Here is a 72,089-nt window from a genome sequence, read left to right as displayed (position 1 = left end):
CATTGAGATTTTCAGCTTCCACACATGGCTTTGATACCATGTAAGAGTGTGCAATGGAAAGAGAAAAGTGACCGCGGGGAGAAAAAGGAGACAAAGAGAACATAAGAGAGAGAAGAAACAATGTTTCTGCAACAATGGAAGAAGGTACAAGGCTACAACAGTTAGCCCCAACGCGTAGCTCTACACATCAGTGTGGGTGCCAACACAGTAGTAGGGGGATGAGAGAATGAGGAGGACTGGCTGATTAGAAAGGATCAATGATGGATAAAGGATCGTGAAAGTGGGAGTGCATGCTACGGCAAAAAGGAGGAAAAACCCATGGTCAAACCCCCTAAAAATAGCCAAAAGTTCACAAAAAGAAATGCACTAATGTGCCCTCCATCTAAAGTGTCTAAAACACATAAAATGATAGACAAAGACAATGTCAAAGTTCCTAATGTCCTCGTCTAACTCAGATTGAGGCTCACAAGTAGGAGATGACCACACAAGTCACACATGACTACTAACACTACCTTCCTTCTTCTTCGCAACTTTGTTTTTTCCCTCCTTTTCCACCTTATAAACTTCCTACCCCTTGTTGATTCATTGCCACCAACTCAAATAGGAACCATGTTTGAGAGGGCCATGAGCAAGTTTGCCAAGGAGCCTCCAATGCAAACTTCATACACCAAGGAGAGAGAGAGAGAGAGAGAGAGAGAGAGAGAGAGAGAGAGAGAGAGATGGCTGGATCAAAGAGAGAGAGCATGCAACCTTTAATGCTAATTTCATGCACCAGAGAGAGAGAGAGAGAGGTGGCACAATACATACAAATTTTGACTTTTTTTTCTTGAGAAAAAGGAGGAGGTTTGGGGAACACTATAGGGATGATGCGTAGGGTTGGTATGAGCTTAGGTAGATTCCTCAATCATAACTTAATAGATTTGTGCATGAATAAATTTTAACTTTAATAGATTTGTGCATGAGTAAAGTTGCCTAATTGAGGATTAAACTTAGACCTCCTTACCCACCTTCACCCCACTTAACAAATAAGCCACTATCTATAACTCCCTTCTTCATGGATGCACAATTTCCATGAGCTTTGGTCTTGTTGTACTTCTTCTCAAGAATGTTGTAAATGCAATATTTAGTTTTGAATGTAGATCATAAAAAGCATTTTTTGTAGATGTTAGAATCCATGGTTACAAATACTTATGTAAGAGTATGCAATAACTTAAGCTAAGCTTGTAACACTTTAGGAACCCTTGAGGCATGTTTGGCATATTGTAGATGTTTATTTTATTTGACAAGAGCTTTCATCATCAGGACAAAACCTAAACTTAATAAATGGATTATGCTTCTCATTTCATCTCTTTCCTTTGAATTGGTGAGTAATTTCATCTTGGTCATAACTTATTTACATAGCATTTTGATAACAAACTAGAACTCCTTCATTCTCCACAAATAAAAGGTTTACTTGATATTTCATCTATTAGTTTCTCACAAGGGACAAGATTTATTTGATATTTCCTCTATTAGTTTCTCATAAGGTTCTACTACTATGAAGGTCCATATCACACTTGGTTAGACAAATTGAATAGCTCCAAGTTAGATAAAGTCCACTAAGACACATGTCAATTTTTATTCTCCTATTTGTCTATTGTTATTCCACAAATTGGGTATTCTACATATGTGGAGTATTCATTCAATCTAGCATCTAAGCTAAATGCACTTGGTTAACTAGCAAAGGACCACAATTTTGAGAAGAGAAGTGCAAAGTTTGTGACTAGAAGTCAAATTTGACAACATTTTCTTTATTAAGGCCTTAACATATTTTTCAAAATTCATAACTTCTATTAGAAATGAAATTTGCAAATATAGAAGGATATTAAAACCTTCTAAATTTATAAATTTAGAAACTGTAAAAAATATGGCTAATTTATATTTTTCTTACAAAGGTAGAATACAAATGAGTTAGCCATTACTTTGTCATGTCCAATTGTAGCAACTCCAAAGAGCTACAAGCCATGGATTTCATGAACAGCTCTATGAGCCAAGTTTCCCTCCTCTCTCCTCACCCCCCTTTACATGGTCCTTAAAGCTTTCCTATAGCATAGGACAATCAAGTCTACATGACCATTGTCATCAAACTCCTTCATGATGCTTGCAATGGTAAAGGCTTTCCTACTTTTCCATTGAGATCGCCAATAGTAGGCATAACATGACTAGTACTATTGGTGTTCTTGCAACTTGATATTGCTGATAGAAATCTAGGGTTTCATTTCCTTACTTTTCTTGACTTCTATGGCATGGGCATGAATGTGGAGCAATATGGCATCACATGATACAATGACGAACCATAATGTCACGAGGTGTCCTCAATTGCCAAGCTAGTCATAGATTGCTCAATCATGTGATCATTGCATTGTGGTGAGTTGCTCTTGGGCATAGAGGATCCTCTTTACCCAAAGCATAGCAACAACATCCATAAGAGCTCCTTCAACCTTGAAAACATCCAAATGGTGGTCTTTTGTGAGGCCTACCAAGACTCTATCATCATCCTCCACTACCTTGCCTTGTTCAATCTAGATGGATTTTGGACTTTGAAGTAGAGAGAGAGAGAGAGAGAGAGAGAGAGAGAGAGAGAGAGAGAGAGAGAGAGAGAGAGAGTGTGTGTGTGTGTGTGTGTGTGTGTGCACATGCATGCATGGTGAGAGAGAGAGAGAGAGAGAGAGAGAGAGAGAGAGAGAGAGAGAGTGTGTGTGTGTGTGTGCACATGCATGCATGGTGAGAGAGAGAGAGAGAGAGAGAGAGAGAGAGAGAGTGAGTGTGTGTGTGTGTGTGGAATTTTGTGCTATGATAACTAGTAAAGTCCTTCTTTTGCCCTTCTCGTACATGAACATCGGTTATCTAGAGAGAAGGTCATGTGCAATCAAAATAACGAAATATTTGGGATGTAATATTTAGAACCACGGCATGAATTAAGGAGTGGAATGAAGGTAAAATACTTGAGTTGTCGATCTGAATGAGTTGGTGAACATCCTTAAGGGTCTTTGAAATCAAGAAAGGAGAAAAGTAAAACAAATGATAAAAACACAAAAAAGTCAAAAATTTGTAATTGATTATCAATAACTTACATGAGAGAGGTCTTAAAAGAGAAAATATTCTATTAAAGGGAAAATTTGAGCCACAAAGTCAATCAACAAAAAGGTAAAAGAAAATAGTGTAATGGAAAACTTAAAAATGATTGGATTAATGTAGGCATGACCATATTCATCACAAGATGGACTTGTTAGAAAACTCATGAAACTATCCTTCACTCATTTCATGTATTTGTGAGCTACTTGGTTAGCCCACTAACGTGCTTTGCACAATTAGCATTTTTGCGAAGCTTGTGAGGCTGTGCCTCACTTGCTTTACATGTTTGTGAGTCCAAAAGCTTGATTGCTCGCTTTACACAACACAACAAGAAGTGTTCTCTATATGTAATGATGTGCAAAACCCCAATAATTACAAGTGATAGATGTTTATGCTAACTCAAATTCATTTTTACAGAATATAGCTAGCCTAGCAATGTAGCCACCTACTCACCACATTTCAGATGGTTAGCATCATTGCGAAGCTCGCAAGGCTTAATTTGTAATGGCACTCACCTAAATTTCAACTCGGGTAAACATGTGCACCATTGCCAATGATGACATCCACGTGCAATTAACACACCCTAGCCAAGAAGAATCAATCAAAGAACTCATGAGGTTCCCAAAAACTTGGAATCCTTGAAGAATGGATTTGCAAAATACAAATGCACCCAAAAGGTAAAAGAATCTTCTATCTTCTATCGTACTATTTTATTATTTTGGTTGTAGGTTCAAAAAGCCCCAAACCTCTAGAGGGCTTCTCGAACCTAGCCCCTTTTCCAAGCCTCCCTTTCTCAATTAAAACCCCCTCCCCTCCCCTCTCTCTCACATGTAATCTCTCATTTTCTCTTCCCCCTTCTCTTTTTAATTAAAAGCCCCTTTCCTACCCCTCCTTCTCTCCCTCATTGCAGGGCCTAGGCTCTCTCTCTCTCTCTCTCTCTCTCTCTCTCTCTCTCTCTCTCTCTCTCTCTCTCTCTCTCTCTCTCTCACAACACAGCTTCTGCCAATGTACAGAGCACTAACCAACTGAGGGTGGATCTCTTAGCTCACCTTTCAAAAAATAATCCATTTGATTCCACCTTTTTTTATGCCTATCAGAGAAGATCTATTTTAGGTCCCTCTGTTCCTACCCTACTGTATTACCAACAAATGGCTCACCGTTATGATATATATTTTTCCTCTATCAAACCAATTCCACAGCCATCTTACCCCTTCTTTTCCAACCTCAATCTTTTTCTCAAATTTCCATATTTAGATATTGCTCTTTTATCGAAGATAGAGTATTTTCCCCTTCTCCACCATGTCCTTCTCCATCCATTCATGTACCTTCTACCTTTCCTATTTATCAATTAACACCCTTCCTAAGTGATTCCCTAAAATTTTCAGCCACTCCTTCTTTAAACTATTCCTCTTTTTATGATTTTGCCTACCCATCTCTTCATCCACTTTTACTTATTCCACTTCCATCTCCTGCTACTTCTATCTCTCAACCCCCTCAGTTGGTTAGTGAATATGACGGGTTTGATTATCAGATTCCTAGAAGAAGGGGATGGAGTTCAAATGATTCTCTTACAGGACCTCAGATAAACTGGCCAATTATTCCAGGAGATTGGAGTCAAGCATACCAGAACTATATTCATTTTGCTCACCAATATTCACAATCTCTAGATCCTTCGGTGAGATTGACAACTCATTTTGCTTGGTATCTAGCATACATGCATAGGCATTCCCATAATGATCAAAAGACCATTCCAAACTTTGTATGAATGTCAATATGAACATTGATTCCCACCAATTGGATGTCATGTATTTTCATGCCCTATGTCTCCCTAGCAAATACCTTGTCTTACTAGAAAGGATGTGCTACTTGCAGTTTTTTCAAAATCCTCCAAAGACATTTGTAGATGAATCATTTTCCATGGATCACTTCTGAAACCACCAAGCTTTTAAAAGGGATCATCTTCATTGATGCCTTTGCAATGTATCTTGGAAGATTTTAATGATATATCTCTTTTTGGAGGTGTCATTCAGATGGTTGTGTTAGTGTTTGTGTATGTGTTGTCTTAATTGTATGTGATAAGTTCGTGTTGATTGCGAATACTTGTTCGAGAGCTATTTTCAAAAGATTGCTGGTGGATGGAAAGCCTATGGAGGAAAGTTGAAGAGAACCTCTTATATCCTTTAAAAATTTGTTATGGCTTTTAAATGATTAATCGGATGAGTTAATGAATGATGAAGTTTTCATTTAGTAGTATATTTTCTATCAGATATAGGTGATAAGTTGGGGTCGTGGTTTGGTAAGATTATTGAAGATCTGCAAGAAGATCCAAATTGAGCTCTTTAGTGAACTTATATTCTTCTTTTCCTTGGGTCACGAGGACGCTTCCTTTCTAAGTGTGGGATATGTTGAGAGTGGAAAAAGATTGAATTTTTTATTGATTTTTGTTGTTTTTGAGGTCTGAATGATTGATTTTTGATGGATTTAGAGTTATGTATGATTGTTAATGGGAGTATTTAAGAGTGTTTTGGATGATATTGATTATGTTTTAAAAGTTTATGATGATTCTTAGTGGAGATATGAGATTCTGTGATGTTCTGATAGGTTCTGATTGGTTCTGTATACCTTCCGTATAGCTTCTGTTTTGTTCTGATTGTCTTCTGTATGAAGCATGGATTGATGATTAATGAAGATTGAGATCTTGTGAAAGCTTATTGAATAGTTTTTGAGAGTTTGGAATGGTTTGAGTATGAGTTATGAGGTTTTGATGACCTTCTGTAACCCTCTGTAGACCTTCTGAAGAGCCTCTATCTCTGCTCTGTCTCTGCTCTGTAACTGTACTGTAACTGTACTATAGCTATTCTGGTGCTGTACTGTGACTGTTCTGTAGACCTTCTGTAGGTGTTCTATAGAATGTATATGTGACTTTGGGAAAGCTTTCTAACCTTTGGAAAGGATGAATTTAAGTTCAAAAGAGCTAAAACAAGTGGAAGAAGTAGCTGTTGAAGACTGAAGAGAAGACTAAGTGACAGTGACAGTAGTGAGTTGTGAAAAGACACTGTAGTGGCTCTGGTGACTTTTCATATCAGACATACCTCTTGGAAGGTGCATCCACGACCTAAGAAGGATTATTGAGGATTATTATGAGAGCATTGTAGTGAGGATATGATGTACTATTGATAGAGAGAGAGAGAGAGATAGAGAGAGAGAGAGAGAGAGAGAGAGAGAGAGAGAGAGTCAATTCTATCAAAACAGTGTAACTGTATATGAGAGATTGAGAGAGAGAACTATGAAGACATTGAATATGAATAATATGTGATTGATTTCCATCCAAAGATGATGTATTCCTTTGTGTTCTTTGTTATATTGAAGAATTTTGTGAAGATGTTGAAGATTATGGTTGATTCTATCAAATCCGTGGGAGATATCTACTATGATGCTGCGTGAAGATTTGTTGTTTTCTTTGTTTTGATGATCAAAAGAATGAAATAAAAGCTTGTTGATGTTACAAGATAGATTTTCTTGCAAGACAATTCCCTTTTCCTTGGTGTTCCTCTTGGGGCTCCAGTTGTAGACATATCTTAAACAGAATAACCTATATGGTATGGCTTGATTGTCAAGCACCTTTGGTACCCACGAATGCTAACATGCAAGAGAAGAAATTCCTTCTCAAGCAAATTAAGGCACTCGAGTTTGATGGAGAAGGGATAGACATCACAACAGAGGCAGAGATATGGATTGAGTCGAACAATTATTTTTCTACTTTGGGAACTGCTGCTACCAATCAAGCAATGATAGTAAAAATTAAGTTAGTTGCCCAGGCTCGATTATGGTGGAAGCAATGGTGCAAAGATCAATGAATTTTTGAAGCCGTTGTCACTTGGGCTCAGTTGAAAGATGTTGTACACGGATGATACCTTTTGCCAACCTACTAGACTTTGAGAATGAATGAATTCTTCAAGCTAAAGAAACTAGAATTAACCTTGGAAGCCTACTACTTGAAGTTTGTAACTCTACTAAAATATGTGCTACCCATGGATATTGTGTAGCAAGTATCCAAGTTTTGTAATAGCATGTTGAACTCTCCTCTAAACCACCATCTTGAAGCAATGTGTCCAACAAGCTTGCAAGATGCATTACTTTGAGAAAAACCAATCATCCAAGAACTTAAATCTGGAAATTGTGACAAAGATGATTCTCGAGATCAAGGCAAGAGATGCCACAAGTGCGGAGAGATAGGGCACATCCATAGGAGATGTCCCAACTACTGATGTTTCCACTACAATGAGTTAGGGCACATCCAAGCAGACTGCCGTAACTTAAGCCCAAAAGATATTGAGCCTCCAAGAAAACGAAGCTACACAAGTGTAATCTTTGGATATATAGAGGAATCAGATGAATATGAAGACTTAGAACCCACTATACCTCTTTAGGATGACTAGAAATCTTGGAAATTTTATCGACATGAAATAAAACTTGTATTGGAATAAACTTTACTCTTGTAACTACAGTTAACCCAAGTAATATGAGTTGCATCAATTTTGAGCTTAGAACTTACAGTGATTAGAGATATTTTAGCAAGGATGATAGTTATAACTTGCAATGAATTTCTCTTAAATCAATCTTCTCAACTAATATATATTGGGTCTTACTAGAATGTCGAAGCTTGGAAGTATTCTTTATTGTTACAAGCGAAGCCGATTGTCCATGGAGCTCAGTCCCAAACCAAGAAGAGGACAATCTGGGGACAGAGTTTCCAAGATAAAGGACCACTTCGATCCACTAAAAGGATCCTAAGGCAATTTGGTCCAAAGAAGAAAATCTGGCTAAGAACAACCAGGAATCTTGTGACCATAAGTGATAAAGCTCCACATTGTTTTTTGGTAGGGAGTTAGGTCATTTCAAAAGGGAATGTCCAAAGCACCCTAAACATTGATGCTATGAGTGCCACAACATAGGACATAACTGCGTCAATTGTCCCAACAGGACTTGAAGAGAACTTAAACTTATAAGCTAGGAATGAAATTGTACAAGCTCCAGTGATCCATAATATACTAGATACTTAGGAAAAACCTAGAAGATACTCATGAGATGAAACTACAATAAACTTTTTCCTTGTAATCTAAACTCGGCTATATCTAATACAATAAGTGGTTTTTTTTAAATACCATATGCTTATGAGTGAGCAATGAAAGAGTAATGGGTGTTCTATCTCATAGGCCCTAGAATGAAATCCCCAATTCTTTCGAGATGAGGACATCTCAAATTCTTTAAGGGGGAGAGGATATAATATCCCATTTGCAGACCATAAATCCCCCCCCCCCTTAATCAATTTTTTTTTAAAAATAAATTCGAAGTCAAAGGCAAGATCAGGGATGAGTGGGAGATGGCGCGACGTCAACAGCGAGCTAGAGACAGTGCTAGGGATTACAGTGATGAAGACGGTCATGACAGATTCGATGAAGATCACGATGATGATGAAGGAGAGGTCAACGTCGATGAAGTCAATGGGGGGAGGAGCACACGTGTGCTACATTCCGCACCCCCCCCCCCCCCCCCCCCCCCCCCCCCCCTTCACTATCTCTTTTTTTCCCAATAATATGCCACCCTTCCACTATAAAACCCTCCCCCCCTCCAAAAACCAAGGATAGCACGATATTTTCCTCCCCCCTGTAAGAGAGGTACCACCTCTTGCCCCCACTTGCTAGACAGAGAGAGAGAGAGAGAGAGAGAGAGAGAGAGAGAGAGAGAGAGAGAGAGAGAGAGAGAGAGAGAGAGAGAGAGAGAGAGAGAGAAAGCCCTTTTGGCTGCTGTAATAGAGAGAGAGGGAGAGGGGGTGAGAGAGGAAGAGAAAAAGAGAGGGAGAGGGAGAGAGGAGAAGAAGGAGAAGAATGTTGAGATGGCAAGCTCAACACGTGTGGACATTGATGATGGACCGCCTAGCTAGATGAGTTCGCACGTCTACACTTAGCACATTGGTGGTCATTATGATACTCACATGGCCAGTGACTTATCACTTATAATATTTAATTTGTTACATCTACCTATAGCTAGCAAAGACATAGCACCTGCCAATTAGTGTAGTCTGTTATGCACTATTTGACTTAGTAGGCCACTTTCCTTTATGTTGTATCTTATATATACTTTTGGTACATTGTATAGTGTGTGGAAGAAGAAGAGAAAAATAGCAAGAAAATGTTTGGCCTCCATCTCTCTTCTTGTGTCCTTGAGTGAGCTGTCTCTTGTGTATACAGTGTGTGTTTGGCGTAGCAGCTCAAGCAAAGTCCCCCAACACGTGATTCTTGACATGGTATCAGAGCCGCACCACTAAGAGAGGCTGATTTTGAAGGCTAAAGTGAAGGAGAAGAAGCAAGGTTTGAGCAAGCAACCAACAAGTAAGAAGCTCTCCCATTCTTCCACTCTCTCTCTTGGATAGTGCTTGTGGAGGCACTGGAAGCAGGGTAGAGTGAAAATCTCATATTGTTGTGAGATTTGGTGTGCGGGTAGAGCACTGTATATTCTGTAGTTTAGGGTATCCCACAGTTTTTTTGGGCATCTAAGGCCATTTCAGGCCTCGTTTTAGAGCCGCAAGGTTGCGGACAACAATTTCAGGGTACACTGTGATTTCGGTTGTATTGACCGAAAGTGGGTGCACAGGTTACAGATTTTGATTCTAAATTTTTTGAGGTGTTTGCCATGAAGCAAACATAAGGTTCATTTGCAAAAAGGTTACAGATTACATGTACTATTCAGCAATTAGTGAAAAAGATTGCTTGGTGTATTGTTGTGCACATGTTGTGAAAGATTGCAAAAGACTAGCTTGCTGTGTTGTATCCTTATTTGTGATAATGGCAAAGAATAGTGGAAATTCCATTATTAAGAAGCTCGAAAAGAACAACTACCCTTCATGGAAGTACCAAGCAAATGAGACGCATGTTGCTCCTCTACTCCCAAGCTGGTGCTAGGCTTGGGTGCCTTGGCATGGAATCCATGTTGCAATGCCCTCCTTGCCAGTTCTAGTTTTCTTTTTACTTGTTCCAATGTCTCTTCTCCCCCCAACTGCATGATATTCAACATTGTGCTAAAAAATGCTTGTTGTAGCTCCAACATTCCTATCTTGACATTTGCAACTTTCAAGAGATGTTCAATCTAGGAATGGGCTAGCTTGTAAGCTAAGTCTTTGACTCTGTCTTTGTTCTTGGTTGCCCATTTCTCTACTTTCTCCTTCATTTGCTCTAGCCTTGATTTTGGTACTGAGCCAGGCTGGCAATCACTTGCTCCTGTTCCCGCTACAAGGTGTGCATTTACTGTTGCTCCTAGTTTTTGCATTGTACTTGTTCCCTTAGTATGGCTTGCTCATGGAGAGTTGATTGTAGCTAGTTGTGCAACTCCATTAGCTTCTTTGTGGCCTCCTCATCTCTTTGGGTCCTTATCACCTTTAGCTCTATCCTTACCTCTTCTCGTTGCCTCTTCAATTCCTTTATTTCTAGCTCTAAATGCTTGTTTTCCCTAGAGTTGAAGGCGCACATGTTTTGTAGGGAAATGTGGTTCTCTCTTTCTTCATCATACGAATCTTTTAGACTCTCTTTTCCTTCCCTTTCCTTTAATGCCTCTTTTAGTGAGAGTATCTCCTTGTTTATGATGGTCATCGCCCTCACTTGTTCCACCCTTTAGGTTGAGAAGGAGGTCTTCTCTTCTTTGAGCTCTACAAGCATGGCCTTTTTTCTTCAAGATTCAGAGGAAGAGAGAGAGAGACAAACACATGGAGCTGTAGCAGAGAGTAGTGAACTCTCATTGTTCTCTTCTTCTCATTCTTTCATAATGCTTTCTAAAGTTTAAGCACACATAGCTGATAAACACACTAGGTCACTCATTGACCGTACACTAACTGTAGTTGAGTCTTATCGGCTCAGTTATTAGAATACACATGTAGAGTGATAGCTAAGACAACAACTATCTAGATAAGGTCGGTCATGTCAGTGATACTAATCAAGCTCAAGCTAACTACTGTACTCCAAGTAGCTCCTTGAAATGCACAAACTTCTCTTTACCAAGTGATTTGGTAAAGACATCTACTACATGGTCGTATATCTTCACATGGAGCAAATCAATCTTTCTAGCAAGTACCATCTCCCTCATAAAATGATAATGAACTTCTATGTATTTTGATCTAGCATGATAGACAGGGTTGCTAGCCAGTATCACACTAGTGAGATTGTCACAATGCAATATGACTTTGCTGTCTAACTGTATACCCAAGGCATGTAGCTATTTCACAAGCCAAACTACTTCGCATGCTGCTAAGGCAACACCCCTATATTCTACTTCTGTACTAGTTCTCTTAGAGTCACATGTAATTAGGATCTCATTTCAATTAGAGTGATCCAATTGTGATGGATGAACTTGAGAAATAGTAGCAGAATCCTTGTGCAAGTGTATTTCTCTTAGAGGAGATGCATGCAATTAGAGCCTCATTCAAATTAGAGTGATCCAATTGTGATGGCCATTAAATGATCATTTCATTTTTGCAATGTGATTGTGATAATAGGTGCATAACATCACATTAGTGGGTATGATTGGTGTGATGGAATTGGCCTTTTCTATGAGCTCACATAAGGAATCCAGTGAATCTATGAAATGTTTGAATGTGTGTTGTGTAGCTATAGGTGTTGAGGGTTGAAATGATTTGATTTTTTGGCTAATGTTATTATTTTTGTAGACTAAATGATCGATTTTTGATGGATTTTGTAAGTTGATTAGTTGATTTGGAAGTGTTTTGGATGAGGTTGATTAGGTTTTGGAAGCTCATGATGTTTTATAGTAGAGATATGATGTTCTAACATGTCTGCTGATGTTCTGTTAGTGTCTGATTGGTTCTGTTTGAGTTTGTTGAGCTTTTGTTTTGCTCTGTTTTTATTCTATATGAGGCGTTGGAATAATGATTGATGAAGTTTGAGAGTGTTTGGAAGATTATTGATTGATTCTCGATGGTTTTGAATGATTGAAGTTGAGCTCAATGCTCTTTGATGACCTTTTGTATGGTACTCTAAACCCTCTCTTGAGCTTCTGTAGGGCCTCTATCTTTGTTCTGTTTTGTTCTATATGCCTCTGTAAGTGTGATAATGGATGAATGTGCAAAATTTATGCAAAACAATGTATCTATGACAGTGAAAAATTGCGAGAGAAAGTTGTGGAACCTTTGAAGAAGAATAGTATGCGATGATTTCCATTCAATGTGATGTATTATTTTATATCTTTGTGATACCTTGATGAATTTTATGAAGAATACGAAGAAGATAATCAATTCTATTCAAGAAAAAGCTATGGGAGAATTGTTTCTATGAAGCTATGTGAAGATTTATTATTCTGGTGTTCTTTTCCTTGTTGTGATCATACCAAATATGAAGAGGATGTTTATTGATGATACAAGATAGATCTTCCTACAGTAGGTTCCCCATTTTTTGGGTGTTCCTCTTGGGGCTCCATGTTTTTTGTGCATAGCAACCGGGGAAAACTACCATCAACAAGCATTAGAAGAGGCTGAAAATGAAGAAAACGGCACTGTCAAGAGGAGAAGAATTCAATGGATGCTTGCAAAGTTCCTTCTACCACTAACGAATTGGAGATTGTCATTTTTCCAAAGCCACTTTCTATAAGAAGTTCATCCCAAAATGGTAGAAACATATTATCATCATGATGCAGGATCTATGTGGTGGACTATTTCCTCTCCCTATTGAAGCAATGGAGACATGCATCTTGGTGGCAAGTTGTTTGGGAACAAAGTGAAGTGTAGAAACAGAGAGAATGACCATCCATGGAAGATTTAGCATTCATTAAGAAGTTTCTAGACATCATCAAGTGGAAAATCGTGAAGAAGCTTCAGGAATCGTGGTCAATGGAAGTTTATGAGAACAAGAAATAAAAGAGCTGGAATTTGTTCGTGGATGCTCAATAGAGCAGGATACGTGGGACGCATGGTGCACTGACACGTTCGATTAACAACCCACTGGAAGTTGATGGATAGAGTGTTCTTCACAACATACATTATTGAAACCATCAAAATTTGGCATTATTATGATGATGGCACCAGAACGATGCTCAGACAAATGAGTTTTGTACCTTCATAAGTGAATACCTTCCCCTCTGTAGCGAATTGAAAGCTGAATTCAAAAACATTGAAAAGAAGGAAGTAGAAGAAATGTTGGCAAGAGAGTCCTCTAGAGGTTGAAGCCCCCTTTGATTCTATTCTGTGGAGTACAGACAAACCGGGTGGTGGAGGTAACTCCCTGATGAATGATACAATCAAGAGGCAAGCACTAGAATGAGTCCAAAGGTACGTGAGAAGAGAGAATGCAAAAATCAAAGCCGAGAACGAGCTAGCAAAATAGAAGCTTCTTTTGACACCCTATCATCACTCTTTATAGAAGACCCCATGGCAACTCAAGGTCCCCTTCCTAGTCAGATCCGTCCAGGAAATACTGATGGCATGCTAGCAAATGTAGTCTCGTTGCCCATCTTTAAGGGAGAGTACAATGAAAACCGTGATCTTCATGTAGCATGTGTGGCTAACAATGCTAAAACCCCCGAGCATTGGTTGGCAATATTCCCCACCACCTTCAAAGGCATGGCGTTTCAATGGTATGAGAGACAAGCAACATGAACTTTTAATACATGGGATGACTTGAAGTTGGCATTCCTCACTAAATTCAGGTGTGAAGGTATTGAAGAGCGGATGCGGGAGTAGTTCATGAACTTAAGTATGTCTCTAGAATGAAATCCATATTGAAAAGATGGACCAACCATCATTTGGATGAAGGCATCTAGAAGGGAGTTTTCCTTAGAGGCCTATAACCAAAAGTTCATAAGTTTCTGGAATCAAGAAAACCAGTTAATCTCCAAGTTACAGTGGAAGGTGCAAGACTGTATAATGAAGTCGAAGAAAAGCTATCTCAATGACCTCAAGAAGAGAAGTCCTACCTCCTCCCATGCCAGAAATGGTGTACCCACCAAATGCAGTTCCAGGGATAGTTTCCTACCCCTACCCTCAGATGTAAATAGTGTCGCAGTATAGTGCACCAAATCCACCATGGCCGTAGATGATAGTACCTCAAATAATGGTTCGACTATAGCAACAGTGGCCTCAAATAGTTCCCCTATTAGCAACTCTAGAACAACAATGGAATCCTTCCAATTGGAATCAACAGTCCCAGTCTCAATAGGATCTTTGAATCAGAATGAGGACAAAGGACCCTCTGGATCAACTCCACTAGTCTATGCAGTGATTACAGAAGCTTTCCAAAATCCTACTGCAAGTACTCTAGGAGGTGAAAACCTGAAGGACTACCTATCCAATTCAGTTGCAAGCATAAAAAAGGAGTTGATGGATGTGATTACAGAATAGCTACAGACATTGAAACTAAATACAACCAACATATCTACTCTTGCAGGAGGGAAAAAGATGTGATGAAATCTAATACATGATGTGGAAAGTGCCATCAAGTGGGACATTTATCCATTGAATGTACTCGAAAACCAACCATTCCTGGAGCCTTCTACTTGTACTATTCAAGAAAGAACCATACATAGGATATTTGCTCTCTAAAGGAGATACACGAAAGAAGGAAGAAAGTCGAAGGAGCAAGATTCAACTTGTTGGAATCCAAGATGACCACCCAAGATATCAAACCAAAGCCTAGGGAGTTCGGTCCTAATTTTGGCCCAAAGAGGTTTCCCTCTCAAAGTTACAGAGGACGACATTCTGGCGGTGGCCAGAGATCTCAGAAGTGGAGTGTTACAGATGTGGAGAAAAGGGGCATACCTCACCAAACTGTCCCAACGCTAGAAGGTCCATGGACTACAAGCCCTTATGCAATTGATGCAAAGGAGAAGGTCACACTGCAAAAGATTGTCAAGTCCAACTCCTATAAAAGCTACTCTCGAGACTCAACAGAAGACCTAAGAACCTGCTTCCAATTTGGTGGAATTGGAGGTTGCTGCAATAATGCATGCCAAGAAAGGAGAACCCATAGTTTCAAAAGAAAACATTCCCTCTACTAAATCAGTGAAGTTTAATCTTCCCAAGGAGAAACATAACAATGTAGAGCAGAACAATGTAGTACACAGCACTGCAGTGCCACATAGAGCTATAGAGAGAGGATATTGAAGCAGAGATATGACCAAAGATCCAAGAGATAGAGGATATTGAAGTACCTCCAGAAGTAGAAAAGGAGTAGATGTTGCCACTCCTGGAAGAAAAAGGAAAGATAAAAGTGGATGCTGCCTCATTCCTAGAGCTAATTGGAAAAGCCCATACATCCTATCAAAGAATATAACTTAGTCAAAGACCTAAATACCTTTAAACCTAACCTAACATTTTGATAGTTATTGATGTTGTCTCCTAGTTGTTGAAAGAAATTCAAAAGCATACTGACAATAAGAAGAGGTCTAAGGATTGCTCCATCAACAACAACTAAGTCTAACAAAGCCCCAGAGGCTGTGAAGGAAGTGGATGTGGCCAAAGCCTTCCTAGATCCTACTACCCCAGAGATTGGTGTGTGGATTAAAGGATGATTTATAGTAGATGCATTGATTGATGGAGGTTTATAAGTGAACATAATGACGGATGTGACAATGAAGGATCTAGGCTTGCAAGGAATGCAGCCTACATAGTGGCTTATCAAACTGGCAGACCAAAGCAGAACCAAGCCTTTGGGCATTCTCCCATATGTGAAGACAACCCTCATAGGAAGAGATTATTGGCTGATCTATTTGGTGGTAAAACCAAATTCCTACAGGACCTCATGCCCTCTACTGTTGGGAAGATCATGGCATTTTGAAACAAGGGCGCAGACGGATTGGTTCAAAGGAACCCTAACCCTAGGTAGAGGACCCAACAAAGTGGTGTTGAAGTTGTATGGAGCGCAAAAATATAATGGATCCACTTCCATTGAAGTTGTAATAGACTCCTCCAAAGAAGTAATAAATGGTACATCAGGAGATGAAGAAGCCGTCAAATAGATCTTCCCCAAGAAAACAGAGGCATAGTCACTGAGAGTGGGCACTGTAAGCCAACCGCCGAAAGAAGTAAATTCATTGTCAATGGATGAACACCTCTTGCCTGAACCAGAAATGACTATTGAAGTCGTCTTTGACAGTGAGATAAAAGCATGGATGTATTGTTCTCCATGTTACATGGCCGTAGGAGCCAGAGACAAAAGCAAAGGCAAACATAAAAGCAGAAGTGAGAACATAACATAGAGTATGTTCTTCTCGTATAGAGCTCCCACAAAGGTAGAAACAGAGTCTAAAGAGCACAAGTATGACAATGAAGAGGAAGACTATGAAAGCGAGCTACAAGAATCTATCCTACTCGTAGAACGCATAGATAAGGAAGTTGTAGAGGCCATAGAAGCAGAAGATCCCTTGTTGTTCGATAGAATGACTATAGTACCATTTGGATTAGCTAATGGGTCACATCATATACAAAATATCCATAAGAAATGGATTAAGAAGAATAAGCCTTCTTTTAGTAGTGGCTCTTGTTGCCTGAAGTTACCCTTCTCACGAGAGGATGATGACAATGCACCATGCCAACAACCACTAATCTTGCAACTTAAACATAACTTAGAAGGTTCCTATTATGTGACGTTCTTGGATGCATCCTTAGAAGACGAGTCCTTGAGCCAAGAAGTAACTCATCCTCAAACCAAACGTGAAACATCAATGATACCCTTTCAACTTTCCAAGGAGCAAGCTAAGTCTCCACCGAAAGAGGAAGTTGGTTCTAGTGGAACCTCAGAGGAGGAGACCACTCCTTTGAAGGAGTTAGATCTATACCTAGAAGCAATCCGTGGGACCTTCATCCGTGAATTGGAAATTAAAAAGCAATTAATGTTTGCATGCACTAATGGTACTGAACGTCACCTAAAAGTGGGTATCAATGTCCTAGATGAAGAGTTGTCCCATCCTGCATGAGCTCCTGAAAGAGAACTTGGACGTGTTTGTATGGTCGTACAAAGATTTGAAGGGGATCGATCCTACAATATGTCAACACCACATCGACTTAGAACCTAATGCCAAGCCTGTGAGAGGCAAAGCCAAAGGTGAATGAATCTAAATTACTCTGCCCTTGTGAAGGCCGAATTACTGAAGCTCCTTAAAGCCAAGTTTGTCTTTCCAATGGCCAATAGTGAATGGGTTTCGCCTATTGTGGTAGTACCCAAGAAGAATGGAAAGCTGCGAATATATGTGGACTTTCGAAATATGAATTCCAAGACTAAGAAGGATCATTTCCATATCCCTTTTTCACAAACAAACTGTTGGACACAGTGGCAAGTCATAAACTTTATTCCCTCTTGGATGGATTTAGAGGATACAATCAAGTCCAAATCACAAAAGAAGATTAATCCAAAACAACCTTCACAACAGAATGGGGAACCTATGCTTACAAAGTGATGTCGTTTTGGCTCTATAACACTCATGCTACATTCCAATGAATGATGATGGCCACATTTCAAAATCATCTGCATGATTTCATTGAGGTGTACCTAGATGACTTCTGTGTCTATAGCCTAATCTGTGAGCATTGGCTACACCTAGAGTAGTGCTTTGATAGACATCGAGAGTATGGGATCTCTCTCAACCCCGACAAATGTGACTTTGGAGTCTCATCAAGAGTTCTTTTGGGCCATATCATCTCTACATAGGGGATAGCAATAGACCCTACAAAGATAAATAAGATTGCGGCTTTAATAGCACAAACCAACCTCAAACAATTAAGGGGACTCCTTGGCTATGTGGGATACTATAAAAGATTCATCGCACACTTTGCGACAAAGGTAGCTCCCTTGCATAAGCTCCTCAAAAAAGATGCAGAGTTTACAGGGACCACTAATTGTGACGAAGCATTCAACACTCTAAAACAATACTTGATTAAAGCATCCATCCTGCAACCTCCTGATTGGAAGAAGGAGTTCCACATGTATACTAATGCATTAGTCGAAGGCCTATGTGCAGTCTTATGCCAAAAGGCCCCCTTAAAGTTAGATCAACCTATCTATTATGCAAGCTAGAAAGTAACCGATAGAGAAAGGAACTATACTGTGATGGAGCTTGAGTGTTTGGCAATGTTGGAGAAATTCCAGCACTACCTACTATCAACGCACTTCAAATTCTATGTGGACCATGAAGTCCTATCCTTCTTGATAAACAAGGCTGATGTGAAGGGAAGAATAATGAGATGGCTCCTTTTGTTTTAGGATTTTGACTTTGAAGTGGTTAACAAACCCGATAGCTCCCATGTCCTAGCTAATCATCTATCGTGAATCCTCAAAGAGAGATGAAGAAGAATAGGATGATCCAAACCTTCCTTTGAAGCTTCCCTTTTTCTAATTGAAACTATTACCCCATGGTACGCAGACATAGCTAATCTCTTGGTAATACAGTAGTATCCCCCTAGTATCTCCAATCATGAGAAGAAGAAGCTTATGTTGGAATCAGTCCCCTACACCTTATTAGGTGGCACTCTATACAAAAAAGGCAAAGATGAAGTGCTGCAAAGATGTGTTGCAGGAGATGAGATTGGAATAGTGCTGAAAGTATGCCATGATGAACCCTGTGGAGGACACTTCGTGGAGAAGCAATAGCCAGAAAGGCCTTGCTTGCAGGATATTGGTGGCCGACCCTCCACAAGGATGCCTATGACTACTATAAATGTTGTGATGCTTGTCAACAAATGGGAAAGCCTCAAGCGTCATGCCACTGCAACCTATCCTTCCCCTAAAGCCGTTTGAGAAATGGAAAATCGACTTCGTGGGCCCCATTGATCCACCAACAACCAAAAGGAAATAGAACCGATACATCTTGGTTTGTACGTACATGTGACAAAGTGGTGTGAAGTCAAAGCCCTAAAGCGGAATGATGGCAATTGTTACCCATTTTGGCGATCCCCTAGAACTCGTAAGTGACAAAGATATGCACTTTCTTAACAAGATGATGGAAAATTTAATAGAGCTGCATAAGATTTTCCATTGCAAGCCTACACCCTACTACCCTAGAGCCAACGACCAAGTCAAAGTTAGCAATCACATCCTTTGCTCAATTCTAACAAGAAGGATTGTTGCACATTGTCGTGATTGGGACAATCAACTTACAAAGGCCATCTGGGCATACCAAACCTCCCATAAGGCTACTACAGGACAAACCCCCTTCCAGCTAGTGTATGGTATAGAAGTCGTCTTCCCTGTCGAACTAGAGTTACCCTCTCTGTGTATGGCTGTCAAAGAGCTCTTGTAGAGAGATGATGAGTCCCTAAAACGCCGTCTCTTACACCTGGAATGTCTAAATGAGACTCACAAGATGGCCCTACAATGTATGGAAGCCACACAAGCTTGATGAAAGGCCTATCATGATAGCTTCATTAAGCATAAGCCGTTTAAAGAGGTGATTTAGTATTGGCCTATGATTTCCGTTTTGGCAAGTTTCTAGGCAAGCTTCAACAATGATGGATAGGCCCCTATAAGGTACTTGCCGTCAACCCTAATGGCTCTGTCCAAGTGTTGATAGTTGATGCTTCTAATGATCCTTTCCTAATTAATAGCTATCGCCTCAAGAAGTATTACCCTCCTTAGGAATCCTGACAATCACCACTGGTAGCTCCTTCACTCCTTGCGCGTTGGTTGGTACGGCTTTACCTATTGCTCCTGATATCCCTCTTGTTGATTCTAATGAGGTGGCCTTGTTTTGTTAGCCCCTCCCAACCACCTTCCACCCCTCCTTGGCTTCCTTTCTGTCTAATCCAACAAAGGTAGCGAGGATGGTTCTAATACATGATGTTTCTGCTATTCTCCTCTTTCAAAAGAAAAAAAAGAAAAAAAAGTACATATACATATCAATCATGGGAGAAAATGACTTAGGTCCTTGTCATGTTGACCCATTCTTTGAGAAAAGGTGGAAACATCCTTGAGAATAGGAAAAAAGAAAAAAAAACAAGAAGAAAATAGAAAAAAACAAAATCAAAACTATTAAGGGAGAAAATGAATAAATTCCCTATCATAATAGGCCTCGTTCCAAGAAAAGGTGGCACATACCCTAGATGGGAAGCTGGCTGTGGAAAAGATGGTAACACCCCGCAATCCAAGACACATGAATCCCTACCCGAACTCTTCCAGAAGCAATTCCAAAGCCGCCTCTCTTGGTGCACTAACTCCTGCAACTCCATCAGTGCTTCTGACTCCTACAACCGACGATATCTTCCATACGCAATCCAAATACCACACTTGTTGGCTACCTCCCTGGGTATGCCTCTTCATCAACTAGTCCAAGTTGACATCATTAACCAATTGAAGCCAATTCTCATTGACAGACCTTGAGCAATGTGAGCTTTCATTCTAATAGGATGGGGATGTGAGTATGGGCTACCCTCTGTATTCATCAAGGGAGCGTGAGACAGAGGGTGGGGAGAGTGTAACCATCAATTGTACATAAGGCATACAACCTTCGCACATGCGGTAGGGATGATTCAATCAATGGGATGTGAGGAACTCAGTTGCCCTATTGTAATCATCAACAAAGCGTGAGACAGTAGGGGTTGAGCATGATTGATTTTCCTTTTATTAAACTAAGAGGTGAGGATCGAGGGATATTCTAACACTTGGAGAAAGGTATGTTCTTTGTTTCCCTATGCACACACGGATGGGCCTCCTTCGACATCCCTACCCACCTCATTCTGTTTGGCACATTGCACTACAAGGCCCCCTAGGCTTCTTTCTTGCATCTATACCAAATGGGTTGGGATGCACTGATGCACCATCAATTGTACACATTTGCATACTCCCTCTAAACCATTCCTCTTGTTGATTTCTAAACTAGGTGTGAGCTATGGGGCTCCATCATTATTCTTTATGTGATGTGAGTCATGGGGTGAGCGACTGATCTACCATTCCAACATGAGTGACTATCAAAATTGAGTGATGTATACTTTGCCACCGACAACCTAACCAATGTTTCATCAACAAAGCTACCTTCGTGGCTGTTGTTGTATGGTACCTGCCATGTTGTATGAGTGTGATGTGGCAAGCCATGGTACCTCCTACCGATGACTATGATTCTTCATGTGATAGCGACAGTTCCCCTCAACTATTTGCAAATCAAGACAAGTTTTTATAACCTACCCCTTTTTCTTACAAGATTCGGCCATGTTTTAAGTGTCAAGACATACATGTATGTGCTATGATCAAGATTTAGACCCCTGTTGATTACTCCATTCGATCTATTAAGGTTTTAAGTCTGGGGACATGTCCTTGCACGTTTGCTTTGTATAACCTTATGCAAATACCCCTATCGAATGATTTAAGCATACCATTCCTTGATCTTGCCCTGATGGGGTCCTTTTCCCACCCATCCATTCTAATTTCACCCTGTCTTGGGGCTGCTTGTTATTTGTTTGGCTTTATCCTTTGTTTTGCTACTTTTTCATGTTAGCATATCCTATGTTTGCCAAAATAAAAATATAACCTTATAGCCTTGTTTGTCCCTTTGAACTGGTCATTTTTCTTTTTATAGCCCTTAGTTCTAAGCCACGGATCCTGAGTTATTAATTTTTGAAGATTTTTAATACATTTAACGTGTTTCCATGCGAATACATCTTTTTCACTTTGGAACAGTGATCTAATAAGACATCCTTCCCATTGACATTTTTCCTTTTTACTGCTTGTCATTCCGATGCACGGTTTGTCCGTTATTAATTTTTTCGTATGTTAAGGAATTCTCATGTGTGATCTGGCTCTTTTTCCATGTAAACCTGCCTCCAACACCTGAAATTTTATTTTATTAATTTTTCCATGATTTTTTGTGCTCCTTTTTCATAATTTTTCCATGCGAATGCCCCCTAGTGCCACTAGAAATGCAGTTTGACATGATAGCCATGTCCCGCAAGTTTCCCTTGATATTTTTTCTTTTCATTGCCCTCCATTTTGATGTAAGGATTTTCTCTTATTAATTTTCGACTTTGTTTTCGTTGGTATTTTTACTCTTTTTTCCATGCAAATGTGCCCTATTGCCCTTAGAACTGCGTTCCACTTTACCCATCCTATATCTCACTTTCCTATGGATTTTTTTTTTCATTCTTCCTTATTTTGACAGTCAAATATTTTTGGTTTAATTTTTATTCCCATTTTCGGGTGTGTTTCAACCATTTTTCCCATGCAAATAGGTATTATCCCTGTCAAAACTGCATTCTGAAGTGGTAGAATGGTCCACCACATCATCTCAAATGTTTTTCCTTTTGATCACCCTTCATTTTGGCTATTGGATTTACCAATCTTAATTTATGTGTGTGTTCTCAAGCTCGATTTTTACATTTTTCCCATGTGAACGCCTTTAATTGTCATTAGACATCCCAGTTCATTTTTTTGCCCTCTTCTTCTCATTTTCCAACATATTTTTCCTTTTTTCCATTCATCCATTTGGTGCTCGGTTTCATTGTTATTAATTTTTTTGTAATTTGTGTTTTAAAGTTTCACATGTTATCGTGTGCATGCCCACGTTTCATGATTTTTCATGTGTTGCTACGTCCGTGTTGATGACCTTCTTCCATGCACACACCTCGTTCGCCATGTCACCTCCACCGTCAAAATCCCCCCCCCACCCACACCGGTGCATGTGCACAATGCAAAGGGAGAATTCTCCATTTTCACATTTTAAAAAAAGAAACAAATAACCACAAATAAATACAAAACAAATCACACCAAACCTTATTCTTTAAGAAAACAAAAAAAAAACACAAAACAAAAAAACAACCCACACGTACTCACACCCTTCCCTCCCTCCCCAACCACCCCTTCCCCCCAATCCATCCCCTCCCTCCATCCTCCCTTCCCCCCCACCACCCTTCTCTCTCTCCCACTCCCCCACCCTCGCGTACTTTCTCCCTCCTTCCTCTCCTCCTCCACCATATCTTCCTCCTCCCACCTCCTCCTTCCCCTCTACCCTCATGATGCCCTACCAAGTGGTGGCACTTGCTGGCCGTGTCAGCACCCTCCCATCGGCCACCAATCGACTGCCTGCTGCAAAGAGACACCTTGCCAAGTGGTGGTGCCCACCGGCCATCAGCACCCTCCCATTGGCCACCAATCGACCGCCTGCTCAGCACCACCCACGACCTCATCAGCAGCTCCAATGCATGTAGTAGTCACCAACTGGGCCGCTGCCGCACCTGCACTATCATTATGCTACCGCCCGCCTATCCCAGCCATGTTCCTACTGCCTCTCGAGGAGTCACTTTCCTCCCACCATTGCAGCCACTTACCCACTGCCTGCCACATGGCTCTCCCCACCCATCGTTCCCCAACCCGCCCACCACCAAAACTTCCCCCCCCCCCCCGTTCCCATCCCCGGCCACCCCCAGGACCCCCCTGACCACCAAAATTACCTAGCCCGCCCAATTACCATGACCACCCCCCCTCCAAAGGCCCCTACCCCCCAAACCCTCCATCTACCCATTCCCTTTGCCCACTCCCCCACTTGCCCACCCGTCCTAATAGTCGTCCACCCTAATTATGGTAACCCCTCCCCTAATTTACATATTTCAACATTAAACTAACTAATTTTTTTAAAAAAAACCACAAACAATATATATACCTATATACACATAACATACATACATACATACATACATTCATACATATATCTCCACAAAAAAACAAAAACAAAAACAACAACCCCACACACTAACCCACATACTTCATAATTCAAACCACAACCACCACAACAAAACACATTTTCTAAAAAAACCTCCACATAAAACACATTTATAAAAATAAAAAGAATAACAAAAAAAACCCAAACAAAAACTAATAAACATAACAACATTTTCCCTTTCCTACTCCATTTTTTAACAAACAAACCCTTTCCTTATTTCGTGCATTCAGTTTTTTTTGCGGGGTGGCGAGCTTGCTAATGTTCACACGCAACCCATTTTTTGGTACATTTTTCTGAATTTTTAATCTTTCAACATTGAAAAACACTTTTAAAAACACCTTAAATTTTCTTTAAAGATCCATACAAAATCATAAAAACTCCATCAAAATCCAAATAACTATGGAAATTTTCTTTAAAAAATATTGATACAATTTTACACTTTTTGAACATTTTCAAAATTTTTCTCAACTGAGAATGCCAACAAAAATTTAGAAAGAAGATTAAAAACCTTTAATTTCATGAAAATTTACCCAAAAATTCTTTAACATTTGTTCAAAAATAAAGAAAATTTTCCAAAAAATATACTAACTTTCCATTACATTTTTGGATCATTTGCATATGTTGAAACTATCAAAATTAATTGGAAACTAATTAATAGAATAATAAACCCTTATTAAACGTGTAAATTCTTGAAATTTTCTTTTTCAACTCTGAAAAATGGCTGGAAATTTTTTGAAAATTCTAGTGGACCTTGTGCTTAGTTTTCAATCTACATTACTAAATGAACAAAAGAGAATAAATATTAATCACACATCCATATCAAAACTGATTAAGAATAAAGAAAAAAACTCATAGAAAAATCCCAAATTGACAAACAAATCAAAGCACACATAATAAAACCAAATTCAGCATATTCCAAGGACATAATTGAATGAAACATGACAAAAAATGTATATATCATCATTTATTGAAAAATATTTGCTATGGTGTTTGGTTTGTTTAGCTTATATTGGCAAAAATTTTCAGCTCGTTGGATTTTCTTTTTGGATTCCCTTGTGGTTGCATCACATTAGTTATTGATTGTGCATTCAAACTGTACTTGCATACACATCCTCCTCCTCCAAGTATTACGTTCCTTTATTTATTTTTTTCTTATTTTTCTTTTTACACAAACATCATAAATAATTATTTTAAAACAAAGAAAACAAACCAATTGATCACATTTTCCATGCACATTCGTGCTAAACACGCATTTTACTTAATTAAAAAGAACCAATCGTCCATGAAGCACGCGCTTCGTGCACCAAACACACTTATTCACTTGTAATAAAATAAACTCATCATCACAAGTGCACACACTAAACAAAAAGTGCTACACACATTAATTTATAAAAACAAACTTGCATTTAAAGACCCAAAGGCGAGACATAGTTTGGGCATGTTAAACAACATTGTCAACTTAATAAGTTTTTAATGGATAAAATAAAGTATCATTTTCTTATTAGGGTTTATTACCTAATAAAAATTTACCCTTTGCTAATTAGTTTGTAAAAGGAACTTTTAATTAAATCCCCCTTTTCCCTCACATTGCACATTCCCCTTTTTAATGAAGCGTTATGTGGGGTGGGTGACTTTACAATTAGTCGAAGTCCCTATCAGTCATTTTGGTCAACTGAAGTTTGGTCAGCAATTGATTTAGATTTTGGTTTGGTATTTTTAATGATTATTTGATTAGAGTAGGGGATACAATGTGTATTTCTTTTTCTTTTTTCTTCCTGGTATGGGGATATTGGACGATTGTATATATGCATTGCATGAAGCTTTCGAATCGCATAAGTGCAAAGGTCATGCCAAAATTTTCTAGAATGTGGATTGATTGGGGTGGTTAGTCAGTTGGTCAAGTCTGTAAGAGTTTTTGTAGTTGATATCTTATCTCCTCTCATTTTGGTTATTTTGTAATTATTCTTTGTGATTGTCTGTGTGTGAATGTGGTGTGCGTAAACCATCTGAATATGGCACCTCATACTCCTCCCCCAGTCCGTATATTCATTTCGTGTCTCATGAACTACACATTATTGTTGGATTTAGATATTATCAGTAAGGCAGGTTTATCCAAGTTTATGGCACTCTCGTTCTGCTTATCCCGAAGGATACTGATGCATGTGATCAAGTTTTAGCCTCTTACAATAAGAGGTTTGGTCCTATTCGAGAAACAGTTATCCATATGACACCTAAAAGCTTGGGAAAAGCTCTATCCTTACCATATCGAGGAGATCCTTTTCCTACTGCTCGACAATTGTTCTCTAATGTGAGGATGTTCTAAAGTTATTGCAAAAGTAGACCCAGGATGTGTTGAACCCCAAGAGGGTTATTACTACTTCGGGCATTAGTGTCTCCATGATCTCTAATCCTATCTAGAAGCAATTGTGCCAATTCCTTGAGGATAGGTTTATGCCTGCCAAAACACCTTCTAACTACCTTTCTTTGAAGGAGTTATTCACAGCTTTCCAAATGGTGTTGAAAGGAATTACTATTTGTTGGAGTTCCTATCTCTTGGCAAAGATGGATCAGCATTTTGTCAGAGCCATAAGGGGTAATGTGACTAATGTCACATTTGGTTCTTATCTTTCTATTTTCTTGGTGTATGCTGCCCCTATAAAGGAAGTGTTGAGAATAGCAAATGATGTTTAATATGTATGCCCATAAAGGATGGATGTGTGCCCAAAAGAGGCTTGCCCATAAGTGGCTTTGAATAAAAGAACTGACAAATGATGTATGCTCAAGGAAGAGATGTCTTGTATCCCACATGCATAGTAAGATATGTAATGATGTACTTGGTTCACTTTTCAATGCAATGTCATAGTACTTTTGTCCTTCAATCAAGTGTCTGTGTTATTGTCTCACACACAAGATTATGTTTATGAGTCCAAGTCTCAATCTTGGAACCTAATTCACTTGTGTGACAATTGGTCTTGTATGTGTCTATGTCTGCATGAGTCTTATCTACATCTTCCATCCTCCATAGCTCATGCCATGCTCTAGATCCACGTCTTTTGACATGGTATCAGAGCTCAGCTAAGCATGGCCCAACTTAATCTAGCTCTCCTCTTTGCTCTCTCAAGCTTTCTTAACTTATGCTTTTGTCAACTAGGTAATAGGTGTTTGTCCTTTCACCCAATCGTCTCTTTGAAGCCTCTCTCAATCTGAAATTGTTGTTGTGAGATGGTCTTTTGAATCTCTCTCTCTGTCTCTCTATGTCTCTCTCTCGGGTTGTAGTGCTTGCACAATTTGAAGTTATGCAGGGGGGACACTGGCACTAGGGAGCCTATCTGTTCTAACATCATCTACTTTGATCTCATTCCAGCCCGATGTGCTATCGAAGACATCGTCCTTGAGTCTTTGGCCTCCCAAATGCCAGATCCCCGTGAATAGGAGCCAATTGCATGGAGAGGGGTTTGCAAAGAGGTTTGGCATGGGGAGAGGTGGAAAATGGAAGATTCAAGCTAAATCAAACTATCACCCAAGGGAGCAACAAACCTATTGCTCCCCTGTGGCTTGAGTCACCCAGTGGTCAATTTCTCACAAAGATATTGTAGAGCCATCCCCATCTCTTCTCTACAGCTCTGTTGAATAGCAACTAGAGAGTCTGACTGAAGCAGGAGAGGCTCCCAATGGTCAAGAAAAGGCTTCCATAGAGGGAACTGAGTTGGTTTTGTACAAGCGTATTGTTGAGCTATGAGCCCAAGAGATTTGAAGAACCTTGGAAGATATCATGTATGCTCCAATATCTCAAAGCTTTATCGAAGTAGGGATATTGTTTGTCCCTACAATGTCATTAGTTTCAAGAGATCACATCATAGATGACTGGCCTGCACAGGACAAGGAACTTGAGGATGTGCACTCACATGAAGCATTTGAACCGATTCAAGAACATTTAACCCTTGTCTTGGGAGCTTCAACTTGACTAGCTGCCTATGAGCTAGTCTGATGCCAGGAGGCATATTTCATGGTGGATTCCGTGACCACGATGGTTTTCATAAAACTATTTATTTGCCAGGGCTCGTACACAAGGTGGATTCCTTGTGCAAGAAGCTGATGGGGACGCTTGTCCTTTTCGGGTGTCAGATTGATTTAATGTGCACATGGGTGATTCCATAGCGGGTGATTCTGTAAAACACATATTAAATTAATGAGCATTTATGAGTTTAGAGTGCGCACTCGAATTAAATTAAGGTTAGGACAGAGTTTCAACATATTTAATTATTTTGTAGCTAAAGACTGTTAGGTATTCACTGTTGTTGGGTTTTATTTAATTATTTTCTAACAATTGTGAATGCTTCAGTTGATGTCTAGAGTAAGTGGCGATGGCGTTGGGTAGCACCAGGCGATGGCGTGAATCCAAATGCCTAGAAGAGTTACTATTTTTTATGGGTGTGCGCCTTATCACTAAAGGTGTGGCGCCAATATTTATTTAAGCGCGCTTATTTATTAAAGTGATTGACAAAACATTAATGATCTTGTATATGCATAGGCGCTCGATTAAGTATTTCATTATTTTATATTTGTATTTGGGCACATCGCGACTTTTGGACGCCCAAACACCTTACTTTATATTTGGGCAAATGCAAAGGCAAAGAAAAAGCATGCTATTTGTAAAGTGAGCTATTTTTGAGGTTAAAGATAAATAAAGCTATAAATACATGCCTTGTGAAGCGCTCACAAAAGGGAATGGGGGGAGATTCCACCCAATTTGTCTCTTTTGTCTTATGTCGTGGAAATTTGCTTTTGCTTTGTACTTGAAATTATGAAGGTTTGTAGAGTTCTTTGGTTCTTGGGGACCTTCCGGCATTCACTACGCATGCGTACAGCATCCATCTGCTCATCATAGTCTCCCGAACCATGTCATCATGTAGGGGGGGGAAAGCCAACAAGTGTAGGAACTCATCATTTGAGGGGGGGGGGTGTTGAGAATAGCAAATGATGCTTAATATATATGCCCATAGAGACTGGATGTGTGCCCAAAATCGACTTGTCCATAAGTGGCTTTGTATAAAAGAACTAACAAATGACGTATGCTCCATGAAGAGATGGCTTATATCCCACATGCATAGTGAGGAGAGTGGAGAAAGGTCAGAGACTATATAATGATGTACTTGGTTCACTTTTCAATGCAATGCCATAGTTCTTTTGTCCTTCAATCAAGTGTTTGTTCATTGTCTTACACACAAGATTGTGTTTATGAGTCCAAGTCTCAGTCTTGGAATCTAATTCACTTGTGTGACAATTCGTCTTGTTTGTGTCTATGTCTACATGAGTCTTGTCTACATCTTCCATCCTCCATAGCTCATGCCATGCTCTAGATCCACGTCTTTTGACAGGAAGTTCCTATATTACTAGTTGATTCTCCTGAGGTTTCTCTTCCTCCTACTGAAAGCACTGATGTTGTCGTTGAGGATATTAGTCTCCTACTGCATGTGGTGATTTACAAAAGTGACTTAAACGAGTGATTGAATCAGCCCTCCTCCTCCAATCTCCATTCATGTTCAATCTAGCAATCAACTGGCTGCCAACCTTCCTCATAATGCAGAATCTTTTCAGAGCACATTGAGATGATACTGTGGAGATTTCCATTCCCTTTGTAAAACACTTGGTGCTAGGAGACACAATTCCTTTCTTATGTAAAGATATCTAGAGTTCTATTGAACTCTTGGTTACTGCCTATATCCAACGGCTTTATTCTTCTTGTTATGAAGAAGTTCAACAATCCAAAGAGGAGTTGAATAAAGCGAATAATGAGCTAGATTCTACTCAAGAAATATTTTTTTATATTTGTACCCATATTGAGTAGTAGACTAAGATTATCGATGCCCAAAAAGTGGAGATTTCTAGTTTGCAAACTCGGTTGCCTAACACTAAATCCCAAGTGGTTACTAGGACTGAGGAGAGGAATAGATTGTTGCAGGAGTCTCAATAGCTTAAAGCTTTGATAGTTGCCCAAACAGAAGAGCTTAAATAAGCTAATACCACCCTAGAACAGAGCAATACTCAAATTCAACAACTTAAGGAACAACTGGCTCAATCCCATTCTACTTTACAGAGTCCTATTGTACAGCCAGTTCCTTCCTTATCCTTTATGGATTTCACAGTCCTTCAAATGAATGCTACCTTATGCCCCTTATTCCAAGTCAAGGTGGAAAGGCTTCAATCCAAAATGGATTTATTATGGTCTTCATTTGAGCAGTTTCAAGAGTTTGTTCCTCCAAACCACTTTTTCTTTGTTCATTATTAACAACACAAGCTGGCAGTTGATATCAAGCTTTCAACCATGGATTTGCCTCTTCCAAAGGATGGTTGGAGTGGAGCTTGGTTTGCTAATTTATTGACTGAAGTGGCTAGAATGGTTTTTAAAGACTCTATGACCACAAACACTATGTTGATGTCTTTTATGTACTTGAGAGGTGATTTGTTAATTCCAAATGATGAAGAATTAGCTTGGTATGTAGGGGATGTGGTATTACAAGCTACATTGAATGTCAGATATTTGGAGTTGCAGATTGATAGAAAATTCCATGACTATTCTTCTAAAGTGGCTGATTGCCCTAAAATCTCTCGGCATACAATGATTAACTCTCTGATCCTAAAAGAATGCCAAAACAAAGCCTCTATTCATGTGTAGAACATTAACCAACTGAGAGTGGACCTCTTAGCCCACCCTTCAAAGCAACCTCCTTTCGATTCATCTTTCTTTGATGCCTACTATTGTCGATCTATCTTAGGTTTGTCAGTTCCTAGTTTATCTTATTATCAGTAGTGAAAGGGATGCAGGAGACACGGGAGAGAAGAGTACACACAATGTAGGTGCTGTCAATAATGTTATGATAGCCTTATTGCACTTTCATATATATATGAATAAAGAATATAGGCGGTCACTGTACACAAGCAGGCCTAAGGGCCTTTTACCCCAACAATCTCCCACTAAAAGGCCAATGGGCCAGGGAGTGAAAAAACAAAACAAAAGAAAAGAGACAGGGTGAGGAATCATGACATCTCACCCAACGCCCAATCGGAAAGCGAGCTGTGCAATAAGTGTCGGGAATTTCCGAGTCCAAGACATCCAGGAGGCAAGTGATCCCGCAGCTCCATACAACGGAGCAATCTAGCACAACTCATGATTGTAAGGTTGTACATCATCATCATCAGAGTAGTGCATATCGTCAACATGGCGCATACAAGACAGCAGAGAGCATCCAAACTCTCCAGAGTCAATCACTAAAAGAGGGCCAGCATCCCGAACATAAGTCAGACAGGGTCTCAAGACAGTATGCGGCCTCAGCGAAGCGGAGGCTGACATATGGCTATAGAATCAGCCATAAAGCGCACTGAACGTGCATCAAGAGGCCTGACAGGTGTCTGTGTCTCATAAAAGATTGCATGACAGCTGCGTAGAACCTGTTGGGCATCTAAATCCCAAAACTTGTAAGCCATAAAGTCACCATCTCCATAACCAAGGAGTATGTATCTGCATGACATAGGCTCATGCGGCATACTAACAGATGCCTGGCAGCCAAACATCCTCAAGTGATCATAGGAGGGTCTCATGCCACTCCATGCCTCATGCGGAGTAATAACATCCAAAGAGAAACATGATGTTTGATTAACCAAGTAGACTCCCGTCATAAGGGCCTCAGCCTAAAAGCCATAAGGCAACCTAGCTGTGGTAAGCATAGAAGCAATCTTTGCCTGTAAAGTCAGGCACATGCCATGAGCAATCCCATAATACCGTGAGCATAAGAAATTAATGCCATATTGCTGACAAGAGATCCATAAGTTGGGAGAGATAGCATGACTCTCATAATCCATCTACAAGCATCTAGGCCTGCTACCAAAGCAGAATCCATAAACCTATCAAGCATAGTAACAGCATCCTCAATCCGTACCAAAGGGTAAGCCCAAACACAGTGGGTAGCATACCACTATCAACAATGGTCTCACCTACTGTATCACTGACTCTGCTCTCATGTCTAGTGCGGCACAATCTTTTTTGCTCTCTAATCCACTTGAAGCATTTACGCTTCACATGCCCTATCTTTCCACAATGAAAGCAAATAGAGCTTGTAAAACCTGTAGAAGAGGACAACTGCTCTGTAATAGCATGAGTAGGGCTATCCAATACATCCAAGGAGCTCAAAGAATTAGGGGAACTCTCATCAAAGAGAATAGGCTCATCAAGAGGACTGTCTACATGACTAGAAGAGCTTGAAGTCGTCATAGCATACTGCAAAGGGGACTCATCCAAACCAAAAGGGGAAGGCATCAACCACGGATGCAAAAGCTTCCACACAGACAAGCCTAGCAGACAAAAGCATGACATATCCAACCACTGTAGCTCGTAGCCATAAAAGCATTAGCATGTCTCGGAGCCATAAATGCATAAGCATCCCCGAAACATAGGAGTATGCATAACTTTGCAGTGTCTCATACCATGTACTGACATACATGTCCAGCCAAGAACGGTAGGTGGCAAAGAAACCTGCAAGAATCAAGCTCCAATAAAAGCCCAAATATCAGTGTAAAAGCATCCAAGTAAGAGGCTCTGTAAAATACATAGTAGCAAACCATGTGCATACACAAGTGGCCATAAAGATCAACTACACCCTGACATACACGGGCAATAGCAGCCCAAATAGCATAGATGTTGTACAACAAAGAAGCAGGATGGCCATAACTGTAAATCCCAAGCACTATCCAAGTCCACTGATCAGTAAGTATCCCGCATATCAAATGCAAATGAGCAATCACAACTCAATAGGCAACTGCCAAAACAAGGGAGCAGTTTATTGCTCAATACCTGTAAGTGCATCCAAGTAATAGCCAAGATCCATAATCAGAGCATCAAATCCCATATAGCATCCAAGGTCGTAACAGAAAAAGCCAAGTCATAACGGAAAAAGCTAAGTCAATGTCCAACTTCTCAGGGGAATACTCAAATGAATGTTGAGATGAGCTCAAACAACTGCCATCCACAGTCAAAGCATAAAGCATTCACCAAGACATCATAACCCATACTAGGTAGCCTAGGCATAAACCATGTCGTCATAGATGAAATGCCAGCTGCAAAGAAGTGACAGTCAAACCCAAATCGAGCTCTAATCTCAGCTCAAAAGCATTCCAGAGCATAAACAAGACATGTGGCATAGTCCAAATACATCATGACATTATACTGAGTAGCTGGGAGCACCCCGTGACCAATAGGCTTAACCCAACTGTAGCATAAATAGCTTCATCCCTGAAGTTTCCAGCAACAAATTATAGTCCAAAACTGAGTAAAATAATGCACAAACCAAGCTTAAATCAAGTACCAACTCATAAGCATACATTCCCAGACATGTAGGCACCAACCGAGCATAATCGGGCATCAAATGCCAAGACCTGTAAGCATAAAATTGAAATAATAGGTGGTTGCCCTATTTTGGACGTATCTGGAACTACTCAAAACAATCAATGGCTGAGCTAAATCAGCTCCAAATGCGTCTCACATAAGAGGCATAACATCCACAAGTAATCCAGCAATAGACATTAGTAGAAGCATCGCATAAGCCATAGGCATACAAATACATGTTGTCTCAGACCTGAAATCTGTTACAAAATATTTTGTCATCAAGATTTGGCAAATTTGACATCACCATCGTGTCCGAAAATGTGCCAAAACTCCAACTTAGACTCTTACCTTGCCTGAATTGGGTTCCGAATGCCCGAGATATGACAAAAAGAGCGATTTTTGAGCCATTTTTGCAAACATGTGCAAATAAAATGTGAGCATCTTGCTGTACTTGAGGGGCCAAATTAGGGTGGGTAGGGGATAAGCAAGAGCCCAATGAAGGGCTACAATAGGCCTACACAAGCCTAGGACAAGTCCAAGCAAGAGGTGAAGAGAACAAGCTTCAATGATGGAAGCTATAGTTGCCTCTTCATGAAACCCTGTTGTTCATGTCAAAGAATGGTTGAGAACTGAGTGGGAAGCAAGCTCTCATACCTCGTGTAGATGCCGGGGAAGGCCGGGAAGCGCTTGCGAAGGACCTGCTCTGATACCAGTTGAAAGGGATGCAAGAGACGCGGGAGAGAAGAGCACACACAATGTAGATGCTGTCAACAACGTTATGACAACCTTATTGCACTTTCATATACATTTGAATAAAGAATATGGGCAGTCACTGTACACGGGCAGGCCCAATGGCCTTTTACCCCAACAAGCAGATTGCCCATAGATATGATGCTTATTTTTTCCATTATAAATCTAACTCACATGTTATTTTACCTCTTCTTTTTCAACCCCAAGGTGCTCCTCAAGTTCCTATTTTCACTCAGTGTTCTTTTATTGAGGATCAAATATTTTCCCCTCCTCCATATTGTCCTTCCCCATCTATAAATATTCCTTCCACTTTTTCAACCATTTTATTAACATCCTTTTTAATAGATTCTCCTAAGTTCTCAACTAATCCCTCTTTAGCTTATTCTTCATTTTATGATTTTACTAGTGGCTATGGAAGCTTTAATTAGAAGATTCCTAGAAGACAATGATGGAGCGCAAGAGATTCACTTACAAGACCTCAAATCAATTGGCCATTGATTCAAGGAGAATTGACAACTGCTAATCGAGTTTTTCAAAACTATCTTCAAATCCTTCAGTGAGATTGATTCCTCACTTAGCTTGGTATCTGGTGTATATGCATAGGCATTCGCATGATGATCAGAAGATAATACCAAAGATGCGTATGAATGTGAATATGACTATTGATCCTCAACAATTGGATATCTTGTACTTTCATGCTCTTTGTTTGCCTAGCAGATATATTGTCTTGGTAGAGAGGATTTGTTGTTTGTAATTATTCCAAAATCCTCCCAAGACTTTTGTAGATGAATCTTTATTTATGGATCGCTTCTGTAATCACCAAGCCTTCAAGAGGGATCATCTTCATTGATAACCATGAATGTAATTTTTAATGATATTTGTTTTGGAGGTGCCATTCAAATGGTTGTTTTGTGTTAAGTGTGTATGTGTGATGGTTATTTTGTTCTATGATGGGGTTGTGGTGGTTCATGAAGCTATCTTTTTGAAGATTCGTGGTGGTGATGATGTTAAATGGATAGCTCAAGATGCAAAGATGTTGAACCTCTTATATCTTTTAAAAGTTTGTCATGCTTTTATATTTCAAAGTAAAGATAATGGATAAAGGTGTTTTCCTTTTGTTGCAATTCTTTATTAGATACATGTTATGAGTTGGGGTCATATTTGGATGATGAAGTTGAAGAAGATCCAGCTGAGCCATACTTTGAACTTGTATTCTCTTTTTCCTAGGTCATGAGGAAACTCCCTGATTAAGTGTGGGGATATGTTGAGGGTTGAAATGATTTGATTTTTTGGTTGATTCTTATTATTTTTGTGGACTGAATGGTTGATTTTTTATGGATTTTGTATGTTGATTAGTTGATTTGGAAGTGTTTGGGAGTGTTTTGGATGAGGTTGATTAGGTTTTGGAAGCTCATGTTATTTTTAAAGTAGAGATATGATGTTCTGTTGATGTTCTATTAGTGTCTAATTGGTTCTGTTTGGGCCTGTTGAGCTTTTATTTTGCTCTATTTTTCTTTTCTGTGAGGGGTTGGAATAATGATTGATGAAGTTTGAGAGTGTTTGGAAGCTTATTGATTGATTATTGATGGTTTTGAATGATTTAAGTTGAGATCATGGCTTTTTGATGACCTTCTACATGGTACTATAAACCCTTTGTTGAGCTTTTGTAGAGCCTCTGTCTTTGTTTTGTTCTGTTATGTATGCCTCTATAAGTGTGATGATGGATGAATGTGTAGCTTGGGGAAGTTTTCCAATCTTGGGAAGAGATGAATATAAGTTCAAAATATCTCGAAGAAGTAGCTGCTAAAGACAAAAAGTAAAGGCTGAAGTGACAGTGACATTATTGAGCTACGAAGGGACACTGTAGTGGCTCTGGTTACCTTTCCTATCAGAGATACCTCTTGGGAGGGGTATCCTTACCAAATAGGAGTTATGAATGATTATTCTTCATTATCTCGTTGTACTATTGAGAGAGAGAATGTGCGTGAGAGATAATAAAATTTATGCAACACAATGTGTCTATGAGTGAGAGATTGCGAGAGAAAGCTATGGAAACTTTGAAGAAGAATACTATGTGATGATTTTCATTCAAAGCGGTGCATTCTTTTGTATCTTTGTGGTACATTGATGAATTCTATGAATAATATGAAGAACATAATCAATTCTATTCAAGATAAAGCCATGGGAGAATTGTTTCTATGAAGCTGCGTGAAGATTTCTTGTTCCTGATTTCTTTTCCTTGTTGAGGTCATACCAAATATGAAAAATATATTTTTTAATTATACAATATAGATTTTATTGCAGTAGATTCCCTATTTTCTTGGTGTTCCTCTTGGGTCTCTAATAGGCCTTCCTAATTTGGTATTGTCTATCTTAAATTGGTATTGTGAATGGAACTATGTAAGAATCACTCCGTGCTTCTAAAAGAAGGGCAAAGAAAAACTTGAAAAAGAGGAGCCTAGAGACATACATTGTCATGTGGGTGATGATGGAATGGTTGTGTTGCAATGGATTAGTCGTACGTGCTCACACTTTCTCTCTATCATGCTCTCATTGGGTAGGAATTAGGATCCAAGAGAGGTAAACGTAAATTCTAGTTAGGATTTTCCTTAATTTAGGGTTGAACAAGCACCCATGACACAGTTTGTCAAGATTGAATCACAATGAAATGCACTTGTGAAAAAAATCAAATTAAACCATTGTGTTTTATGTTAATGCTATTCTTAGATTAGCTATATTGTTTATTTAGCACCCTTTTAGCAAGCTAATCCAAGTCCTTGGGGGCAACATATAGCTCCATGAGGAAGGGAAAGGTCTTTTCCAATTGTGTCCTACTGGACATCCACTAATACTTCTTATCGTTTGAGAATTTTTTAGCAAGGGTGATTTATTGAAGTCAAACTAATTGTTCTTAACATATATAGAATACCATCTTAGCCTTTGTGAGAGTGACTCTTTTCAACCATGTTTTGGACGACATGATGCAACAACTGCTAGCCCATTGTTTCTATCATTTTTGTTATACTAATGATGAAAGGCCTAGCTAGGTGGAGCTTCTAAGCAATGACTAGTTGTAGGACGTCAACTTCATTCACAAGCAGGGATTCAATTTCATTTATGGCTTTGTCTTTACTCATGTTGGCATTTGATTTCTTGGCAATATTATGTTGTAGTATTCCATTTTAGTTGGGTATGCCAAGGATTCCAAAAGCTTGTGTGAGATTTCAAACACATCCTTAAGTAACAATGGTCTCTTCTAACTTGAGGTTGGGGGTTGGTGTAGCATGTAGCTCAGGCTTGTCATTCAAGCTTTTTGGCACTTTGGCAACACCATTGTGTTGTTCACATTGGGTTGAGGATTTGTGCATAGGTGTTATGTTGATATGTTGTTTGCTAGACTTGGTTAGACGAGTGATTGGAGGCCTAGGTTTGTATGAACTAAAATCCACGAAGTGTCCTAGGGTTCATCAAACTTGGGTGTTGTTTTTAGATCTTCTAACATTGACATTGGCATCATAACGTGTACCAATTTGAATTGCATTAAGGATAAGCTTTGGGTATTCTACATTCCCAATGTGCTCTCCATTGACAATAAATATCTCATGCAAGCTAGATCAACCAATGAGATTTATATTTCTTAAAGAACACGTGCACACATATGTCCTCGATTAACTTTGGTGTAACCTTGGAGACTTCCTTCACTCATTGTTGCTGTAATATTTGGAGCATTAGGTAAGCACACGTCATTTATGCATTTCCCAATAAAATGCTACCTTAATATTCAAAAGCATTGCTTCTTTTGAAGTATTATGCAAATGCTTTCATTGAAATAAGTAAGATCGACATACTATGAATTCTCCTCTAAACTTTATCAATGCAACTAAGAATTCAAAATACAACTTGAGAACTATTTGCCACTTAAAAAATGCTTTAGAGGTTCTCCTCTAAGTTCTATTAATGTAACTAGGAATTCAAAATACAATTGTTTTGAAATTTCCTTAGTAGAGATGATATATCCAAAATGATTTATTATACCAAGTTGGTGATGTGTTGTCCAAATTCTAACTTTCTACTTTCAACTTATATTATTGTGTTCATTACTAATGCAAATAATAAAGCTTATATTGACTTTGATAATCATAATGCAATGATAAGAAAATATACATTAAGATTTTGATAAATTATGATACATGATAAAAAAATCTACACTAAGATTTTGATAATTTAAATGCATGATAGGAAAGTGTATACCGATGTCCTTATGGCAACAATGAGCTAAGTAATTTATTACATGCTATTCTACAACACCACCAATTCTTGTCATATAAGCAATGCCAAATGTTCAAATATCTATATTAGGCAAATTGGTAGATGGTTGTAGGTTGGGGGACTTGAGTATTGAACGACCTATAGCAAGCATATGAAAATGTTAGGAAAGCCCTACTCAAACAATGGTTGCACAAGATGACTTCTTTCAACCTTTTTTTCAATCACAGATTCAAACTTCCTATCATACCAATTTTTCTTATTAACTTCTATAAATGTGATGAAGTGTCAATGCAAAGGGGTTGCATAGCCATTGGACAATGCTGCAAAATTTTTATTACATGTGTGCTTTTTGGACATTTTAATAGGATGAGTGAGGGATAATGATAAACCCACTCACTTGACTTGCTCATGTGAGTGGGATGTACTTACTCTCACTCTCCCCACTTATACCTCATGTGACGTAGCTCTAAGTTCTTTTGTCTTAAAATGCGAAAATACTTTTGGATTAGGACAACCTATTCATATCCTTTGCACATGATGAATTGGGTCATCTACCATTGTAAGGTAGAAGGTGTCGATGCATAACCAAAAAGTTATGGAATTTGCACATGTGAGTTTGATTCCATGGTCAAGTATCCCATTCTTTTTATAAAGTCTAAGATGGAGAAGGAAAACATTCATAGCCTTTGATGATGCTATTTCCATTGGTAGTCGTGTGACATAAGAGTTTCTAAAAAGCTTAGAATATTCAAGAAAGATGCTTACCTATGCAAGGGAGATTGGATTCATATGAACACACCCACCCACCCACATGATCATGAGAGTGGGGTCGCACCAACATTAACATGGTGAAGAGAAGTGTAACAACACGCTCCAATTCCCTGTAGTCGCACTAGGAAGAAAGGCTGCGTCTTTATGGCTATTAGAGGTAAATGACTAGCTGAAGGTGGCGTTGGAGGAAAATAACTATTTTCAATTCATTATAGCTACTAATCTTGAAATAGCACCTCACATTTTGTAGGGTTTAGCAAGGTTAGGTTGCAGTCTGGATAACCCCACAGCTCCCATGATGTACATGCACAACTTAGTGTTAGTGGTGGGGTATTGCTCCACCACTAGTGTTGGGTGTGGCACAACTTTGATGAACTCTATTAGGATCGTGTTGTACTTGGGTATAATGGGGCTAGTGGGAGTGAAGTTAGCCCCACTTGCACCTACTCACATGGAGAGATATAGTAGAGTGAGTATGGTTTCAACACTCTACAACATTGGTAAACTTGAATGAAAATGGAAGGTTCAGTAGTAAATTAGTAGGGTAAAAAAAAATAGAAGATTCATAGGATGTTAGTGCTCGCATACATAGCAAGCAATGGGATGATGCTCGCAAGAACGAGTGCATTTAATGCATATCCTCATGCATTCCTACAACAATCCTTGCGACCAAGGGGAACCTTGCTCTATTACTACTATCTTCCTTTTACCCCTACTAGAGTTGGTGGGATGCAACTCTAACTAGTTGGGCTATGCACCTTGACCTTGAGCAACCTTAAGCAAGTCCTTAGAGCCAAGACATATTTAGGTTTTTTTGCAAGGTTTGGCCTTTTTTAATTGGTTTTTTGCACGATTTGGCCTTGAATATGCTTGTTCAGTTTTGCCATGAGAGCTCTACCACACTAATGTTGGCTAAACACCAAGTGACAAATGGCCAATCCCTGCCTAGAGTGTGGGCATGCACTTTTTGAAACTAGACGCGGACATGGGCGTCGTACCTTTACACACAAATGGACACAGTTTGTCAAAAAATAAAAAATAATAAACTTACAATTTTTTGATTGGTTGCAAACGCAAAAAAGTGCACCCTTGTTTGCCACTTTACAAAGTGGGCAGGGAAGACTCCAAGTCCAAAAGTGGGCGGGAGTTCACCTGCTTAGCAGCTGAATAAGTAGTCATGTCCTCTCCAGTGTATAAAGGATTGCAGATGCCCAACCTTTAAATAAATATTTTGATTGATTAAAGCTTATAAAATGGGCGTTCGCTATTTGGTGTGTAACCAGCCTAAATACGTAGGCTTAGGTCTGGCAGGGCTCATAAAGCTACTCTATTAAGCAATCGAAGTCATCACGATGTGTCGGAGGGCCATTGGTAGTGCAGGCATTCTCTCCCCTTGCACGCATCTTCGCCCTTGCGTTCCAGCCCATTCCACGACTTGGAATAGTAAGGTTCCCCAATCCCATAGTACAATACTCATGCGTGCCCGATCAAGGGGCAATTTGACGGTCTCCCACAAGGGGTAGTCTATATATATTCTTGCGTGTGAAGGGGCTCTTATTTTGATCAGTTGGGAAAAGATGCAACTTGCAAGGTTCATTTCAATTTTTTCTCGAAGCGCCGATTTTGACACGCATTAACTGTTTTTGTCTGTGGGAGCCTGGAGGTAAGCTCGGCGCGAAAAATCCAAAGTTGAATGTCCGCATTAAATGCAGTAAAAGACAGACTGCCGGTCAACTTCCTCATCCTATCACGGCACTGTGACACTGCCGCCACACCCCCCCGGGCCGCGCCCCCCCCCACTTTCCCGCGGTCTCGGTCTTGTATTGAACTCCCTAAGGATCATCGCAGCAAGCTTGATATGCAGAATTATGCAGTGCCATGGCTTACCCCTTAGCAGCGCCCATGTCTTCGTGTTCATCTGCTGTGTCTCACTGTCTCTCACCGCCCACCATGGCTGCAATGGCAGTAGAAGCATCACAAGCTCCGTCTCATGCCCTGAGAGATGCGGCAGCAAGGTTGTCCCATACCCCTTCGGCCTGCACACCTGCGGCCTCCTGCCGGCCTTCAAGCTCTCCTGCGACCAGGCCACCTCCGAGCTTCAGCTCCGCATCAATGGCAGCAGCTCGCCATCCTTCAGAGTCCTCTCCCTCACCCCCCGCCTGGTCTCCATTGACCCCCAGCCAGGCTCCCAATGTGCAGTGAAGAACTACCCCATCTTCCCTTTCCCCAACTCTGACAATGACCAGACCAGCTACTCGATCCCAGGTAGCCCCTTCTCCATCTCCCGCAGCAACGTTGTCATGATGTTCCACTGCCGCAATGAGAGTCAGTGCCAATGCGGCATCAAGTCGGCGTTCTCCGACGCCCTGCGCCTCGAGCAGCCCTTCCACTGCCCTGACTTCTACTGCTGTGGCCTGCTAGAGTTCTCCTCCTTGCAGAGCCTGATGAAGAACAATGGTGCCTGCACGAGCTTCATCAGCTGGGCTGTCCATCCGGTTGGCTCCAATATCTCGCCGCTATCGCATGTACAGGTCCAGTATGGACTGGAGCTTGAAGCTTGGGTTCCAGGGCCTTGCTCCTGTCATCCAGATGCCCATTGCTTTAACGATAGCAGTGCTTATGGAGGCATTAGGCATTCCTGCTCTTGTGACCAGGGCTTTACTGGTGATGGCTTTGCAAATGGGATTGGTTGCTATCGGAATGACACTAATGGCACGACCACAGGTGCAAACTTGTGACTCTTCAGCTCTGTATGACTAGTTAATCTTATGCTGCATGATCTACCCCTATAGCTTGCTTGCAAGTAAAGCTCCACTTTTGCATATGTACTTCCCAGATTGCTTGCATGTGTGATGGGTATGCATGGAGGGTGGGCTGCCAACTTGCATACCGTTCAACGTTTCTGTGTATGCATTAATGATGGGAAAACTACACACATGTCCTTTTTGCAGGAACTTCTTGCAGGCATAGCTCTTTCGTGGGTTGCTCGAGGAACATTATTCTACTTGTAACTGGTCAGTTCTTTCTTCTTTGTTAGGTTGTTGGTAGGACATCTGTTGCTTGCATCAAGTTTGTGTTAAGCACCAGAGAAAACCGTAGTCCAGTTGTATGCTTGTAGTTTTTGCTGCACCTTGTCTCTTAGCTAAGAGACAACCCTAATGGCATTCATGATGCACCAACTGACTGTTTTACCCCTGAAATACAGGTGTGATTGCTGGAACGTTTGTCATAGTGCTTCTTGTTGTTGCTAGCGTTTGTCTACGAAGACGAAACAGTGCTGGTGGTGAGATTCAGAGCAGAAATGACTTAAAGCATCTTTTGGGGCTTCTATCTAGCCATAAAATCACAAAACTCTTTACATACAAGGAGTTGGAGAAGGCCACCAAGCGTTTTTCTGATAAACAGGTTCTTGGCAATGGAGCCTTTGGCACAGTATATGCAGGGAAGCTCAACGATGGTTCATTGGTAGCTGTAAAAAGGATAAATTATCGGTATGTGCAGGGGATTCGGCAGGTGGTCAATGAGGTGAAGGTTTTGACAGCTGTCAGGCATCCAAACTTGGTGCACCTGTTGGGATGTTGCCTAGAGTATGGAGGCCCTCTTCTTGTTTATGAATTTGTACCCAATGGCACACTGTCTGAACATCTTCAAGGAAGAAGAGGAATTCCATTGTCATGGGCCAGGAGAGTCAGCATAGCTGAGGAGACTGCCCGAGCCCTTGCTTACCTCCATTCATTTGATCCTCCTATATGTCACAGGGATGTGAAGTCCAGCAACATACTTCTAGATCATGCTTTCACTGCAAAAGTTGCAGATTTTGGCCTGTCCCGCCTTGTTCTAACCGACAACTCTCACATCTCCACAGTTCCTCAAGGTACCCCAGGATATTTAGACCCTGATTATCATCAGAACTTTCATCTTTCTGATAAGAGTGATGTGTACAGCTTTGGAGTGGTGCTGGTGGAGCTAATCACTGCCATGAAGCCAGTTGATTTCTCACGTGAAAAAGGTGAGATCAATCTGGCAACCCTTGCCCTCACAAAGATAGGCAATGGCACTCTTGATGATATTATTGATGAGACTTTAGGAGCTGGTAGCAACTCCCAAATCAGGACCATGATTCAGGTGGTAGCAGAGATTGCGTTTCGGTGTCTTTCTTTTGATAAGAATGCACGGCCTACCATGAAAGAAGTTTCACAGGAGCTGGAGAGTATGAAAAACGGACTTTTGAATGCCAAAGCACGTAGGCAGTCTCTAGGAAAGATGTTGAGGCAGCAAAATTGGAGCTCAAGAAGGGAGAGTTCTGTGAAGGTCCGGTCTGTATCTTCATCTTCAATGGAAGATGCATATGAAAGCAATGACAGCTTCAGGTCCTTTACATGATTCAGGTTGTTGCTGCACCCTGATGCATATGCTAGTGCGAAACAGCTTCCCCTAAACTATGTCAACAGTGCTTTGGGAACTGGCATGGCATGTTTTTGCATATTCTCATCGAGTATGGGCAGATGTACCCAAAGTGTTCCAAAGGTAGGAATAATTCTTACCTTCTCTAGCTTTAGCAGCACATGTAAGCTTTCAGCTCATCAAGACGTCAAGTTCAGCAATTGCAGGCCCAGAACTGATGTCACGCAGAAATCTTAAATTTGAATGCACTGCGGCACAAATCATATGGGTCCCTTCATGTCAGTCATGACAATCACACAGGTTTTGCTACATGTGAGTCATTGTTGCTGATGTACATACAGTGTGCTTTCGGATTGACTTTTGTCATTCATGTATCAATCAGAGCTATACATGTACATTTAGAACAAGTGCCGCCCACATTCCTCGAGGGGAGTGCTCACGCTTTTCTGGAGGTTTTTTCTGGCACTGCACGAGAAACTAACTTCTGTCTAAATTCGGAGTGTGAAAGTTTTGCTCACACATAACCAAGTGTATCAGAATAACCAAGTGTATCAGAATAATAAGGCACCTGATAGTATGCTAAGGGTGTGAATATTGGTTCAAGAAACCAGGTTTACAGGTTGGTGGCAGGTTGCCAGCATGGTTATATTAGATCAAGTCCTGACTATTCCCTTGTGGTTATTTGACAAATGCATGTGCCTGAAAGTATCTTTAGATCTGTGTGTGGGAAGGCAAACCTGAATTGAAGACAATCAAACTTGTTTTCAGGGAGCTACATTGCCTCTGTAGATTATATTCCTCCAAACAGCAGGGCAGTTCTACTGCAGTGTAGAACAGGAGAGCAGCTCAGGCGTGTGTGTTTATAACCTTCACTACAAGGCCTTAAAACTAAACCTTCCTTACAGAATGCAGGCAAGAGCTTTAAGGTCCATTGAGGCATCTTATCAAGTCTCGAGCAAGGGATTATTTTTCTTTTTGAGAGACTTGAACTCTGCAAGATGCCTCAAGGATGTATCCAAGATTTGAACACACCAAGCAAGGGCTTACTGCAATCCATCATGCACAGCATTAAAAAGCTATGGGAGTTCTTGCTTCTTCCCAAATAGTGTGTACCATCGGTCCTCTGTTGATGATGTATCCCACATGCCCTAACAGCCCAATCTGTATATATATATATATATATATATATATATATATATATATATATATATGCTATGCAGGGTGAAAGTGCTTGCAAATGAGGGCTATGCCGATTGGTATGGATGCTATGTATTTTCCATGCTTTGCATACTCCATAGCATGCGTCTAGTGCATCGCAGTGAGGACTATGGTGTGTCCTTAATACTATCAAGGAGAAACAAATAAGGACCCAAGCTTCCACTTGCAATATGGTGCAATGGACCCATAAGCATCTTTAAAGTACCAATCTTTGTTTTTAAGGGTTGGCAACTTGAAGGTCCAAGGTCCATTGCATTGTTTGAGGCAGAAATTTATTTGCATCATGAGATCAGCAATCTCCAAAGACATAGTTGAAGCAAATGGGTTTTAGTATGTAACACTTGTCATGAATGTTTTGTTTCTACTATGATAGATTGTTGTACAAGATGTGAATGCTTGGGGCAATCACAAATGTAATTGGGTTTGGGTGATTGGGTGGTTTGAACACACATTGTTAGTGCAAAGTAACAATATAGGTGATTGATTAAGCTTCATGATGATCGTTTGTTACATGTGTTGCAACGAGGCTATACACAGAGGCCTTAAAAGGTGTGAATTTTTGTGAGATGCAAGGTTATCGCAACAAATCAAAAGAAAGGTCTTACTCTTTTACTATCACCAAAACCCAAGCTTACATAGGTGTTATCTATATCTCATCTTGGGTTTAGAACCATGTTGCTTTCATGCGCAACAGTTGTTACTTTTTTACTACCATCAAAATCCAAGCTTACATAGGTGTGATCTATGTCTCATCTTGGGTTTACAACTATGTCACTCTAAAGGTAGTAGTTGTAGTTCCTTAGGCATTGGTAGTAGTTATGAATGAGGAAAGTATTGTTGCTAAAGCATACCGTGAAACCCACGCAATGAAAGCTTTAAATAATGCTAGAACCTTTATTTTTTCTCTCTTTTTTTCTTCCACCTTCAATAATCCCCTTCCTTAAAAACATTAATTAGTATCTTAAACATGAAGTTTTTAGGATCTTGAACATTAGGTTTTTACGATCTTAATTGTTGTTTATTTTGCAATTTAATATTGTTATCATTTTTATGAATCTCGTCACATATTTCTTTTGTTGTATTTGTTTTATCTAACTTTTTTGGCTTCTTTTTCTTGTCATCTTTTGTCTTTTGTGTATCTTGGTTCACCTTTTCACGAAACTTTGGATATCAATGTTATGCACATGTTCTAGATGATTAGCAAAATTTGTTACAACTAAAAGGTACTAAAAGTATCTTCTCTTAGACCATAGTGATGAACAAAAGGCTTATAAATTACATTATCCAAAGGCAAAGAAGACCATGGGAGCGTTGATATAGTGTTTAGAAAGTGGCCATATAGAATGGAGGCAAAGGCAAGCCCTTCCACTTTATCATCAAGCAAAGAAATAGGCCACTATAAACCTATTCTAAGAGCTATCTCTATTCTTATAAGGAGGAGGAAGCATCATCTTTGGATGATGAAGAGAAAGTTCACCAACTTGCCATCACGATGATTGGAAAAGCTCCAATCACAATGGGTGAAGCAATTGTATGATTAAAATAATCATATATCTATATCTCTTGACAAAAAGCCAAATGGATCAAGGAGGTCTCAAGAATTAAAGGAGCAAAGGTTTTCTATTCACATAGTTAATATGGCCTTGATGCTTTAGATTATGAGAGAAATAAATGAGCTAATTGACTTAGAAGAAGCACATGTAACTCTAATGTGGATATCAGCTATGCAAGTTTGCAAGTTGAGTATAATAACATAATGAAGCATGATACTTGAGAGCTAATGGATCAACCAACCAAGAGAAAGGTTATTCGCACCAAGTGCATTTGAAAAGTAAAGCACAAGGTTGATGGAACCTAATAAAAGTATAATTCAAATTTAGTCACACAAGGATTTTCCTAGATTGGACGGTTTGATATCAATAATCATTCACTTCAAGCACTGAAATGACTAGTATTAATATAATGCTTGTAGGGGCGACTCACAAGATGTGACTAGCTTACCAAGTGGAGGTTAGATTAATGTTCTTGGATGGTGGCCTTAAGGATGATGTGTACATGGCTCAACCATGAAAGTTTGGGCTCCCATTCGAAGAACAAATTTTGTATGCTAAAAAAAAGGCATTGTATGGGCTAAAACAAGATCCTAGAGCATGGTACTCAATGGAGAACTAAGTTTTTTTAAAGGCTTAAACTTTGAAAGATACGTCTTAGATGCTAAGTTGTATGCTTACAAGGATATTGAAAAGTTAGTAGTGATATGACCTTCTCATTACTCTATATGTGGATGATGTTTTCACTATAGATGACTATGAATATATGATCCATTAAACTCAAAGGGCTTTGAGTTCCAAGTTTGAAATAACAAGCTTAGACTCACACTATTATTGGGGAATTTAAGTCTCAAGAAAGATCTTCACATCTCTTAAAAAATTTTGTATGGGGAGATCTTGAAATATGTATGGGGAGATATTGAAAGCATTTGACATGGTTAATTGCAAGGAGATAGCTACACCTAGCCAAGTGTTCATATTTACATCGCAGATGTGCCTTCTCCATGTGGGTTGGCACTCGTAGCCAGGCATAGATCTAGGCACTTCAAAAACTTTATCTTGCTAGAACTTGGCATTTTCTGTGCCCCACAGGGTGGGGTTCTACTCTCTTTTAGCCAACCACTTCTCCTTGAGTCTCCCTCCGATGTTAATTACTTATTCCACCACTTTGATTGGCAGAATCCTGCGCAAGTTGGTGGGGAATTGTAAATTAAGATCGAAGGGTTTTCTGGCAGCCTCATGTTGTTCCCAGATTATCAGGTCAGCGTGGAAGCTTATTGCAAATCGTCCTGATTTGGTGGGATGGATGTAGATGGCCCCACAGTCAGTTTAGCACCCAATCTCCTTTGTGCTTCCTCCACCATCTGCTTTCTCTTCTCTTTGATTGCAACCTTTCTTTCTACGGAAGCATTTGCTTGTTGTTGATCTTCTAGCCATGGAGGGGAAGGATGTTGTGGGACTAATTCTTTGTCTTGAGGTCCAAACTCAATGCTCGGTCTAGCCCCTTCTCCTTGATGGTATCCCTGGGCTGCTTCCTTTACGAACCCTATTGCACTTATTTCTTGTGGTGTCAATCTTTCTTGTAATAGATATCTTTGTTGCTCTTCAGGGGTTAGGTTGACTCCCACGGGTTGCGTTGGCATTTGCAAGTCTACTCGTAGGGCTCTGTGCGCAATCCCTAGCTTCTTTTTAATGGCGTCCACAACCTCTCCTTCCTCTGTATGAGTGATGTCTAGCAAGGAGTTGAGGAAGGCGCGTTGCTGGATTTCAAAGGCCACTTGGGTGGCCTCTACTTTGCTCTAAGCTAGCACTTTATTGCTCTCTACATGAGCTAGACGACACGCCAAGGTTTTGACTCGCTTCTCATTGAGGTTTGCCCAACTTTCAGCTCTCTTCTTCAATTCTTCATAGTCTTCCCCTTGCCTCGAGCCAATACCATGAGCCTCTGCTATTATTGATCTTCAATTTCTCTTTTGAGTCTTTGTTGTTTCTCTTGTTCCAAGGCTGCCTCATGCTTCAATTTTTCTATTTCTTTGCGCAATTTGAGGGTTTTCTCTTGTTTATACGCTTCCAATGTTGCAATAGCATCCCTGAGGTTTGCCATTTCCACCTGTAGTTCTTTGCATAGCTCTCTTGGATCCATAGCATTTTGGTGCATCCTCATGAAGCTTAGCTTTTCTTCGACTAGCCTTTCCTCCCACCGTCCGTCGTCTCCTTCCTTTGTTCTGAGTACTTCTCTCAACTTGTATGTTTCTTTTTGGCACACGGCCACCTGTCTGGTCTTTTCCAACTGGAAGACAACCATCAACTCCTTCTCAGCTTCCCACTTAGCCACTGCTATTCTCTTCTCCTCCTTAGCTTTTTCTAACTGCGAGAGCAGCTCTTTGACATATTCATCGTGGTCAGCAATTGGCATCATTGTTGTAGAGATGGGAGTCGTGGATGTTTCCATTCTTTGTCGTTTTGGGTCCTATCTAGATTTGACATTTGTTGCCGCGCCGATCTCTTTTGCCCAATGGTTGTGGTTTCCACACTCCTTCCTTGTGTGAGTTCCTTATTAATAAAGTATTGCACCTAGGCCATGAGATTGCTTGCATCTACTGTGGTCGAGGTGCCTCGAGTAGGCGTTGCTGCTGCGATGGTGGGTATCAAGAGGGGTGGGATGGGGTCGATGGGGGCTTTGTCCTTGCCTTCAGTCATTGCCGATGGTGTCATGTCTGGCACATGCGCATTTGAGCTTGGGCCTTCATCTCTTCACGGGGTTAAGGCACCTAGCTCGCCTTGCCTACCTTGTTGTTTGATGGACGAGCACGTTGCTAGCGCGATGTCCCCCTCTTCCTTCCTCTTCAATTCCTCCTCCTTTTCAACAGCCTTTCTTTTTCTCTCCTCTTCGGCTTTCCTCAATTCTTCTTCTAGTCTCTTAGACTCTTCTTTCTCTTTCCTCTTCCTTTGCGCTTCCTCTTTCTTCGACTCCTTTGCCTTTTGTAGGTTTGCTTTCTCCAGTGTCATTGTTTTCTTGGGTTGTTTTGGTTTCCTTTTGCTAGACTGGGCTTTTGGCTCTCCCTCCTCTTCAATCACTAACCATTCTTTCGCTTGACTATTCTTGTTCATGATCGGGGGTGACCTTCTCGGTGTTTCATTAGCTCGTTCCTCTCCATTCTATGCCTCCTTCACTACTTCTTGGATGAGAGCGGTCAAGACTCCCCCATACCCGATGAATGATGCTTTGGATGATGGTTTTTTCCTCTTAGCTCCTTTGATGTTGGGGACTCCCCACTAGCTTGCTTGTTTCCCAGGGCCAGTGCCTTAATGGATTGATCAATGGTTTTACACATGTAGCTGTTCAAGTCTATTTCATCCAATGCATGAGCTGCCAAACTTTCCAGCATGGGCACACTGATTTTGTGCATAAGGGAGTTGTATCATTGGCTGGAGAAGAGGGAATGAATGACTTTTGCTTGCAGTTTGATTTCTGGGTTGAGGATGTTCTCAATGCTTATGTTGTCAGGACTTACTTCTTTCTTATGTTCAGCATGGCATATACATCCCGCTTCTGTCTCCTTTCTCACCTTGGATTCTAGACCCAGTGCCTTCTCCACCAAGGCCTTACTAAGCTAGATTTGAACTTGCTTTACACCTTCTCCCCTCCCCATAGTCACTGTCGCACATTCCCTATCAGGGTTCTAGGTCCTAAAAAATTCCACACACTTATGGTCGGCTCCTGTCCAAACTTCTCGAGGTACTGGGCTAGGTTGCATTGTTCCATGACCCTTTTTGCAGCCTCCTCCTTAGCCACCACCTCTGCAATGTTTTGGATGCTTCAAAACTTCAGCTAGTTGTAGGCGTGATTTTCGAGGAAGAGACCACACTTCACTCTTTTCTCATCCATGAATGGAAGGCGATGGGCATGATCCTATTGTGCTGTCATCTTCAGCTCTTGTCATAAACCATGGTTCACCATTAGTGTTCTTAAGAAACTTTCTTATTGAAAGGTAAACAGGAGTTGATCATGCTTTTATGGAAATAAGAACATGCTTAAGCATAAAATGAGAATTTTCCTTCAAGCTGTTCTATTCATTTCCAAAAATTTATGACACTTTTCCTTAATCATGAGTTGATTTTTATCTATTTTGGATGTTGATTGAGACTTTAATTTTTGCTTGTGTGTTTCATTCCCCCTTACATGTTTGACTTCATCTCTTCATTCCACATGTTGATTTCACCTTACTTCACCTTACCTTGCCCCCTCCCCCTTTGGAAATGAGAAAAATCCTTCTTAGGATTAGAGCCTGTGAGGTCAAGGGCCATCAACGCATGTTCTTGGGGCTTTACTTCTGCATGAGCCAAGTATAGAAATTCGGATTGTATTCTAAATGGGCATAGTGGTCCATGTCGAAAGGATGGATACTTGCTTGAGTAATGTAGTTGAGAACATATGTGAGGAAGTCATTGGAGACTGGTAATGTGTAACTCCTCCTCGGTCAGAATCTGATCTAGATACATGTGGATTAGGAGGTGCTCTTCTAGGGGTCGGGGGTTACGAATGGTGGTCAACACCCTATAGGAGGTTGGAGCTACATAAGTGGGTTCATACTCCAAGGTTTTGATGGCATGTCGTTGCTCAATGTTAGTCATGATTTGGTAGCCCTCTAACTCCATTGAAGTTGAAGAGTATACCATTTCCTCAAGAAAGAGGAGTCGGTGCTAGTGAGCTGTTTTAACTCCTCAATTTCTCTGTTTGTGGCGAGGACATTGCTCTTGTGATAGGACATAATGAGGCGTCAGTTTCGTGCATGTTCTCTGGAAATATCAGCGGCAATTAGCTCCTCAACTGCTTCGGAAGCCTTAATGAATACAAATGTCGATTCTTCCCAAGAACAAGGGAGTGTATGCACTTCCGTTGATGTAGGCCTATCCAAAAGACCTAAATCCAGCCTGACGTAGCTTTTAGCAAGTGTCATAAAGGTAGCATCCAAGCGTCTAAGGCAAGCAACCAAGTCATCCCCTATATTCTCCACTAAGTCTGTGGCTAAGGTTAGAATTGATCTCTGCTCATAAGAGCGTCTAAGACCGATTGGTGTGGTTGGGGTTTGACCAAACTAGATAGTTCAATAGAAGGTGATTATTGCAGCTTAGGTTGTTGTTGTGGCTTGGGCTATGGTTTGACGGGCTTGGTTGGAGTTGCAGGTGTCGCACTGCTAGCTTCTTTTGAGGCCTTAAGGGTACAAGTGGGATTAGGTTGAGGCCACTTGTGAGCAGCGGGCTGTAGTTTTTATCAATAGCTCAGCTTAGGCTCTGTTGGCCTAGGCTTTTGAGGTTTTATGGGTTTTGCAGCTCAAGTCTTGTGTGGCATGTGTGCCTCATTTGCCTTGATGCTTTGGGTGGTCAAGTCTAAGGGTGATGTTCGAGTAGTTCCCTTGGCCATCTTGGCCTTAGGTACCCATATCCACGCATTACCCTCGTAATAGCCTTGAGCTTGCAATAAGATTTTGGAGACCCATCACGACTTGACTGTCGAAAGTAGAGACTGCTTTGGTCAGGACATTCACTAAGATTTTATTAGTAGACTCTGCTTGGCCATTCACATGAGGATAGTAAGGTGAAGACTTTTGATGGATGACTAGGAAGGTAGACAGGAGGTGAGCGATCACTTCACTAATGAAGTGTGTGCCTTGGTCAGTAACCAATTTGATGGGCAACCAAATCGTGAGATCATTTGCTCCCATAAGAACTTGGCAGTGGTCCTAGTGTCATTCTTTCGAGTTGCTCGTGCTTCAGCCCACTTCGTGAGATAATCTGTGGCAAAGATAATGTACGTGGCTTGTGAATACTGTGTTGCAGGACTAATCAGCACAATGAAGTCAATTCCCTATTTTTTGAAGGGATGTCTTGTAATGATAGGGGTTAGCTCCATATGGTCCTTGCGAATCGTGCTGCATCGCGGAAAAGGGTAGACCACCACAGTTGAGATTGTAGCACCTTGTCAGCTGTTGTATCTTTGCTGAAGTGTCCTCCTGCAATCCTGCCATCGTGTGCCTCTACCATTACGTCATGTATTTCATGCTTGCACACACATCTACGTAGTAACCCATCTTGCCCTAGTCTATAAAGTTGGCATGCTATCAACTGATAGGGTTTGATTTTAAGGCCGAGTCACATAAGTCGAGATTTCTCGATAGGTCATTCAGGGAGTCCATGCTCTAGTATTTGGACTATATCGTCTGCCCAATATGGTGTCAAGTCAACCCTAAATTAATCTCTCGCACTGGACAAGTGAAACAGATGCGCATTCGATAATTTGTCTGAGAGATGTTCTGTCGAACGGCTTCTCCTGTGGGTAGGTGAGACACATGGTCATCCATGTAGTATTGCTTTCCCTTGCGTACTACCACGAAGAAGTCAAATTCCAAAAGTAGAAGTAACCATCGAGCAATGCGTCTCATAGTGCAAGGCTTTTAACAAGATAAAGTAATGCTTGATGGTCAACAAAGAAGGTAAATGGTGTGGTCAAAAGATAATGCTGAAATTTCTTTACAGCAAATACCATGGCTAAGCCCTCTCTTTCCATTGTTGAGTAATTCATTTCTATATCCATGAATTGTTTGGTAGCAAAGCTCATTGGATAGTCTAGGTTGTGTTCACCAGGTTGGCACAACATGGCTCCCACAACGAATTTCAAAGCGTTGATATGAACATGGAAGTGATCGTCCAGTTTGGAGCTCATAGAATTGGTGCAGTGGTTAGAGCATTTTGTAAAAATTACACAGTGTAGTGAACACAATCTGAGAAAGAGATAGAGAGTACACAACAGATAAAAGTAGAATAAAAAAAATTATTTAGCTCCAAACAATTGATACAAAGATGGCTCTGTCCACTCGTGTGCTTCCATTGTGAAGCTTAGATGGTGATCTAGAGAGAAGATAGATGAAAAGCTTAAGGCAAGCTTGAACAACTCTAACTAGGTGAAATATAGATGATGGATGGCTGTGAAGGGGTTTAGTTTTTATAGCCCGTGAAGGCAATCAAGTCGGCTTGACTGACCTACCATATGAGCCTCCACTAGTTAGCTAGGGAATATTCCAGAGAATATTCACTTTATCGTCAAACCGAGGGTGCTACCCTCGAACCCCCGCTAGGGGGGTTGTTGGCCTTCTTGGGACCCCCTAGCTAAGGGCTGCTTTTGTAGCCCCCAGACCCCAAATTAGGGGCTCTTGATAACTCCCTTACCCTGCAACTCGATGCAATGTGCCTCGAGTTGCTACTAGCTTAATTACATCGTCTAACCCAAAGATTAGATCCACAATGGTCACCTTTTAGCCATTAGATCACATAGAACTCATCTAACATACAAGTTAAGATTCAACCAATATCTGGGATCACATATGGATTCTCCTCATAATGGGGGTCTTACAACTTTGAGCACCATGGATCATTGGTGGCACCTTATGAGAGTGGGGCATTGAGCATATCACTATTTCTCAGCCCAATGCCGAGTCTCTGAAGATGAACTTGAAGAAGATGCTTTGTAAGTGCTTTGGTGAAGATATGGGCTCCATTCTCCTCTGTTGGGACAGTAGACTAGTTCCACTATCCCATCCTTGATCAAATCATGCACATAGTGATATTGGATCTCTTTATTTTTGGTGCACGCATGAAACATTGGTTTTTTGGCAATGGCAATGCAACTCTGATTGTCACATCTTAGCACAATTGGTTTTTCATCCTGCACTCCCATATGTCATAGGATCATTCTCAACCATACTGCTTCATACGTAGCAAAACAAATTGCCTTGTACTTTGTTTCGGTAGAAGACAATGCCACTGTTGGCTGCTTCTTACTAATCCAAGAGAAAATTCCCGAACCCAAAGAGAAACAATAACTAGAAACTGACTTCTTGGAATCACTGTCTCCTACTCAATCTGAGTCATAGTTCCCCACAAGAGAAGTTCCGGAACTATATGTGATACCATAGTCAAGAGTTTCCTTCAAGTATTCGAGCACCCACATCCCAGCTTTCCAATGACTCTCATGAGGTTTGTTTTAGAACCTGCTCAAAACACCAACAACAAAACTGATATCCGGTATGGTGTTACACAAGTAGATTAGACTATTGACCACTACTGACCAACCTCCTGTACCTCCCAATGTCTGCTAGTTTTGATGTATCCTCAATAGATAACTTTGCATTCACCTCCATAGGTGTAGCTATCTCCTTGCACTCGGCCATGCCAAACACCTTCAAGATCTCCCATGCATACTTCTTCTGAGAGATGAAGATCTTTCCTAGCTAGGACAATCACTACAGACTTTTCACCATCCCTTTAAACATACAAGTTAGCATATGAGGCACATCTTTTGAAGTTTAAGCTTAAAGAGAACTTATCTATCCACTGATACCATGCTTTGGGGGCTTGTTTTACCCCATACAATGCCTTCTTTAGCTTACACACTTTGTTCTCAAAATGGGGGGCCTTAAACCTTGGTGGCTGAGCCACGTACACCTCCTCCTTGAGGTTATCATTTAAGAATGTTGACTTAACATCCATTTGGTAAATTGGCCATTGCTTGTGGGCAAGCACTGCAAGTACTATGTGAATAGTGGTCATTCTAGCAGTTGGGGCAAATGACTCTTGAAAATAAAAACCTTCAACTTGTGAAGATCCCTAGGCAACCAGTCTGGCTTTGTACTTTCTAAGGCACCATCAACCTTGTACTTTACCTTCCAGATCCACTTGGTGCCAATAACCTTCTGCTTTGTTGGCCCGATCCACTAGCTCCCAAGTGTAATTCTTCATTATGCTATCATATTCGGCTTGCATAGCTGCCTTCCATGCTGGATCTGCAAAAGTGCTTCTTCTAAGTCAGTTGGCTCCTTTACTTCTCTCAGAATCTCAGCCACATCAAGGCCATATTGACTATGTGAGCAAAAGCCCTCCTTTGCTCCTCTATTCTTTGGGACCTCCTTGGTCCGTCTGCCTTCTCCTCAATAGATGTAGGCATAGGATTATTGTGGTCATAGAGCTGCTGCACGCAATGTGGCAATGGCTTTTCCAGTGGGGTGATGTCAGGTTGGTGAAATTTTTCCTCATCATCTGAAGATGATGCTTCCTCTTCCTTAAAGATAGGGACAACTCCTCTCGGGATAGGTTCATAGTGGACTAATTTGCTTGATGATAAAGTGGAAGAGCTTGCCTTCTCCTCCTCCATTGTATGTGGCTGCTCCTTGAACACCACATCACAGCTCGTGATGATCTTCTTTGCCTCTTGGCCATATAATTTGTAAGCCTTTTGCTCATCAATATAACCCAAGAAGATACATTTCCTGCTTTTTGGTTTTAACTTGCTTCTCTTCTCATTTGGAACATGTGCATAACATTCAAATCCTAAAATTTCGAAATGTGAGATAGATGGTTTCTTACTAGTGTAAGCCTCATGAGGTGTTTTTCCCTTGAGAGCCTTTGTGTAGCTCCGATTTAGAATGTAGATTGTAGTATTAACAACTTCAACCCAAAAATGGTTAGGCAATCCCTTGCCCTTTAGCATGCATCTTGCCATCTCCACAATGGTGCGATTTTTACGTTCCACAGCATCGTTCTGCTGAGGCGTTGTCAATTGACGCTTGATCCCTTTGCTCTTGCAAAAGTCTTCAAACTCCTTTGAATTGAACTCACCACCACCATCTGTTCTAAATTTCTTCACACTTTTTCCTGTTTCATTCTCAACAAGTTTTAGCCATTCTTTAAACTTACCAAAAGCTTGAGCCTTATGAAGGCAGTACACCCACATCTTCCTCTACTGTAGTCATCAACAATCAACATAAAATAAGAAGATCCCCTAAAGGCATGTGTAGGCATTTTACCGCACAAGCCAGCATGCACCAACTCTAGAGGAGCCTATGCTCTATTCTTGCTTTCCTATGAAAATGCCTTTCTCTGTTGCTTGCCCATCAGACAATCTTCACATGGTTCCTTCAATTCAGTCACACTGCAGGTAGGTAAGCAACCATACCTTGCTTGTGCATCTCCTTCAACATTGCAAATCCAATGTGTCCAAACATTTCATGCCAAAGCTTACTTGTGCCCACTTCAATGGTGGGTGGCTATAAGAGCACTTAGCTCATACAAGTTGTTCATTCTTTCTCCTTTGCCAACAACTTTGCCAGCATTATCGATAATTTTTGCACCTGTCTTCTTGAACCTCCCTTCATAACCAAGATCAATTATGGCAGCACAACTAATAACATATTTCTCCTAATTTCGAGAACATATAACACATTTGAAAGCTTTTTGACTTCACACCATTTGCACCAAGAAAAGAAATAGTACTTGGGCCCACAGCAGGACATTTTGCATCATTTCCAACTATCACTATCCAACACCCATGAGTCACTGGTAGATTCTTCTTGTGCCAAGGAGTACACTTCCTCAATGGTTGCCATGAATAACTCCAACTCTGCTTCAACTGTATTGGCCATGTCTTTCCCTTTACTTTTAAGGGTACCATTCTTTTCATCTGCTTGACACGACAACTTGCGATTTCATGTCCTTTCTTCTTGCAGTAGAAGCACTCTCCTTGAAACTTCTTCTTATCGCCCTTCTTCTTTTTGCTACCATCATTTTTGGTGGAGGAACCACCTTTGCCTTTTGCATTGGCAGAGAATGCAACATCTCCATTGTTGCTTTCTTCTCAGGCTTTCAGCCTCAACTCCTCCTCCATCAATAATGCACAAAAATCCTCAAAAGGCAAAGCTTGAGGTCTCACTTGAGTATTAAAGGCAGTTACTAGTCCATCAAACTTTTGTGGACAAATCTGAAGACACCTCCTCACTATCTCCTCTGTATCCTAGCGCCAACCATCTGGTCACATAGATTCTTAATCCCATTGATGAATGCTTCAACCGTCTCTCCTTCAAAAAACTTCTTCGCTGTAGTTGACTCTCCAAGTTTTGAATCCTGTAACTAAGGCACACAATGCATCTGCTTTCCTTTGTTTCCAAGCTCGTAGAAGATCTGTATTCGGAGGAATCATCACACTAGAATTTGATGGGTCGGGGGTAGGCTGTGGTTTTGCGTTAGTCTCCAACACAGTCTCCAAAAGCTCATAAGAATCAAGAATAGTTGTAATTTTGAACTTTCACAAGGTGTAGTTTGTACCATCTAACTTGCCTTCACTGAAGGTTGGTGCATGAATTCTCAGTGTTTGAATAGCTCGTACAACAGCACCACCTCTTGCACCGCTTTTGGATGCGCCAAAACCACTTTCGAAAGACAACATCGATCCTCTTTGCTATTGAAGCCTTTGCCTCTTGTGCACTCTTTGATCCCTAGAGCCCCCTGGGCTCTGATACCATGTTAAAATTACACGACGCAACGAACAGAATTTGAGAAAGAGATAGAGAGTATACAATAGATAAGAGGAGAATTAAAAAAATTATTTAGCTCCAAACAACTGATACAAAGATAGAACACCCCAGCCAAGGGCTGCTTCTATGGCCTTCAGACCCCAAAATAGGGCCCCTGATAACTTCCTTACCCTACAACTCGATGCAATGTGCCTCGGGTTGCTACCAGCTTAACTACACCATCTAACCCAAAGATTAGACCCACAATGTATACCTTTTTGCCATCCGGTCACATAGACCTCATCTAACATACAAGTCAGGACTTAACCAATATCTAGGCTCATATATGGCTCCTCCTCATAATGGGGGCCTTAAAACTTTGAGCACCATGGATCATTGGTGGCAGCTTATGAGGGTGGGGCATTGAGCATATCTAACATTTTTCAATTTCTCATATTCGCGTTGGTATTCCTTGGTCCACTCGAATATAATCAACAATTTGTATAGAGGTCTAGCAATCAATGCATAGTTCAATACAAAGTGTTGATAGTATCCAGTGTGGCCTAGGAAGCATTGAACTCCCTTGTAATCAGATGGCGGTGGAAGATCTACAATGACCCTGAATTTTGAGAAGTTTGTGGCGATGCCATTCTTCGACACCACGTTCCCTAGGATGCATTCATGCTTTGTCAAGAACTGGCACTTCAAGGGGTTCGGTGAGAGACGATATAACTGAAATCGTTTAAAGACCACTTGGAGCTTATCTAAGTGTTCCTTTCATGTAGAGTGAACACACAAATTGTCTATGAAAACCTTTAACTCCTTTTTGAGCATGTCTTTGAAGATGGCACACATGAGCGTCTGGAAGGTAGCTGGTGCATTAGTCAACCCAAAGGGCATGACCATGTAGGCAAGGACATTCCATTTAGTGACGAATGCAATCTTATGCCTATCATCGGGATGCACTTGCACTTGATTGTACCCTAAGAAGCCGTCCAAGAAACTATAGGATTCACAAAGCTTCACATGCTAGTCTCCTCTCCTCTCCTAGGTTTGCTATGACATCCTCGGATGTCGTACCATGGTGGTCTATCTGGGCCTCTAGATCATAATTGGTGACTAGCCACTAGATTTATGTTAGGAGACCGCCGAGGTTGAGTCCTCGTCCTGTCCGTGGCTAGTGCTTGTCTTTGCCATGTCTACAGTCTCTCTCTCCACCAAGTTGTCAATGAGATTGATTCGATCAGGTAGATCCACTCTTCCAATGGTGTCTGTCCCTCCTGGCTTCCCTGTTGCGTCTTTCGCTTGGGGTTTTGATCACCTGACTATGTCCCTAGATCTTCTCCTACTGGTGGGTTTGTTCTTGGGTTATGTCTGAGTGTGTTCCTTGTTAATTATAAACAATCCTCAATTTACAGTCACTCAGTGTGCGTGTGTGTATACTCTTTTCTGTGCACTGTGTGCAATCACGCTTTCAGCTTTTCTTAGGTGTACTTCAAGTGCTTGAAAACAGTGCAAGTACAAAGGCAAAGTGACTATGTGACTCTTGCACTCTCGTTTACAAATATTACGGGTCAAATGGTCGATTTAGCTTGTCCAAGTGGATGAGGGCTGAATGAGAATGGGCCGAATGAAATTGGGTTGAACGTTCGATTTGGATCGTCCGAGTTTGGTTGTCCAAGGGCCGAATGGCCAAACGACTGAGGGCCAAGTCAAGTGGGCCGAATGCCAAGTTAGTTCAAATGGTTGATTCAGACAGGCCGCTGCTTGTCCGAGTGGGTTGGGCCAAGTGGTGCATGTGCGAGTGGTAGTTGACCGAATGGCCGAATACACAAGGGACAATGGCTGATTCTGGGACTTGGCCTAGAATCGGTGTCACTTAGACAGGCCGAACGCGGCACGGTTTTGGCTGACGCAACAACAAATCGATCGAATCACAAGATTTAAAACACACCCCATAGCAAGCACCTCCAGATCAAAGCTATAGACAAAAGAGAAGAGTTGTGTATACCTGCAATGTACGAAAAACACCTGGGTGGAGCGATCAATCCAATGAGGGAAATAGGTCTCTCTCTCTCTCTCTAAGGTTTTCCTGCTTTGATTTCTTGATCTTACCTACTCTAAATGCAACAAAAATCAAAAGTAAAGCAGTGAAATGATTTCTCCTACTTGCCTAAACATCAGCAACACAAATAATTACTTGTTTTGAGGATTAAACTCCCAAATCTCCTACCTATAAAGAGCACCGGTTCAGGGGTAAACCCTACTTTGATGCTTGATTTGAAGCACGCAAGAGCTCAAGCTTGAATCGGTTGGTCCAGGAAACGGAACCAAAATGTAGATGAAGCTCACACTCAACCGCAAAGACCCATGGACCGCTTATTGTTCAAGCTTTTCAAGTCGAGCACTAATGGCTATCTTACATATAGCCAATGTGATATCTCTCTCTACAAGTGTAGTGAGCTTACCTCCATACCCGATCAAGTTGCCTCCTCTCCCAAGCACTCCGGTAGCTCCACGATCCAAGTGCAAGCTTCAAGCAATCTCGATCCTCAAGCTCCATGCTCCAAGCTTGATTGCCACGAGCAAGAGAAGAGAAGAGAAGAGAATAGAAGAGAAGAGAAGAGAAGAGAAGAGGAGAAGATGGAGAGATTCTCCTCCATGGTCCCTCACCCTCACATACTCACTCCCTCTCTCAAGTATAAGCTCAAGCAAGCAAGCAAGAAGAAGAAGAAGAAGAAGAAGAAGAAGAAGAAGAGCTACTTTTGGCCACACACAAGAATGAGCTTATCATTCACTTTTCAACTTTATATATAAAACCTTAAATCCCTTTTGGGCGGTTATCCCCTTATCCCCTTTTTTACATGGTCGGCTAGGCCCTTTTTCCCATTGCCCTCCTATCTTCGTAGTTTCCTTCCTACCGCCCATCTACCTTTATAATTTACACGATGCTCTTAAAATAAATCATTGTACACCTTGCGCTCTTTTACAAAATTATTGACGCCCTTTTTCTTGTGCGCCTCTCTCATTGATTTACGATTTTTTTGCACTTCTTCTGTTTCCAGATTTTTCTTGGTGCGCCTTTGTTTTCCGTTTCACTTTTTCCTTGGCCTTATTTTTGCTTTAGATTTTCTAGATTCTCCACCTTGTTTGTCTAAGGGTTAAAACGAAGGATCCAAGCTATCAGGACTTGTTAAGATAAATTTTTGTCAAGGATTCAAATCCAAAACTCAAGACTAAGTATCAAGATTTTTCCATAAACGAGGAGCTTGCCTATTACATGACAAGACTATGTATTCTTGCAAGTCAGAAACTCAAAATGAAAATACCACAGGAAGCTCATGATTTCCCATTTTTGGGTCCTCCTGGATATGCTAAGACTCTTACTACAATTAGAAAAAGCTTCTACTGGGAAATACTCAAGGGTGACATACTTAAGTATGCCACTGAATGCCTAAACTGCCAACGAATTAAGGCCGAGCGTGTCAAGATGCTAGGAAAGATCCAGCCACCTAACATCCCTAAAATGAAATGGGAGTATATCAGCAGGGATTTCATAGTTGGATTACCCTCGCTACAAGGAGAATATAACTCTATAATGGTAGTCACTTATATGCAAACAAAAGTTACACACCTTATTTCTATAAAAACCAATTACAAGGCTTTTGATATCATCGGGCTTTTCATTAAGGAAATTTTTAGGTTACATGGATTACCCCAAAGAATCATCAATGATCACAATTTTCTCTTCACCTCAAACTTTTGGAAGAGTTTGTTTGAAGCTTTATGAACCCACCTCTACTCCAGTACTACTTACCATCCTCAAACCAATGGTCAAACAGAGTGGGTCAATGAATTTATTGAGGACATATTGAGGGCTTATTGTAATAGGGAACCCAAACAGTGGATCCAATACCTACCCTTACTTGAATTCACCTACAATGCATCATACCATCAAAGTATTCAAATGACTCCTTGTCAGGCACTATATGGGCAAGATTGTCTTACCCCATGAAAATTTTCCCATCCTACCTCTATGGGTAGAAGCATCTAGGAAAATGCTGGAAGAAATGAATCGGCCAAGTGAAAGTTATAAGGTAAGATATTCAAATGGCCAAGGATCGACAGAAGGCTTATGCCGATCAACGAAGGTAAGAACACATCTTCAAAGAAGGTGACATGGTTTTCCTATGAGTTCGCATAAAGAAAAGTTCCTTATCTTTGAGGGAATTCAAGAAGCTAAGTCCTAGGTATTGTGGGCCATATAAGATGCTAAAGTGTCTAGGGCCAAATGCCTACAAGCTGCAACTCCCTAACAACTTGAAAGTACATAATGTATTTTATGTTAGTCCATTGAAAGCATAAGTCCCTAGCCTAGACCATGTACTTAATGACCAGCAAATTGTAATGCCAAGTTAGGGAGTCCTCAAACTTTAATTAGAAAAGATACTTGACATGCAGGAGAAAACTCTAAGAAGCAAAACCCTTAGAGAATATCTCATCCAGTGGAAAGACTACTGATGCCACGTGGATTGATCATGAATCACTATGTAACCAATATCCCTAGTTTCATTCGAGATGAGGACATCTCGACTTCTCTAAGGGGCAGAGAATGTGATATTCCGACTTTAATTTAAAATGTTTCCAACTTCTAGAAAAATGGACTTCAAAAACTCTAACATCATTAAATAGAAAAGATCTTGAGCAAAAAGATCCAATAATCGTAACTCGACATTTTTTGGATTAACAAGGACTGTAGCCACCTGTCATGAAAGCTACCGCGTGAACGAGAGTTCTGAGTCTATTAGTCATTAGTGGTCCAACAATACTAGATTTTTGGATAAAACTAGCATATTTTTGATATTATTTATTGTAAATATCCTAAAAAACTATGGAAACTTCTAGAATAGGGTGTCATGTAAAAAAAAAGGTGGTTTTTTCAGCCAGTTTTAGAGATTTAATACAAAAAGAAGGATTGGCAAAATCGCGTGCGTCGTGATTGCAGTTTACAAGTACCAAACAACACTTCCAATAGGGAGAAGAAGGAGTAATCTGGAAGAATTCTAAGTAGGTGTCCTGTGTCCTTGGGTTTTATCCCCCTTTCAGAGCCAATGGAACCATTAGATTTGTGGTTTGAGTATCAGATTGCATCTTGGAAGCTTTAGATTGTTGATTTTTCCAAGATTCCCTCCATAGAGAACTCTTTTTCTTAGCCACAATCCTTCTTCTCTAATTTAGCTATAAAGAGGGAGTGGGGCAAGAGAAGCCGAGCAGCAAGGGAACTTCCCATCAAGAAGATAAGGAGGTTACTCCACAAGCTCTCGAATTCAATTCCTCCATCCCTTCTGTCCTATTCTCCCTTGTGGAATCAAGACTCATCTCGATTTCTCAAAATTCTTGATGATCACATTTCCCCCCCTGTCAATTAAAATTCCATCAATCTAATTTCCCAAGCTCCTCCACCAAATTCCCCTCTTTTGCGATCTTGTGATTAAAGACCATGGCCCCCAAAAAAAAGCTATGAAGGTCGCTGAGGCAGGAGCTGCCAATAATGTTGTGGACATAATTACTACAAACGGAATGGCGAGTACGGGGATTACAAACGAAGTCGTGAATACCATCAACCAAGCATCCATTATGGATCTTCAGGTACTAATTTTCTTAAATAAAAACAACTAGCAAGCCGTTATCTCATGAATAGGCAATAGAAGCTGCATGCACAAAATAAGATCTTTATTAGATTCTTGCATATAATTTCTTTGAGGAGTTCTTAATTGCAAATTCCAAGGGGTAACTTGGGTCTGTACAAAGTGAACCTAAGGAAGTACAAGGGAGGTACTGTGTCCCTAAAAGATTTAATATTTCTGATTTTTGTGTTGATCAAACGAAATCTCTGAATCATGAATACTAATCCTCAGTATATAAGAGACCTTGAGATGCAATTGTCAAATGATACTATTAGTAATTAAACTAATCAATATTTTCTTTTATTGCGGGCAAAGACCCATGAAACTCCAAGGGAGTTATCCTCAATTATAAAATTCTTGCTTAAATTCAATCAAAAGTAATCCCCAAGGAAGAGGGAGTCTAGGAAGTCTATTGGAAGGTATTGCCACTTATGTTGATTTGTCTCGAAGTTATTTTGCCACTTATGCTAATTTTCCTTGATGTTATTATTTTTGAAAAAAAATATTTATCTTAGAAATAAATTTATTAAAAGTTTATGTATAATGCATTTGAAATAAGATGTTTGTGATTGTAAGCTAGGTACTAATCTTTCCTAAAATCATGAAGCTAAAAGATGGATGACTAAGCACAGATTGTCGATTGAGGCAGTATTCTGGTGAACATAGAACACCGACTGAGGCAGTGTTCTTGATGGTGCTAGACCTCCCCAAGAACAGCATGAATAAAACCTACTCCAAGGGGTTTAAAAAAATTAAAAAATTTTCGCGTTAGTGCGTTTAGACCAATTATGACGCGAAAGGTCTTGTCGTAGGGAGCTCTAGTTGGCAAGAGGAGGTGAGGATACTAGGGGGCTCTGGTCATAAACTCCTTAGGCTCTTATAAAGTGCCAACTATCCTTTGATTTCCAAACTATGTCTGGACGTTCCAATACTAGTTGGGGAACGAAACTTGGAGAGAATAATACTTTGAATAGAGAACATTGTAAAGGCCGTTATTTTTCTGAAAGAAACTATTAAGAAGGAATTGCTTTACTCTATTTTTGTGTCGTGAATAAAAGGCATGTAACAAATTTGTATCACAATATCATCTAAAGAAGTTTTTTTTATAGGTTGATGAACCTAAAGTGGTAGGTAATTAGATAATTAAAACTACTCTCTCGAGGAAAGCGAGAGGACGTATCCAGACCAATGGCTAGGTGGTAATAAAGATCACACTTGATGGACCATTAGAAACCAAAAAGGTTGACTCACATCACTTTAGAATCCACTAATATTAATTAGCCGCTAGTAATAGAATTGACAAAAAAAACTTAGGTCGATCCTCGTGGGAACCTCCGAAACTTCCACTGCAGGTTAGACTCAAGTGAGCGTAGTTAGCAAACTCTAAGGGTTTTATCAAAATCCTAGATGACGCTTCCTAGGACATCTCTTGATAGGCTACTAATAAGAATGTACCACCAAGGAATAGCTTGGGCGGTACATTACAGAAATATACAAAACTAGAGAGGGTCTCTATTACCTTGATGAATAAAGCACTTTCATCATATCATTGTGCAATCACTCAATGTCATTTAGTGTTCAATTGAAACACAACATCTGGTGGATAGGAGCATTCGAAGTAGATATAGAGCATTTTGATATATTGTATTGGATTTTTCATCGAACACCAATACATGATGTTATTAAGAGACAACAAGCAGGAGAAGAGCTATTTATTGAAGGATTTGGGAACTATAAGATTGAGTGGCACATAGCTGGTGACTTAAAGACACTTAAATGTATGTATAATGTATCAAAGAGAGCCAAATCTAGATCTCCTTGCCTATGTTGCATGTCCCCAGTCATAGAGTTGAACTCAAGCAATTGGAATAGAGCTCCCTCTAGGCACAACAAGGATCCACAATTAAAGCTAGTCCTAGATATTCCTTTAGTGAATGTCTATATTTGTACACTTTATATGCTCTGTACGATAATTAAAAAGCTTGTTCATCTTTATATAGGATTTGCATGGAAGCTGAAGCCATTATCAGCTAGAACATATGCTATAACAGAGATTGAAAAAGTCTTATCTGCAATTGGTTTGCATGATGGTAATGTTGTGCTTGAACCATATCTTCAAAAGTCTAAGGATGGAAATTGTGTCCCCAAAAAGCCATCTATTGGTGGAGTGAAGGCTAGAAGGTTCCTAGACTTTCATGGGAAACTTAGTAAGATAAACTCTAGGAATGGTGACTCAACTATTAGATACAATCACTGGAAGTGCCTACATAATGCAGTTAAGGATCATGCTAATAATAGGCAAGCTCGAAATAGAAAAGCCAATGTTTGGGAAACACTAGAAAAAATATTATTTTATTGTGATAAAACTGGGTGGAATGATGATCATCTCAAAGACTTCAAAAACCAATTGAATTTTAAAAAAAAGGCAATGACAGAAGCTTGGGATAATCAACACTTTACTCACTATATGGTAAGAAGTTTGCATATATATGTATCTTTATTGTTTGATTCATATAGGATTATCTAATTGAATTATTTTATTTGTTAACTATGCAGCATATTTTATACAACCATGCTCCATATTTTATCAAGAAATATGGATCTCTATCTATCTCGTCAACTCAAGGTATGGAAAAATTACATTATCAAGCAAGAAAAAAATATTTTAGACACATAAGACATGGAAGTGGAAGATACAAAGCAAACAATTTATTAAGGTCTTTCAATGGTTTTACAGACAAATTTGACACAAATTCAAGCTCAAAGACACAACCGCATCATGTAATACATCATCTTTTGCAAGGACTATATCCATTGTTACCCAAAGAAGAAAAGAGGGATATTTAAACTCTTGTGCAAAGCAAAGATATTCATAATGGTTACAAACTAGACAAAGAGATGGAAAAAGATGGGTTTCAAGAAACCCTTAACATCTTTTAGTCTGACTCTCGGAAGAGTCTTTAGTTTCAAGAAATTCACTAGGTCCTCTAAAGGAATCTTTTGTTTCATCCCACTCGATGAGACCTCTACATTTCAAGAACTCTTGTTTCCTATAGACTAGAAGGAGCTTCAAATTCTTGGCATCTCCTACATGGGAGAGCAAATAAGAGCCAAGAACTCTAAAGTATCTTGCCCTAGATCCACTGTATCCATCATGAAGCCAAAAACTCTTACAGCTTCTTCCTTCTCCACCAAAATTATCTTGCCTAAACCTCTATTGAAAGATTGGGATCCAATCACCTTGGAGATAGATTTCAAAGCCATTATTGGTAAGCTTGGAGAAAATTGCAACTGTTTGATTATTTAAGCTTATAATATAATGACCAAGGCCTTGACTTTTGCCAAGCTTCAATGGCCTTGAGCCCTTGGCTCTTCCAAGAAAGTTGTATGCATCTTCAATTTCTATTTGCACAATAAACCACAATAGTATAGGGTGTCAGTAGATAAATATCCAATAATATTTATCTATAATGCATATTATAAATCACAATGGATATCTTAGAATTATCTTTCATACCACCTTAGGGTTTTCATATTCTTCAAGAAGACTATCATCATATAGATTTATTAAAATTTTTGGTTTCTCCTCTAATGGAGACTTCCGTTTCTCTTCATACCACATGTTATCAATACCAAGTCTTTGTTGAATCTGTAAGAACTCTTCCATTGTAGGTATCCCTCCTTTTCATATTCCACGATCTGATTAATACAAGAATGCAAGGCTATAGAGATGTCTTGAAAATTCTCTCCCTCAACATCAAGAGTTGCTAGCAATTCCTCTTCATAACCTACAAAATTCTTATAATTTTGATCCCATGTTGCAATGATTGCCAAGCAGTAATGTTCTCTAAGATAAAAAAGGTGTTGAATATATCATTTAGCAATACATATCTATTTTTGTTGATGAGATAACTGGGAAATGTTGGGACACATTCAAGAGGACATGTTTCAATCTTTGCACCCAACTCTATCTCATTTTCTTCCACTTTTGTAATGTTCTCACTTTTAAACAAAGCAACATCAAATCATTGCACTAACTGGTTGTCAGTATCCTCCTGAAACATTTCCCCCTTCTCTTCAACTTCTTTGTCTTTGCTTGCAATATCCTCTATATTCTTATCTTGTATTGTATTTGAAGAACAACTATCCATATATTGAAGATATACAAGAAATCCAACATCCTTCTGTACAAGAAGACATTGATGTTGATTTTGATGAAAAGGGCAATTTTCTTTCCACTTCTTGAATTCCTCATCAATAAGGCTAAACCTTGTTTGTAAAGTTGTTCTAGCAGCATTGTTAGCTTCCATTACATCACTATAATGGACAAATCCCTCAATCTCTAGGCCTTCCACATGTCTATCATAAAACTCCCTAAAATCCTCTAGTTTATCTTCTAGATCCTTCAAGAAAACTTGCAAATCAAAGGGAACATTGACCATATCTCTGATGTAAACAATTCTATATGAATTTCCAGTTGCATGAAGAAAATCAAAGATCTTTTCATCACAGGTATCCTCCAGATCCTCCTCCTCCATTTCCTCTAAAGAAAACTTCCTTTTAGCCATCTTGATTACTCACAAAACCAAATCCAGAAAACAAAAAATTAAAATTAGGGGCATAATATACCATGCTACATTTTCTCATATCCCTAGAAGACTAAAGAAATATTACTAAAAAAATTTAGTCAAAACCTACAAGGCCCTACTTTCGTATTTTGACAAATTTGACATATTGGTTATGTTAGAGATTTAAAAATGCAAGATGAATGAAGTGAATTTATCCTTTATGCAGTAGAGAAAGCATGAAATTCTGCGTCTCATTGATCAAAATTTTTTACATTCACGACTCATGAAACATGAAAACAATAATCCAAATCGCTTTACAGTTCATAAAATCGCGTTTCATATGTCACTTTAACAAAAAAACTTAACGAATTTTTGTTTTATAGATCTGAAAAATTTGTCCAAAACAATGGATCTAGAACATCAAAACCCCATCATTTCACATGTGTACAAGACCAATATTGATAGAAAAACTAAGTAAAACCCTTGTAGAATTTCAAAGTTCCTGATGTATCTTTCTCCTCTTAAACCAACAAACACATATCAATGTTTAACAATGGCACCTTATTTCATTCATCTTGCATGTTGAAATCCCTAAGATATCACACATGGTTAATTAATCAAAATACAATGCCTTATAAAAAGTGAGTTGACTACTTGAGCAGCAGAGGAGGCATGAACTTTCATGTTTCATCAATAAGTTTTTATTTGACATTGAAGACTCATGAAATGCGACAACAAACTTTCAAAACCCTTTGCAAATGGTAAAATTGCATCTCATACATTAGTGAATTGTTTTGCAAGAAAGGTTATAAATTTGATCATCTTCAATGCCTCAAAATTCAGGATTGTAGAGAAAAAATGACAAGAAAAAGTTTGATACCTAAGATTTGCAGCCCCTCTTGTTGAGAATAAATGGTTTTTTGTTAGAATATGCCTGGTTTGGCTTGTGAAACTTACAAGATAAATAGTTATTTGAATACAAGAAAATATACATGAAAGAAATATTAACACATATACATATATATATATATATATATATATATATATATATATATATATATATATATATATATATATATATATATATATATATATATATATATATATATATATATATATATATATATATATATATATATAGCCAACGATCACTGCACATTTATTCAAGAAGTACAGTGTACTAATTCAGAGGAGGTGCGCCTAAAATGAAAAAGAAAATGCTAATAATTATATTTTACCTTTAAAAAGTGGAGCCATAAAAGTGCTATCATGCCAAAAAAGTAAGTGACATGTGGCACAACTTTCTAGGTAAAAACGGTCTGCCCGTTGCACGTGTGAAATTAACTATGCATTACAGTAGCCACATGTGTAAACCAACATCCTTTTAAACCCAATTTTCATCGCTCTGCATACGTGCCAAACCCTCAAAAATGTAAGTTTTTTGACAAATGTGAGCTAGCTCTGAATCACTTGACGATTAGTCATGGTTCTTCCCATGGATAAGAGTTATTTCGTGTTTCATACATTACTTGGAATGCAAGTTTCTTCAAATAGAATCATTTATCAAAACAGAGATTGATCACACAAAAGGATAATTTTTTTTCCACCAATGTCGATAATAATTAGGTGGATAAGAGTTAAATATTATTGATGTGAACATTTAGATAGATCTTCTTTCAAGGGTTGAACTTATTGGGAATAAGATGTGAGATTTGTAGAATGGCACTGTTCTATTGTGAGACATAAAACTTCATGACATTAATTGTCTTTGATCAAATATGTATCCAAAAAAGACGTGACATGTGAAACGCAAGAGGGTGTTTGTTTCTCTTGTGGAGGGAGTATAAAAGAAAGGAGGAAGAAGAAAAGGAAGCAGAACGACTTCCATCTTTTGAAGAGGAGTTATCTACCCTTCTTGAAAGGGCTGACCCTAAGGGCTTCAATGTTTGTTGTTTTTTACCTGGTGATATTAACAAAAGATATGATATGATATTTTTGGACTTTGACTGTGTTCAAATTCTTAAGAATAAAGTGAGAGAAGTAAATAACTCTATTCTTCTTGCTGGGATGAGGTATAGTATACCAATTTTTTTTATATAACTCACTATATTTTTCTAGCAATAGACTTTCATGTTGATGCTTACTATCTCCATTCCTTTGCTAGGTGTGTAATGCATGAGCTCCCCTTTGATATACAATAAAAAAATGAGATTCTTGATCCATCTATCTCATACCATATGAGGAGCGAGCTTGATGTAATTGCATTTGACCATTGGTTCAATTCAATTGATTGTTCTGCTAATTCCATATAATGAAAAGTAAGTAAATTGATATTTTGTTAGATTTTATGAGATCTTGTTTTGCCAGATTAGTGAAATATTTTTGCTTTAAGTTCTCATCGGAGCCTAATTGGAATAGACTGTGTGGAGAGGAAATGTTTCCTCATCAATTCTATAAAAGGAAGCCATGGAAATGCCAAGCTGTAAGTTATGTAATCTAGGGTCTCCTTGATATTTTGATCTTTTTTTTTTGCAGACGCTCTAGATATTTTGATCTTTCTTTTGTAATCACTCTAAATTTTATTACCTTTTTGGTACAAAGCTGTAAAAAGATCGATTGAAGTGCTAGAGAAAAAGCCTCCCATGCCTTCTGACTTACTTGCAACAATGCAATATAAGCAAGTTGTGGTAAAGTCTTGATTAATATGGTTGGAACATACTAAGAAAATTTATTCTAAAAAATACCATAAATAATTTTCATAGTTTTACTTTATATTTTTTATTGCATTGTCCTCATTAGGATGATAGTTACTCATGTGGTGGTTGGAGAGTAATTGTAAATGCCAGAAGATTGGTTCAATTTATTTATTTCAATGATGATAAACTTATAAAGGTAATGTGAAACATACTAAACTTTAAGATAGAGGTTTATTGCAAAATAGTCCATTGATGATAATAATATAGTCCATTGTAAAAAATAACAGTGAACTAAATATCTTTTCTTACAAATGTATGATAGTTTACAAGGGATTGCTATACAAGTGAGCATGTTTGGTATATAAGAGCAAAGCTCATGAAGTACATAATGGTCAATTGTATACAACCGACAAGAATGGACAATAGTGGGGACCTGAAAATTGAAGGAGAGGAGGTGCATGTAACTACAATAGGTGAAGTTATGGCTTCAACACCCAAGGCAACCAAAGCATCAAAGATAGGCAAAAGGACTCCTAGAAAGGATGTCCCTTCTCCTAAGAAAAGTTCTCAAAAAAAGTAGCTTTGCCTCATGGATTGTAAGTCCTTGTGTATAAGTCATGGAGATGGTTGACAAAAATTTGCCACAAAATTTGTACATGTATTTTATATTGATAGTAAAGAGATATTTTCTTCAATATCCTTGCATTGTATATTCTTCTCTCTCCTCATTGATATCTATAAAAAATATTACAAATATTCATTAATCAAGAAGTAAAATCAGATATATATCTAAGTGGATATAATATGATATAAAAACTTACTTGTTTGTTAAAAAATTGTAACACAAATGAGTATGGTAGTTCAATATCTTCATTCTATAAATCCATCCTTACTTGATGTAGCGTATATGATGATCTAACCTTTAGGATTGCAATAATGTCCTCATTGTAACAAACATCAAGATCCACTATATGATCTTTGCTAAAATTATCAAAATTTTGGTCTAAAGCAACCAGACTACCACCAACATAATGCCATCTACTATAATAAAAGCTAAGGATGAACTTTTGAGTAGTAATAAAATATTTACAAGCTATAGAGTCTTGATCTATTTTACATATATTTTTTCCTTCTGTCCTAGTATCCCATCCCTCATCAACAAATTGTATAACATGATCATATGTTAGTCTCTTCACTGAAAGCATGGCTTTTGATCTTCTTATCTCAACATAGAAAAGAAGTCAACAAATATATCAATAGGCATAAACAAAGTAACTTTTCTTAGTCTACTTGAGATACTAGGTTTTAATGCTCTCTATATCTCAGAAAATATTTTACATCTATAGCCCTCACTAGTAGTTGGACTTGGCGAAGGCCACTCAAAGCTTGAAAATTTGGGCAAAGAAAGGAGGGATATTGATCCCCATTGGCTATGCTGCATGGAGACAATATAAGAATGGTCACAGAAGAATATTCCATAATGGTCATAGAATAATATTCCATTATCTGCAAGCTTTGTATTCTTTCTATCTTTGTACATCTCTTCTCTAATCAAGCCATGCATCACATCAATCACATCAACAATATACTCGACTGGTTGCCATTCCTCAAGATTAGAGGGATATACATCTACAATAGAAATGAACA

General features: G+C 39.6%; 1 protein-coding gene and 1 pseudogene across 1 annotated transcript; both read left to right on the top strand.

Moving 5' to 3' along the window:
- The first annotated feature begins 27,251 nt into the window (after window positions 1–27,251).
- LOC148041537 (UV-B-induced protein At3g17800, chloroplastic-like) lies at window positions 27,252–27,772 on the top strand (annotated as a pseudogene).
- Window positions 27,773–40,768: 12,996 nt separating this feature from the next.
- LOC148041536 (wall-associated receptor kinase-like 21) lies at window positions 40,769–44,556 on the top strand. Its single transcript, XM_087680623.1, has 3 exons — window positions 40,769–41,701; window positions 41,929–41,991; window positions 42,183–44,556. Exons 1-3 carry the CDS (start codon window positions 40,846–40,848, stop codon window positions 43,358–43,360), a joined length of 2,097 nt encoding a protein of 698 aa, XP_087536749.1. The 5' UTR covers window positions 40,769–40,845; the 3' UTR covers window positions 43,361–44,556.
- Window positions 44,557–72,089: the final 27,533 nt, after the last annotated feature.

This window comes from Lygodium microphyllum, chromosome 1, assembly GCF_053477565.2.
Source record: "Lygodium microphyllum isolate KBCC chromosome 1, Lygodium_microphyllum_v1.1.10, whole genome shotgun sequence".
Classification (NCBI taxonomy): Eukaryota; Viridiplantae; Streptophyta; class Polypodiopsida; order Schizaeales; family Lygodiaceae; genus Lygodium; species Lygodium microphyllum.
The sequence above is the reverse complement of the archived record's forward strand: the minus strand, read 5'-3'. Positions and strand labels throughout refer to the sequence as shown.

Excerpts from the sequence above, each read along its gene's own strand:
- LOC148041536 (XM_087680623.1), top strand. The coding sequence starts at position 40,846 with ATGCAGTGCCATGGCTTACCCCTTAGCAGCGCCCATGTCTTCGTGTTC. Across the intron at positions 41,702-41,928 it reads CACTAATGGCACGACCACAG|GAACTTCTTGCAGGCATAGC; the intron begins GTGCAAACTTGT and ends TCCTTTTTGCAG. Across the intron at positions 41,992-42,182 it reads CATTATTCTACTTGTAACTG|GTGTGATTGCTGGAACGTTT; the intron begins GTCAGTTCTTTC and ends CCTGAAATACAG.